Below are 72089 nucleotides of genomic sequence, written 5' to 3'. Positions count from 1 at the left end.
AAAAAAAAATGAAAAAATCGTGAAATTATAATGGATTCATTTTGTTGTGTTGGCTACACACCTCTGTATTCTTATACCGCGCGACACAACATAATGTTTACCCGCTGTGCAAAATACAATTAAACTATACAAATGAAGTATATATCGTGGACAGAAGGGACACGGCGCGGAACTAACTGGCGCATAACGTGTACGGAACAAAAACCGTGAGAAGGAGTTGTCTCTTCGTCACGTGCCTCTTGGTTTATGTTCATCAACGCACATACACTAACTTTGCATCTGCCTGCGCAACTTAAAGCAGCCCAGTTGTTCATATTGCTTACAACTCACTGTCACAACAACAACTTTACTATAGGAGATTATGAATGGGGAGTTTCATCGCCAGGGGCGATACTCTACGCCATTGCTGGTGGTGATGCGGGGAATTAAATAATAATCTACACTGAAGTCGATTAGTATTAAAGTGATCTCACCTACAACACCTACCAGAAAGGTTGCAGACACTCTCTCGCGACACAGGCATGGTTATCAGAACTCACGGCCGTGTTGCAGAGCATAGAGTGGAAACCAACAGGCAAAAATTGGAAAAGTCTAGCACTCGCAAGTGAATAAGATAAGTATTTAAAGCGATTGGCACATTCAAATAATTTATTTTACTAAAACACAAGCTTTCGAATAGAGTCCACCCTTCCTTCATCAGGTACGATACAGACACACGCACACACACACTTGGTACAGATGTTTATACTGATTTACATTAGAGAAAGGGGACAAAGATGGTGGTGAGGAAGAAATACAAATTCTTGCTAGAAAGGATTGAGGGTGCGAAAAAATAATACAAAAGAAGGCACACAAGCTATGCGTACTTGAATTTTCTTTTACAATATTTCTATTACCAACAATGACGTAAAGGTACATGTCGTAAAAGCTAAGTAACTAGCCTGTAGTTACTTATAGTAAACAATTGCAATATGCAATTGCCATGGTTCGAAATGCTTATGAGCCATGTAGTCCACAAGAGGATCTTGTAACACAGGGTTATAAAAAGCTTGAGGCTGCGGTCAAGTCCCGTGCATGTGCTGAGCTAAACCCGTGGATGCAGCATACTTGTAACCAGGGTGTCGAACCGCAAAAAATACGGGTTCGGTTCGGGTTCGGGTTCGCGTTGTTTTGATTTCGTTCCGGTTCAGTTCCGGTTCGGCCAGGCCAGAAATCGAACCGGTTCGCAAACCGGTTCGCAGCCCCGAACCGGTTCGCGAACCGGTTCAACGCTTCCGTTATATATGTTCCATAAAACTGCTTTTATCAGGAAATGCGTGGCTAATAGCTTACTGCTGTTGTCTGCATTGACGTCTCTAGCGGCGAGGTAGCCCTTTAGTGCGAGAAATGAGAAATGGATGAACACTTATTGCAACTAGAGTTCACGCTGTTGAAGCGGTGTAGTCCTGCTACTTTCTGTTCCCAAAATATCTTTTTTCACACGCACAGTGCCAGCAAGATACACTTAAAGGAAGCCTAATAAGATGGATAGCGTAACATAGACGACAGTACTTGCCGGCACACTGCCTTCGCAGCGTGAATCGATCTCAAACCGTACTGAAGCATGTCGAAAATAAGCATGCAAGCCTTACTCTGTCCGAGCTCACAGCAGTGTACTTGTTTGTCCACAACACAACGGCAATGTGTCACGACGACACAACTGCGCTACCAATAAGCAGAACCACATTTACTTTTCAAAGCACGACCAATCAAACAGGAACCGTTCTGCGTACGCTCCTTCTCCACTTCTCATGTTTCTGACTTGTTTAATTTGTGCTGCTCACGTGTAAAGGGAAATCTTGGGCACTTATTTGATCACACATTCGTCCTGTAGAGCTATATAACTGGCCTACTCCATTCGTGTTTCATTCGTTCGCTTGGCACCTGGTCTCTGAAGAGTAGACGCCGCACCGCGTGCGTGCGGCGCTAGCCGCGGCACTCACAAGGACAACTGCGCTTCAACATGTTAAAAAGAGGCTGAAAGTATACTTACTATACGTCGTCGTCTGACTGCTAGGTGAACATTTCTGAAATTTATGATATAGGCGCGTGATGATGATACCAATGTGTCTTCGTTCGGGGATAGAGAGGAACTCTTATGCTGACTTCTTTTATGTCCGAACCGTTTTGTTGCGAACCGGTTACCGCTATTATTTTTTACGGTTCTGCTCCGGTTCGGGTTCAACAGTGTCATGAAAATTTCGGTTCGGGTTCGGGTTCGGTTCCGGCAAAAATAACGGTTCGGGTACGGTTTTCGGTTCGGGTTCGGGTTCGGTTCGACACCCTGCTTGTAACCACCTTCACAGGTGTAGCTCCAATTCTAAGGGAATTCCAGAGCTTCTGCTTAGCATGTGGAGAAGTATGAGCCCATGAAACCATCGATGTCCCACGGACGTCCTTGCATGATCCCGACGTCCTCGTCCGGGAACGGCGTTATGAAGACGTACAATGGACGTCCCCAAAAATGTCCCAGTGTCAGCCGCGAAGGATGAGAGGAAAGTACGTTCTTAGGACGCAAAGCTTACATTCTAGTGTGACGACACAAGTTGCTCCTACAGCAAACAAGAAATAAATAAAATAAAAGTGTCTTTGTGTCGCGCTCATACTGTAAAGTTGAGAGTTCAAAACTGTGCGCATTATTCAATTTGCGTAAATTGATTAAATAAACTGAACTGAGATAATTAATATAACTATACGACCATACAACATTAGCGGTAACACCTTTTCTGTTTTTCTGAGTCAAGGATTTAGGATATTGCTCGCAGCATTCGAATTATGTGAGTTAGTCCCACGACGAGGGTGTTTTGAAATCGTCGAGCGCGTAGCGACGTAGCGAATCTTCCATGCTCTTATAAACAACACACTGATCATCTGGCTACACTGGCGGCGGACCCCATAGCGGCAAGGCGCATCATCATTGACAGCAAGGCGCGCGCGTTGTGACGTTCGTTGCTTTCGTGTTTTTCAGCTGTCAGCTCGCGTCTTGTCTTCAGTTCTCGCTTCGCGTTTTCAAGTGTCCTGTGCCAGACTTAGTGAGTTCAATTCGTGTTCTTATCGTACATGTGCACTGGTTTCATGAGCCGTTGTTCATCATGCTCAAAGCAAGAGACAAAAGATGCGCTTATCGCAGAGCGCTGCGGAACTCTGACCAGGCTCTGAGCGTTACATTTGTAGTGTCGCTGAGCATCAGAATCTCTACCTCAAATCCAGCAAGCATATGAAAGATGAAAGTCACTGAAACGGTTTAGCCAGCTGTAGGACTCGAACCCACATCTTCTGGATCGCCGCTCCAGGGCTCTACCAATTCAGCTAAGCTAACACGCCTTCTCAGCGACTTGCAAGGGTGCGTCCATCTGAAGGGACAAACCAGCCACTCTCTCTCACTCATCCTTCTTTCACTCTTACATTTTTGCTCACTCATACATACATTCATACCACGGGAACGACGCAGGCGGCAGCTGTTGAACATGAAAGAACTGATGTTCTGAGGCAAATTGAGGCTTTGTATGTATTTGTCCCTTGTATGTTGTTCCAGCCGCAGAACATCAGTTCTTTCATGTTCAACAGTTGCCGCCTGCGTCGTTCCCGTCGTATGAATGTGTGTATGAGTGAGCAAAAATGTAAGAGTGAAAGGAGGATGAGTGAGAGAGAGTGGCTGGTTTGTCCCTTCAGATGACGCACCCTTGGAAGTCGCTGAGAAGGCATGATAGCTTAGCTCAATTGGTAGAGCCCTGGACCGGCAATCCAGAAGATGTGGGTTTGAGTCCTACAGCTGGCTAACCTTTTCAGTGACTTTCACCTTTCATCGTTAATTTCTTAGGCAAATTGAGGCTTTGTATGTATTTGTCCCTTGTATGTTGTTCCAGCCTCAGAACATCAGTTCTTTCATGTTCAACAGTTGCCGCCTGCGTCGTTCCCGTCGTATGAATGTGTGTATGAGTGAGCAAAAATGTAAGAGTGAAAGGAGGATGAGTGAGAGAGAGTGGCTGGTTTGTCCCTTCAGATGACGCACCCTTGGAAGTCGCTGAGAAGGCATGATAGCTTAGCTCAATTGGTAGAGCCCTGGACCGGCAATCCAGAAGATGTGGGTTGGAGTCCTACAGCTGGCTAACCTTTTCAGTGACTTTCACCTTTCATCGTTAATTTCTTAGGCAAATTGAGGCTTTGTATGTATTTGTCCCTTGTATGTTGTTCCAGCCTCAGAACATCAGTTCTTTGATGTCCAGCAACCATACCCGCATACAACTGCTTTATTATTCCATCCGGCTCGTATCTTCTTTTTTCGTCCTCGTCGTCCACCTCCTCTATACCGTGAATACAACCCAAACAAATAAAACCAACAACACTACAACTCTCCCCCTTGTCCAATTAAGTCCTCTGATCACTTCATCACAAAGTCTTAATAGCGCTTTGGCGGGTTTGAACGAGTCCCCCGAAGTGGATACCGCCTGCCTTCCAGTTGCGGCGTCTCCTCGGCCAAATTGGAGGCGGAATCCAGATGTGGCTCGTTTGAGGTGTACTGGGCTTCTTGTTCCACCGTTAGTGTTTCCACGTGTCCACTTTGTTCTTCCCACGTCCGTGTCAAATCGTCAGTTACGTCCCGCTCGTCCGGCCCATTTGCACGTCGACGGGGAAGGCGCTTGAAGTAACTGGCATTTCGAACAATACGCTTGTTCCCATACTCGGCAGTGATCGCTGAACCTTGAACTCGTGTTACCGTAAACGGACGATGCTCGTACTGCGACTCATGAGACAACGGGGAAGACCGTTTCAGTAGGACACTCTCTTCGACTTGAAAATCATGAGGCTTGGCGTGACGCTCCTCGTCGGCGTAGGCTTTCGTCTTTACTTTCTTTAGTCGGTCTCGTTGCCGTAGCTTTTCTTGGCGTTGCGCCTCTTGCAGTTGGGGTAACTTTGTCCGGATCTTCCTCCCAAACAAGAGCTCCGCTGGAGTTACGGCGGTAGTTGAATGTGGCGTGGCCCGATAATTCGAAAGATATCCGCTGAGCGCCTCCTTCCATAGCTGTCCGTGAACCCCGGCGGTCTTCGCCGTCTTCTTGACGTTCTTAAAAAATATATCCACTTCGCCATTGTCCTGCGCCCACAGTGGCGTAGTCTTTTGGTGGCGAATTCCGTTGTTGTCCAAGAATTCTGCGAACTCATTGCTAAAGAAGGGAGGGCCGTTGTCCGTCCTGAAAACGTAAGGCAGCCCATGCACTGTGAAGATGTCGTTAAGCTTTCCTGTGACAGACTTCGCAGTCAGCGACGACAACGTTTCGACCACGGGGAACCGTGAATATTCGTCTACTACTACCAGTAAGTATTTGTTACCAGGCAAAGGACCAGCGAAGTCCGCCGCCAGGGACTGCCACGGGCCGTCCGGCAGCGGTGTCATCTTTAACGGTGAAATTCTTCCCCCATCTACCATTCTCTGACATGCCTCGCAGTTCTTGACGGCAGTCTCGACCATCCTATCGACCCCCGGGAACCAAACGTTTTCTCGGATCAGTTGCTTGGCCTTTACTACGCCCTGGTGACCTCGGTGTGCCAACTGAACGATTTTCAACCGTGCTTTCTCCGGAATCACCAGCCTTGTCCCTCTCAACACGATATTCCTCTCAGTCACCGTCAGCTCGGCTCTAATGTGCTGGAAGGGTTTCAAAGCTTGCTCTTGCCACAGCAACTTTCGAGTCTTCTGATCGTTTGTGCGAAGAGCGGCTATCGGCAGGTCCATTTGCCGGTCATGTTTGTACGCCTCCTCTATGTCACTTATGGTGAGCGCTTTAGGCGTGGCTGACCTCACGACGAATAAAATATATTCTTCGACTGCTTCAGTTTCTCTAGCCGACGCGCCCGCTCCGCTGGGCACAGGCGGGTGTCGTGACAGGTAGTCAGCCGAGTTGTGTTTGCCGGAGATGTGCTCAATGTCGAAGACATAGTGTTGAAGCCTTAGGCTGAAACGCTCCAACCGGGCCGACAGCTTCGCACTGGGGTTTCGTAAAATTGACACAAGCGGTAGGTGATCCGTCTTTACCGTAAAGTCGCCGCCTGCGAGGTATACCCGGAACCGTTCGATCGTTGACACGATCGCTAACATCTCTCTATCGATCTGAGGGTACCTCTTCTCTACCGGAGGCAACGCTCGACTGTAGTACGCCAAAATGTTGGCACTCTTGCTATCTTTGGACTCCTGGATCAACATCCCCGCTATCCCGTCAGGCCCTGCATCGGTGATGACGGAGGTAGCTTTGTCCTCATCGAAGTACGCCAGAGTCCTAGACTGGGACATCTCTCGCTTGATCTTGTCCATGACTTTCTGGTGCTCCTTGGTCCACCGAAACTGAACATTGCTGTGTGTTAAGCTTCTCATCGGCTCTACCATTTCGGCCAACCGGGGAATAAATCGACTGCAATAGTTGACCATTCCTAACGGGCTCTTCACTTCTGCTGCGTTCTTTGGTGGCGGCATCTTCGTTATTGCCTCCACCTTTTCCGGGTCTACGCTAACACCGTTGGCCGAGAAGACGTGATCAAAGAACTTCAAAGTCTGGGTGCCCATGAGGCACTTCTTTTCATTTAAGGTCAGACCCGCATCTTCTATACTCCTCAGTACCAATCGAAGTCTGCGGTCATGTTCTTCTGCCGTGCGTCCGGATACTAGGATGTCATCACGGATGTTAATGATCCCGTCTTCATCCGGTAAGACTTGTCTTATAGCATCTTGGAAAATTTCGGAGGCTGCGTTGACTCCAAAGAGTAGTCTCTTATATCTTCGCAGACCGCAGTGTGTTGAGAAAGTCGTGATGTGACGAGATGACTCGTCCAGCTCCAGCTGGTGATAACCTTCATTGAGGTCAAGTTTTGAAAAATAGGCTGCCCCATTCAAAATACCGATGACATCCTCGACGGTTGGCATCACATTGCCAATAGCTCTATTGGCTTCCCTCATATCTACGCACATTCGGACCGCTCCACTGGAATGTGGTCCTGTGTGGGTCCTGTTACCGGCTCGATTATGTCTAGACTCTCCAGTCGAACCAGCTCTGCTTCCACCGCTTTCCTCATCCGGAAGGGAATTCTACGATGCTGTCGCGCCACGGGTTGCACATCCTCCGACATTTGCAGCTTGACTTGGAAATTCTTCAGCCGCCCAATACCTCCGAACAGTCTAGGAAATTCTCTTTTTGCGTCTACCGATGTCTTCTGGGATATTGTTCGTACGATATCGATGAGCATGAGCTCTCTGGCCGTTTCGTAGCTCAGTAATGATGAATGTGACCCTTCGACGACATATACGGGCGCTCGAGTTTGCTTATCCCTGGCTCTGAACGTAGCCTTGAATGCTCCCATGACCGGAATCGCCTCTGTAATTCCATACGGGACGAGACGAGTCGTTGTCTCTTCCAGTCGGGCTTTTAAGTGTGTCCTCCAGGTCTGTTCATCTATCACATTGACTCCTGCTCCAGTGTCCAGGAAGAAGTCCAGGGGGCTATCGTTAACCGTTACTCTAACGACAGGGAGCTTCGTAGAGCCCTGTACGTGAAATTCCGACTCTTCTGAGCTTGAAACTTTTGAACGCGTGGACAACACGTTCACGGACCCCACCGGTTCCTTAGGCAATGTGGTCGCTCTGCACCACATCGCGAAATGGTTGCCCTTCTGACATTTGTGACACCTCGCTCCCCAAGCAGGACAGCTTGTCTTTCCGTCTTCGTGGGGCCACCTTCCGCCACAGTCAAAGCACTTCTTTGTTCCCCCTCGACCACGTTGATCTCTCTTCTTTTGTGGCCGACCTCTACGGTTAAGTTTTTTCTCCTTTACATTCTGAACTGTGTGCGTCTCTGAAGGTGTTTTCATGTTGGATGCTTGCCTCTTCCCAGCTTCATAAGTTGGTCGAGTGTAATGTCCGATTCTCTGATTGCTACTCTCCTTAATCTGCTCGACGTGGTTCCCTCTATGATTTGTGAGACAATTTCCTTCTCAATCTCGGAAAACTCGCATGTCGCTCCAAGACGTCTCAAGCTGACCTGGAACTGGTCCAGTGTTTCGTTGACTTCTTGCCGGGCTCGCCGAAACACATGGCGTTCGTACACGGTGTTTCGCTTTGGTGCGAAATGTTCCTTGAGTCGTGCAATCGCACTGTCATAATCTGTCCCGGTGTTGGAAAGCGTCTGGAAGACGTCATATACTTCTTCACCGGCGTAGTGCAGCAACATGGCTCTCTTGCGCGCCTCGTTAGTGACGTTGGCGGCTAGCAGGAAATTTTCAAAGCAGGCTACCCACTTCAACCATCTTTGTGATAACGACGACACGTCGGAATGTGGGTCAAATGCTGGAAAGGGTGGCAAAAGAGTCTCCATGATGTTACCTAAGCCCTGTGTTCTGACGGGCTGATGCGAAGTCTCATGCTTTTGTTGTGCTGCCTGTTGCTGTCTTCTTTGCTTCGTGGGTCAACTTTGTCGTCGCCAGAAACTGTAGTGTCGCTGAGCACCAGAATCTCTACCTCAAATCCAGCAAGCATACCCGCATACAGCTGCTTTATTATTCCATCCGACCGTTCCGGTCCTCGTGCTCGTATCTTCTTTTTTCGTCCTCGACGTCCACCTCCTCTATACCGTGAATACAACCCAAACAAATAAAACCAACAACACTACAATACTGAACTTGATTTTGATCCCTCACGTACTTCTACGAGTTCACAGCAGCAGCCAGAGGTAACAGCGCGTTCGTCGAACAAATACAACTCCAGAACCGTCAGGCGCGTGGTCTGACGATGGTATGACAGTTGATTTTCGAAGCGCAGATGACACAGGCGACCATGTTTCTCCTTCGCAAAGAACGACTCAAGCATGCACCTCATTGCAGATCCCATCCAGCAGTGATGGTGAGCACGCCGACTTGCTTATGCTTATTAAAACATGGGCCACCACCACCCTTCATGCAGGATAGTTCGGAGGAAGACAGGGAAGACAAATGCATTTCATCTCGAGGTATAAATTTGGCCTAACGATTTCCAGTGTCGTGTATGAGCTGCCGTTTGCCAACCACAATTTAATTTGTTTGCTCTTGTATATCTTAAATAGAAAAGAGAAGGTATACACAACCTGTAGTTTCGTGAGTCAGTTGATGAACCAGTACATGTTCAGAATTTGCCGTTGGTCCCAGCAAGCTTCCCACAGCCATCAGCAACAAGTAAGAGCGACCTCTCTCAGTGAACTAAATACTTTTTACTGTCGAAAAAATGAAAATAGGTTATCCAAGGAATGGAGACTACCTGTTTTCAAAAGATCACTGACATGTTCAAAGTGTTTTGTAATTCAATGCAGGGTGTCAGGGGTATGCAGGGTGTCCAAGGTAATGTGTACGAAGGATACAAAGGACTGACTGCTCAATATGAGTGAAAGTGTTATGAAATGGAAATGAATGTTGTTCAGAGCCTTGTGTGCTCTGATTGCCCAGAATTTTTTTGTTATGCCTAATTACCGAACGTTATAATTTCGTTTCGGCTGAGGTGTAAATTAGAAAGTTGTAGACCGTGTTGAGAAACTGTCGTCACAACTGCTTCGAGCAACCTGTGCCCCATGCAGACTGTTTTCTTTTCTAAGGAATGCACCAAATAAAAAAAAAACATCACTGAGAATCTTGAGAGCTCTGCCATTGCAGCATACAAATACGTTGGTTGCTCACGTGGTACCTTTAGCTGCCTTTTTTAGCCAGAAAAAAAGTCTGTCTCACAGATACGTTGGCAGTTGAGATAATAGTTTATCAGCATGGTTTATAACTTTCTGATGTATCAAGTCAAAAACAAGAAATTAAAATGTTGGCTAAATAATTATGCGTCATTCGTCACGAGTACACAAAACTTCAAATAACGTCTAACACTTTTCATTCGCATTGAGCGCTTGGTCCTTTACATAGCCTTCATGTAGATTAGGGTCGTGTTCATTAATTCACTTATCAGCGTCACACCATATAAAATGGCCTCAACTGCGTGTCAGCATTCAACTTATTATGCTTTTAATGGCATTTCGCGAATTTATTGGTGTTTTGCGATTTATCAGTGTGATGAGAAGTACAAGCCTTAAATAAAGTTGAATGTTTTGTTTGTAAGGTATGGTAATAAAATATTTCAGCTTTCTGTGTTATGGCATGTGTGTGTCACTTTACTGAGGGAACGAAATACAGAGAGCAGCACTGGAAATCAAGAAACAAGGGACGTCCATGGGCTTGGCAAGGGACGTCCATGGGGCTTGGTGGAAGGTCCCAATCATTACCATTGAACATCAGCTCGGACGTCTCAGAAACGTTTCTCAGATGATGAAGGGCGTCCTAAGGAAGTTTTGATCGTCCGAGCCGGAACGTTCTACAGACGTCCAGGCGACATTGTTGGTTTGCTGGGAGCTTACGTATACACTGTCATTCAGGAAACAGTGTATATTAACTTCGAGATAACGTGTCTAGGTTTGACCCGGCACGCTATCAACATCCATGACAGCCATGAGGAACCATGTTTCGATATAAAGAGCATAGGGAAGATACTTAGCCATGACCATATTATCTATTATTGGCAGAGGATGTAGATCATCTCCTTAGTGAAACACCGACAACTTGCAAAGATGTGACCTATAGTGAAATAGTAGTGGTCTGCAAAAGCCCTGAGCCCGCACCAATGACTGAAATTTGACAGGTATGAGGGAAAACATGGGAAATTTATAATGACAAATTGAGAAGGGGTTACAAAGATGAATGTGCACTGAAAAGGTGCACAATTTTTCTTCACATGCTTGTGAAGTTAATGACAGGGATGCCTCTGAAGAGAAGCCTCTGTTGAAGACATTGGCATGTCCCCACAGGGCTTCTTATACAGATGAAGTCATGAACTCGTGATGTTTGATAGGCAAGGTGATAGCCTACGTTCTCTTAGAGCTTATGGGCTGCAACGTGTTTGCAGCAAACACCTGTGAACTGAAAAGAAAAAAAAAGTATGCATACATTGCGTTACTTGTTGGTGGGAGGTGAAGCACTTGCAAATTGATATGGACACAGTATGGGGATGTTCTCCTTCCTTCCACGTTTGTTTACTGTTATCACACACAGTGATCAATAAAGTAATATTTACAAGCTATGATGTCTGTGGAATGTATTTTACTGTGTAGTGGCTGTCTGGTTACTCCAGAAGGGTATATGGCAGACCTCTATTGTGCATGAAAGGTATACTGTTGTGATCAAGCAGTGTTCACGACCAAACCATCCAGTGTACCTCTGTCAAGATAGCAGGCATTCAATGCTCCCCACAAGCACCTGAAAGAAAAGTGAGAGCTTCAACTTCAACCGAATAAACATACACGTGGTCAGACACCATCTACTGCATCACACTTCAAACAGGCAAAAACCTTTTGTATGCTTCAGAAGGAAAGTTCCCTTATGGCATGTACAGCATATGCTTTGCTTAGAGGACTTTTCTGCAGTGCTTTCCTAATGTTCCCCAGATCCACCTGGTAACCTGTTTGTAGGCAACGTACTGAAACCTCCTGCATGTACCGTGGACAGCGTAAAATTATGGTATGTAACTTTACTTATAATAAACCGAAGGCACTCAGGATTAAACTCACTTGTTCACTTCGCTGTTACTGATACGGGCATACTCGTCGCTTTCTTTCACTTAGCAGTAGGACACCTGGAGCACGTCAAGCTGCGCTGCTTCAGTAAAGTCTTATTTCGCGGGAACAAAGGCATTAGTCTGCCGTCGGCATCGGCACGCATTTGCCGCAAGGACACCAGAACCGAAGGAGCAATACCATATTTCTGGTGTGAGGCTCTTAACATTTTTCATTACACATGAAGATTGTTTCCCACGGCGGCCAGGTGACGGCCTGACGGCAATTCATCCTCCGTCAACGATTCTACGGATGACATCGTGTCATGGTGCGTCTCCGGCGTACCCTCGTAAGAACAAAAGTTTTGCCGGTGTGACTGCTGGACTATCTCAAGCTTCAGGGGCATTCAGGTTTGGAAAAATCGACATCACACGACGTTGACGGCGTGGACCGCAAAACATGGCCACCCCAAAACATCGGAAAGGCGAGGCTAGCCATAGCCGACACGAGCCAAGACAGCGTTGTTGCTGAGGGAGTACTCAGCTTTGCGCTTGAATGCAATTTTTGAAATTCGATTACTCAAAGAAAAAAGGGATTCCAAAAGAAATATTTCGTAACTGAGATGAACTTTGCCTATGCTTTCATAAAATCATAAGGCTACCGTGGGTTGAAATTCACTTTACACAGATGCGCCGTGGGCGCACCGGCTCCTCGTAGCCCGCAACAGCAGCGGGGCCGCAGTGGTGCCGACGTGGCGGCCCGCGTGGCCCCTGAGCGAAAAATATGAGCGGTCGTAGCGTTATCATTGGACTCAGTACTGGTGCAGTCTATCTTGCGTTAATAAGTGATAAAAAAAAACTTTGGCCACTGACCTGTAGCAGCCCCTGACTGTCAAACTAAGACTCATTGTTCCCTGTCTGTCTGTGTTGCTTTCATCGTCTTCGCTGACGACTCTCTAAACCTGCCCGTGCGTCTGACATTTAGTTGATTGATATTACTAGTACAGTGCTAATAAATTTGTTTGTAATTTATAATATTGGTGCCTGGAATGCCACGAGAAACGGACCGGTTCAGTCGCAGGTTTGGTGATATTTTGAGTAGTGATTCGAGGAAACATTCTTCGAGTGCAGAAAACTAGAAAGGGAGCTTTTTGGATTTCCGCTTATCCACAGTTCTGACACACTCCTGACACTCTGACACCCTCCTATTCACAACACTCCTGGAACTCATTGACCTGCAGTGGGACACACCAATAAGAAAAAGTTCGTTGAAGTTGGTGCGGCTTCGTTTTATTCTTACGTTGGACGCGAACAAACCTGTCCACATTCGGCACAACATACGTCTAATAACAATAATTCCTGACTTTACATCGCGAGACAACTGTGTCAACGTACGTCTATGAGCATGCGCTTATTTTTTATTTTTTTGTGATGAAGCAGAATAAGTCAAAGTTGCGCTTATAACTAAGAAACGAACACCTCAACGTAGTTAAGATTGCGATTGCGCAATTATTTTCACACGATGTCGGCGTGCTGGTTAAAAACAAGAAATGCGAAGTTTCCTCATGACATAGCTGCTAACCGTATGATTGAGAAACGCTAAGCAACCCAAATCTATACGTTTTATGCCGTTTTAAGCTGGTTTTGTGTGTTGTGCTAGCTTGTTTTGTGTGTAAGCTTGCTGCTTGTTTTTTGAAGTGCTTGTGTCATCTATATCAGAAACAAATTACCCCAAAAGGTGATATGCGGTCCGCATAGTTCCTCCACGGATCAATGGGGCCCGCGGACACGAATGAGTTAGGCACCTTTGGTATAGACAGTTTCACGGAGTTGCGCGCGCCCTCAATGAGCCGCGCAAGGCACTATGGGCATCTCGAATGGGGCTTCTTCTTGTGCCTTAACTCATAAGGTGTCCTATCCACTGTTCTGCTCGGTAGCTGCTTCGAAAGGTTAACGAGCAGGTACCGCAGCTTCTCTCCAGTACGTCTTGAATAACTCTGCACTAAACAGCATACTTCTCACAGACCGGTTCTTTCTCTCCGCCACACCATTTTGTTCCGGGCTATATGGGACAGATGTCTGAAGATCGATACCATACCTCCGGAGTACTTCAAGCATCTTCCCACCAGTGCACTCCGTCCTGTTATCTGCACGAAGAACCTTCGGGGCTTTTCCAAATTTGGTCCATAGAGCCACCAAGTATTCGGGAAGCTCGTTGTAGACTTCGCCCTTTGATATGAGCAAGTACACTACCGAATATCTCGAAAGATCGTCAATAATAATAATAATAATGTTTTATTAGTGCCCAAGAACGGTCATGGCGACCCTAATGTTGGCGCGCTCAAATACAATACAGTGCTCTGCAAGGAGACACAATATACATATCAATACAATATGCACTAACAACAAGACACGACTTATGCAATAAAAAGAAACTGTACATGAAAAAAATGTACATGACTTGAATTGAAAAGAAGAAAAGAGCACACGCGCATTGTAACGTGAGAAACCCATACAATCCCACGGCAACAAAAGGGAAATTATCAGAAAAAAAATAAAAAAGAAAAGAAAATTCCCCAAAGTGAGAAAAGATATTGTGCCTAAATGATGTACATGATGATGAAAAAATATCAAGCGATGAAGGAAGCGAGTTAAACAAAATTTGGCACCGTGTAAGAGGATCATTAGGGCAGCAGTGGTTGACATAGAACGTTGGGGGGTTCCGCAGAGTAGCACGTGGGAGACAAAAATTTAGGCGACCTAACAGAAAAGGAGAATCAAATATGGAGTGCGCACATTTATAAAGAAACATCATGTCATGAATGTGGCGACGGTTAACAAGAGGAAGCAAGTGCAGGTAATTTGAAAGCTTGATCAAAATGCGGAGACATTCCGCAAGAAACGTGAATGAATAATGTGAAGTGCCCTCTTTTGCACAGATTCAAGACGTTTGATATCGGTGGCACACAAAGCATTCCATACTACTGACGCATATTCAAGTCGGGGAAGGACGCAAGCTTTATAGAGAGTAAGAAATACCGTGAAAAGAAAACGTTTTACAGCTGTAAGTGAGCAAACCAAGCATACGCAGAGCAACAGAACGGATTGTTCTCACATGCTCACGAAATTGAAGCTTCGCATCAAAGACAATACCGAGATCGCGAATGATGTCGACTCGGGCTATTTCGCCATCAGAAAACTACTGAAATCGGTTACTTGAGACTTGCGCGTGAATGAGATAACTTAAGTTTTTGACGTGATGATTTTGGGGAAATTAGAAGTACACCAAGAAATAACACTGCAAACATTCTCCTGAAGCAGAAAGCAATCGGAAGGCGAGGTACTGCTTTTCATTATTTTGAAGTTATCAGCGTACTGTAGCATGATGGAACGTTTAACACAGGATACAAAATCATTATTAAAAATATTAAACAGTAGAGGCCCTAGATTTGACCCCTGGGGTACACCAGACGTAGAAACATAGGTATCAGAGTAGAAGAAGTATCAGAGCATCAGAGAGTATCGGACAGGACGTTGGTAACTTACACCTTGTGAAGTGTTTTGTAGGAAATCTTGCAATAAAGAACCCCATCTCCAATACCTTCCGATGAGACCTGCTGCCCATTGGCGACGATAATGATCTCAGCCCTAGTCCTATAGTTCTTCGTGAAGTAGCTTCGGTCATTGCACATATCACTGGTTGCACCTGAATCGATGTGCCAGCTCGTGCATGAGGAACAACCCTCAGAGGACGGGAAATGATGAAAAATGCGCCTATATTTAAGTCCCAATCTTCAACCATTTTCGAGGGAGAGGGGGAGAAAGAAACTGGTCGAAATGTGACCCAGTCGTTTCGGGCTACTTTGAGGGCTTCTCAATTGAGAACTATGCGGTTCTAGGAGCCACAGTTTTTTTCACCTACTCACTACTACATAGACAACACTTCTTTCTACCTATTTGTAACTGAAACTTTTTACGTGAAAAAAAAATGGAAAATTCTCAAGCAAACGCGAGAAACGCCGTTTTTCGGAGTCTTCCTGTACTGACGCCGTTTATTGGGGGATAGTGAAACCTACACCATTCGTTTCGTCATTGCATTCCCTATCTGTTGATATCATTTTATTGTTCTGGAGTTAATTTGGTAGAAGCAGATTGTAACAATCCCACAGGCGTTACCGCAATTTAGCTGTATTTCGGCCGGCGCTAGCAAAAAATGGCCATCAAAAAATTGCCGCGAATTTATTTTATGTTGCGCACAAGCCCCTTCCTAACATACAGAAAAAATTGAAATTCGTGTTTGATTTTCGGTGATGCTACGATTCTTGAAAGTTACAGTGTGCACGCGCGCTGCCCATAGGCGGTACTCTCCCGCAGCTGGTCGGCGTTACGGTCGCCAAGAGCGGACGCGATTCAGAGAAATCGAGTTAAAAACATTGTTGGGAGCCTCACTTTCCTTTTCCCACACGTAACGAGAACGAAGTCCAAGCACTGGACGTACATTCTTCCACTCATCTTCTTTTTGTTGCCTGAAGGTTTTCACATCTTCCGAGGTAAGGTGCTGTGAGGAATTACTGTCCTACAACTAGCGCCACCTCGCCACTTATCCGCTGGAACTGCCAGAATGCCATGCCTGATCTTCTTGTTGTGATACTTGTCTCACGCCGACGGGAGACATGTGTGTTTCGGCGCCGTCACTGCTCGCGAATGCGGGTTGTGATTCTTTTGTCAAGTGCTCTGAACTTTCCCCGCCAGGTGATGTACCTGAGTGAGTCTTCGGACTTCCATTGTCTTTACTTGTTCGCGGTAAGAAGCCGCTCGAATAAACATTGAAGTTCTCAGCTACGCTTTCACGCTCTCCCATCAACGCCTCACATCTCACAGTGCAATAAAGACACGTTTTTTTTAAAGACACATCTAACCCGCTTTCTAATTACTTCAATGAAGTCGCGCGCAGGCGCTTGTGGCTCGAGGGTCCAACGAGCGTAAGGGTACAACGAGAAACAGGATCCAATCGGGTCACGTGATACCGTGAACAACTATCCAACGTGAAGGCGGGTCCAAGCAGAGACGGAAGATCCAACGGGAACAAGGGCCCAACGGGAGGAAGGATACAATGATAGGTAACAACAATAATAAATGGTAAAGTAGAAAGCTCCGACATAACGTAACGAAATTTACTTAGAGGTTTCGGCCCTCATCAGATAGACATCGTTAGTGCCATGCCATGCGAGAGCCTATACCTTTTGGACTTCAATAGTTCACAATGTCGGCCCCTCTGGCCTTTGGAATATTTCTGCAGTAGTAAATGGGTCGGCCTTGCCTCGTATATAGGGTCCAGTGTCCTCTGACTAACTGTTGCAGAAACAACTTAGAAGGCGACCTCCCGTATTGTTTACCATACACACGTACACGAACACAAAGACGACTTTCGAAGTCCGGGTAGGTGTCCTCCTTTTCATCCCAGTGTTCTTCCTGAATGTCCTAACATGTCACCTATGCAGGTCACACGCGTTCGTTTGAAGACGATTCATCGGCTAAACTCCTTCGAACTACTGCCCTTCCGCTTAGTTTGGTTGTGGTGGTCGGCTTGTGCCCTCTGCCGTTTCTCTATGGATTCCACCTGGGGTGCCCCGACGTATTTGCCCTCCCACAATAGGACCCACGACATCATTCAGTACCAACGCAGAAGATGGACGAATTCTGTAAGCGAGTTTTCGTTTAAATCAAAGCATCCGAGAGACTCTTTAATCAGCTACTATCGGTGCATAGCATGCTACAAGGCCCGCAAATCTGACAGGGAGAAAGGAGAGCGATGCCCGGTTGCCCACCTCACAGTTAAGAACGGGGTGTTGGTCACGGACCCTAACAATCCGAGGACACCGCACAGCTTCACACCACAAGAGGATGCCACAGCTTCTCAAGTTCTGGGCAACAGCCAACAGGTATGTGTGAAGTTCGGACAGAAATTCGACGAAGTCGAAAGCGGACCCGTCAGGCGTACGACGAAACGTTGTCGGCCGTTGACGTCTGCTTGTCAGGTTGTGACACCAACGTCGGGCAAGATATATGACGACGGGCTACGGCTTCGGTTTAAGCGGAGAGCGCCATCATCAAATCGTCATTTCACTGACCTGCGAGGAAACTCGCTGGGAGCATTGCTACCCCAGCTCCGACTAACTGCTGACGGAGAGCTCTTCTTGTAAGCCGAGGATCAAGTCGACGGAAGCAAGATGTTGGGTTTCTTTGCGGAAAAAGACTTGGAGGCTGTGTTTCGCGCAGACTTTGTGCTCGGTGATGGAAATTACAAGTACAGCCCGCTGGAGTTCAGCAATCCTGGTCAGCTCTACACGCTTGACGTCCTGGTTGAGGGCGAGGCCCATCCCATCCTATACGCTCTCATGCAAGCATTCGACGTGGCGGCCTACGAAAACCTGTTTATGACACTCATGAATGCTGATGAGAAAAAGTTTGGAAGCACCCGTGGGCTCCAAACAGCAACTTGGCTCTTCGATTTTGAATGTGCCGTTACTCAGGCTGCCAAGAACGTGTTTGGAAGCGAGCGGAGTTCATTAATGGTGAGTATGCAATTCACACCGGACTTCTTTTAACCTAACCTTCAAAGTGACCCCTCGCCAGCAGCCTAACGTATCCTAATATTTCCAGGTCAGAGGATGTGCCTTTCAATTTGCTAAGGCCGTGAACCAAAAACGTGACCAACTGGGCTTGAAAACCCTTTGCAAGAGAGAGCAATCCTGCTGTAAATGAATGGCTCAGCCGCATTCGGCACCTCCCGTCTGTGCCTGAGGTTTTCGGTCTGAGCTTCGTGAAGCACCTTATCCAAGCAAGACCAGTATCTACACCCATAGAAGAAGTCAAGTTGGACAGTTTTACATGGTATTTCGAATCATTTTGGGTGGAAAATATCATCATACACGACACCTGGGGTCAGTACGGCAATACAGACCCCAGGACGACCAATTACGTTGAGGGCTGGCACAACAGCCTGCACAACCACCTACCGAATCGCCACCCAACGCTTGCAGAGTTCATACAGTGGCTGCAGGTACGCAGCACCGGATTCAGGCCTAAATTCGCGACCCCATGGCCGTCGCAAGGCAGCCCTCCCAAGAAATCCTAGAGAGAAACACCAAGATGTCATCAGGAATGGCGATGTTCGGGTCGTGGCTGGAGAACTACCAAGCAACTTTCAGTGATGTTCTGAGATACCTGGATCGTATAGCCGCAATAGGAATCTTACCGTCCCAGACGTAGGGTTGACCCTTTCCGTACTATTTTTTGATTGCCGAAATAAATGCACAGATATTTCGGATTTCGGCACCAAGTTTCGTCCAGAGTCGCTGTTCCAATTTCATCGCTTTTCTTCCACCACAAATGCATGCAGCTAGAAAAGGGATTGTGCAGGTTTAAATATTGCTGCGTTTTGTGAAGGATTCGGTATGAAATGAACCGACCGCAAATGTTATTACCAGGCCGCGGAATTATATGGGAATCTAGTTTGTGTGTGTGTGTGAACTTTTGTTGACGCTTTGTTTTTTTTTCTTCTTTGACAAGGAACATTCTTGTCTTGATGATTTCGATAGTGCTGCCCTGAATGGGAATAGTGCTAGAACAATTCTTAATAATTTTGCGATTAAATTAGTTCAGAAATCAACCGCAAGAGGGACAGATGCATGACTTTATAGATCAGAAAAAGCATTACAATTCAGTTCCGTGCCTGGATGTCGGATGGAGTAGACGCATCGTTCTGCGCTCCTTGTTACCCGTACTTTGTGTTGATTTGTTGAGTGCCTAGTCCTCTTATTAGCCATTGATGGAGTTATGTGTTAGGATATTTTGTTCTTTTGCAAGTCTCATTTAGTAAGACTTTGAAATTCCTACGATCAGCTTTCATACATGGTGCTCTTCTGCAATAGTTTTCTATGCAATCGTTATAGAAGAATAAAGGAAACAATCTTGGGATAGCCATTTAATAAATAATAGGTCCCCTGTCTAGAGCGTATGCGTCCTTGAGCCACACAGGTGCATGATGACGTCATACCGCGACACTATTGTTTCAGGTGGACCTTGTCCAAAGGAGCATTAGTGGAAAAAAACAGTCTAGCCCTGAGACAATAGGATGACGTCACAACCAATGAGAACGGCCTGCAGGGAGCATCTTTACTCTTAGCCTGAAGCTCTTCCCAAGCCTCTCGCAGGTGGCCGCAGAGGGCGCTAAGAGCGCGCGCGCATGCGTAGCAGCCGTGGAGCGCCGCCCCAGTCAGTTGCTCGCTGGCTGTCGCGGAGAGCAGACGTGCGCTCGGTTGCTCCGCAGTCCCAGCGCTCGCTCAGTTTCGGGCTGGCTGTCGGATCGAGCAGACGCATTGGTCTGCGCTCCTGTTGTGGTGAGCTGATTTGTTGTGTAGCTAATGCTTTCGCCAACTTTGTTCCCGCTTTGTTTGCGATTTTCATGCACGTGCACGTCGGGCGCTGGTTGCTGTTGTCCGGGCATCCCCGCCATTTTCTATCTTCTTCTGCCTTGGGAATGAGAGTAGCGCAGGTGTGATTCTTAACAATTTTGTCGTGAGATTAGTTGAGAAAGTAACCGCTAGAGGGTGCAGCTGCAGGACTTTATACAGGAGAAAAAACCATTACGAGTCAGTTCTCTGCATGGCTTTCGGATGGTCGGATGGAGCAGTCGCATCGTTCTGCGATCCTGTCGTGGCGGGCTCATTTGTTGTGTAACTAATTCTTTTTGTTGCTAGCTATTGATGGTTAGCATATTTACTCTTGCTTTCCCAGCCTCTGTATTATGAGTGTTTTTCTTCTCGGATGTCCAGAGCTGTCCTAACCTGCCCAGACATGTCATAATGACGTCACAGGATGTCTGGAACTTGTGGTCATAGCTGCGATGCTTTGCAACCTGCCTCTGTGCTCCGTCGCCCGGCGATGGTCAGCGGCCGTTCCGTACCGCTTTCTTCAAGATGGCGTCGTTGATCTTCAACTAAACTCCTTCTCTCCAATCCATCTCTATCTGTTTTTTCTTTTTTATGGACACAGGTTGCTGCCAACGCACAGCGTGGTCTGGACACGAGTTAGATGCCCCCAATTAGTGTGATGACTCATTGGATGATGCTGATTAATGTGGGGATCCCAATTAGCTCTAATTGCTAATGGAACGTGTCTAGAAGTCTTGTAGCGTTGCCGACAGTCTGTGTCCAGTCATTACTACTGCTTTCCGCATGCCACGAAACACCTCTCGCCAAGATGCTGCATTAATCTACCGAATGCGCCTCGATGTGGCCTTTACAGCTCAACAGCGTTACCGCTTGAGACAGGTTGACTCTCCCACCTGCAGCCACTGTGGTGTTCTTGAGGATCTGCAGCATATTGAATTGAATATTGAATTGAATTTATTTAAACTTTACAATGCTTAATGAACAGTACAGTTTACACAGATGGAAGACCCAGAGGGAAAAGTATCCCGGAAAGTATATTCTTCTTCAATGCTCCCACTACCAACCTTCCCGAACCACACTCTCCGAGTCTCTTCGTCAGCTGGACTCTCGCCCCTTCTCCCTATCGAAATTGCTTGGTTCATGGCCCAATCCAGCCAAGCAACGCTCTGCGCTCAAAGCTCTTCTGACATTTCTGGACACCATCGGACTTCGATCGTTATTGTGAAGGAGCTCGTTATTTTATTCCCCACATTCCCACCAGCAATGGGGTAGAGTATCGCCTGTGGCGATGAACCTCCCCACTCTCCAAAGCCAAAAATAAAGTTGTTGTCGCACCAAGTAAGGGAGACAGACCTGCCTTCCACTTATCTATGACTGAATTGACTGGTAGAAGTATCCAAGAGGTTCCGAGTTTTTCAGAGTCGGTATCGACAACATGTTAAGGGAGGGACACTAAAAGCCATCAAAAGCGGTACCGGCATAGATGCTTTGCTTGCGTCCCTGCTGCACCCACCATATTTCGAAACTTTACGGTGAGTTGCTCCGGGACGGCGTCACCGGCTTGCGCGCGCCACGGAAAGTTCCTAATTTCAAACCGACCAATGAGCGCTCGCATACCGGGCTAGCGGCCACAGGAGCCTATGGCCTGGTGAGAGTTGAAAACTCGCGCTTCGACGTTAAGCATTCTGACGTTCGATGAGATTTGAGGACGCGAAAGCTCGTAACGGTTCACTTTAGTCCGCAAAGAAACTTGCGAGTTTCATCTCCTTGCTCCGACCATGCAAACACGGCTGGTTGATCTAGGAGATCATTGGCCAGATTCAAAACCCTGGGTCCAGACCTTGAAATGATCAGAGCAGCATCGGGGAGCCATCCTATATTATTGGTCACATGACCAAAACGAGACCAGACCAGAAAATGATCAGGGCACTGTCGGGGGACGATCTTACCTTCTCTTGCGCTTTACCTCCTCCGTTCCCACACTGATGGGAACCAGTTGGGCACTATCGCCCGTTCAGGAGCCGAAACCCCCATTGTGTTCTCATCCTTATAAGGATAGTTTGTGCTGCCTGGGCAGTTCATTTCGAAATAAATTGGTGACTAATGAATTCCTGTGGGATCGGACAGAAAAGAACGACTCCGTAGCGGGCGCACGTTAATGGGGAGGTAGAACGACTGAACAGATCACTCATGAAAACTATGAAGATCGATCGGCTGGGAAACCGCAAGCTCAGTTCTCGCGATTTTCTTTAAGCATATCGGAGCGCACCACATTGTGTGACAAGGAAGACAGCAGCAGAACGTATCTTTGGAATAAACATAAGAACGAAGATGCCTGTGAGTAAGAGTGAGACAAGAACAGTAAATGAAGTTTTGTAACACAACTTTAACACACTTCTACACTCTAAACCTGGTACCTTCTAGTAAAGGGTAAAAACGTTTTACCTTCTATTTCAGAAATTCCCCTGTAACCTATGGGCAATAGGCAATACCCTCTATACTCATTACACAGGGGCCCTATCCTGGTCAAAGTAATCTACCTCGATTACTTGAAATTTCTTCCGTCATTGGTGCACAATTGAAAAAGGCGTGAATATTAAAAGTCGTTTACACCTTCTATCAACCAATCGCCCCACGTGTTATCTTGGAAAGCGACCCGCCTTATCGGTGTTTCCTCCTGAGAATCCGAAGGCCACACCTGTGATCTGCCCGCCCTGCCTTGTTGCTTCGGTTCTTAAGGCCAGTTCTCACTTGGCGACGCCCGACGCGACGTCGCGAGCGGGCGGCGGAAATAGACGTGCATTTCCGGCGTTGGAAGAGGAGAGACGTCGAGCAAAAAAAATTGCTATGCCGGTCTCTTTCACGACGTCGGCGAGAGGTGGCGAGAACGATACACTGACGACCAATAAGATGACAGAGAAAGGCCACGCCTCTTCAGTTTTCGTCTGCTTTGGGCGACGGAATGCCACCGTGGTGGGAACATGAAAATCATGCGCCTTGACGGGACGGCGGAAATGCCCGTCTACTTCCGCCGTCCGTTCACGACGCCGCGTCGGGCGTCGCCAAGTGAGAACTGGCCATTAGGTGTTGGAAACAGAAAACTCTACCGGCGTAAAACTGAATTTCGTGGAAAATGCGCGGAAAAGCACGCTCGTAATTTCCTTTTTTGCTGTTTGTCATTTTTCTTGACGTACAGGTGTGCAAGACGGCAATGTTTGTGTGACACCGTGATTGTACTTTGCAGTTATAATTCGGTACGTGCCCGTGAGATGGCGCTGATCATCAAGGTGGGGAAGTTACTTTTATTTTGTAGTGCACTACCGTTACTCACTACTTTTTCAAAAAGTAACGCGTTACGTTATTCGTTACTGTTGCGATAGTAGGTAACGCGTTACTAACGCCGTTACTTCTGATAAGTAATGCCGTTACTTTTGCATTACTTCGCCAGTTGTCCTTATAATATGTACCATTTTTGGTTGAGTCACACAAGTGCGTTCCGCAGATCAATACACGCAATGTTGTGCACAAACAAGGGTCACGCATGAACAAAACTTACATGTATGATTTATTGCAACGCAGAAGTAGTTGACACTCAAAATTTTCATCTGTGTGGCTTAGCGGATTCCTAATGACAAGTGCGTGCTCCTTGTCAAGGTTGATAGAGACGGTGACCTTTTATCTCACACAGTACAAATCCAAACAGCGAATCCCTTGGTATTTTGTTACTTGTTCAGACGGTAGAGGATATTTTTCTGTCGCTTTTACCCCATTCGCCCGAAAAATACCAGAGGTAGTGAAAAATAGAGGTGGTAAACAAAGATGACATCTCAACCAAGGTAGGTCAATAGTCCTTTTGCGTTCTTCACGGGTGCAGATGTGAGCTTCTTGTCATTGTTGAGGATGAATAGAAAAAATCGGGGATTTTCCCGGATTCTACAGGCACGGTCCTCGCTCAACCTTTCAAGTTTAGACGATGAAGCAATGTTACCAAACACGCAGTAACGCATAACGCCGTTACGCGTTAGTTCGTAAAAATGTAATGACGTTACGTTACTCATTACTTTTCTCCCAAATGTAATGCGTTACCATATTTCACTACTCGAATGTAACGCGTTACCGGTAACGCACTACTTTGTAACGCGTTACTCCCCACCTATGCGCTGATGGCAGACAACAAAACGATGAAAGCGCGAAGGATCATTGCAAAGGGTCGAACGGACAGTGTGGCGCGAGCCGTAAACGCGTTTATGAGAAATCGGCTCGTGCTTTAAATCTTTAGCTTTATTTATGAGCTGTTCTTTGTATTTTTCTGTGTGTTCGTGTGCTCGATATGCGAAATGATAATTCGCATTTCAATATGCTTCTTTTGCTCGTGAGCTGTGGGGGTGGTATAATGATACCGCATGTGAGCGTTGATAGTTTTACTCAACAAACACTGAACTTTGATCGATGAGTTTTTGTGTGCACACCGCTACGTTGCAATAACATTGATTGTACGACGTACGGCTCGGACGACGCTTCGAAAAGCCCGCCACTTTCACGCATACGATGCCGCGATCGGCGCAGAGAAACGGTGTTACGCGGTGCTTTTCTATCATTATTAAACAAAAACGAAGAAAGATATGTATTTTTGTTGTGACGAGCACATACAGACTTTATACAACACAATAAACGGAAATGCACATGCGGACCCATCGCGAAACCCATCCGCGCTCAAAGTAATCGACCCTCTTTCGCTACATTACTTTTCAGCTTTGAAACTAATCTTTTACGTCATTGTTACGTCAAAATGACGTAGGGTCACGGTCCGAGATTAGGGCCGAGAGGCTGCGAAGGAAAACTAGGTATACATTTCAATTGAAACGGGCGGGATTTAAGGGCGGAGTATTTCGTGGCAGCCCCACAGCTTGTGACTAAAGTAATCGAGGTCGATTACTTTTGACGAGGATAGGGCCAAAGATCACCTATAAATAGAAGTTGATGTCTCCTAACCGCCACACCGACGTAAAAGTTACAGTTTCGCCAGCCATGGCTGTCTCTAAGACGCCCGCCTCTTCACAGACGATACCGAACAAATGGTGTTCAAAATTAGCTCTCATCACTGCAGAACGCATACTGTCATTCGCAACGTAAGGTATGGTATACGTAATTCATCGAAAGGCATCCGGTGGCGAAAAGCGAGTGATCACTAGATGAACAGATTCGCATGCACAACAAATGAAAGAAAGAAATAATCGCAACTGGAGCATATGTGTTATTTAATTGGCAAACCTGGAACTCGAGCTGAGGCAAGAGCACGAGGACGACACAATACCAACACTTCAGCTGTGGTGAACGACATTCAGTTTCAAGGAGGCATACTCTTTACAGTCCTCACGTTGTTGCAACCCCCTCTCCAGTACGCCGAAAACATTTCTATTCCTTTCTGATATGTCAGAATGGCACACCAGCGACGCGACTATGTTTCATCAGAAGCACACGAAGAAGTAAAACACAAGGATGACAAAGGACCAAGCAAATAACGGAAATAACACACACACGTACACACCGTGTTGAATCGTTGAACCGTGTTGAAGAGACAGATTGTGCTGCGCTTAGCGTTCCTAGACTGTCTAACTTTGTAGACTTTCGTAAGCTTTAGAATGAATATACCGTAGAAATACCCCGATAAAGTTCCATCACTTCAACCTTGTGCTTTCTTCACAATTCTGAACACGATCCGCTGTTCGTACAGACGCTGAGACACAATAACGTAACGCACACTGATCCGAAACTCTCCTACTGAATGATTGAATGTGCTGCTTGAACGGGAACACAGTGACTTTTGAGCAGAACCTTTTACACAGGATACCTTGCAAAGAAACAAGAAAAACAAACGAATGAAATTCAAAGTCGGAATGCGTTTAGAAGTTACAACGTTCCTACACTCTTATTTTGGTAACCTTAATATAAAGGTAAAAAATTGGACAAAAATATGCCTTTATCTATAAGTCTACACAGTTGCCTTTGGTTCCTTTAAGCTAGAAGTCTACAGCGTTCCCTGGGAAAATATCGCGGTTACCTATAAATTAGGAGTACATATGCCTTTTATGTGTTTTGTTGTAACCCCTAACCACGGTAGTGACTTGTGGCCAAATTTACCTCATAATTTATTATTTAAGTTTAACCCTTTATTGTGGATGCGGGTTAGAACAGGCAAATGGCGGGCAACATATGAGAGAGAACACTGTATGTGTGTGGAGAGAAAAAACAGTACAATCAAGTCAAGGTTAGTGCCAGAAATATGTATTTTTGAATGCTTACAAGATACATAAATCAGGATAGATACATTCAGATACATTCAGTAATGTCAAAATGCAGCCCTTCACGATAATACTATACACCACATTCATAAATACGTACAGTCCAAATCAGGCTGAGCTGTTTTGGTTAGCTGACTGGAGCTACAAGGCTGTTCTTGCTGTGAAACATTTCTTGGCAGTGAACCTATTTGGCAAACAAAAATACTTTACTCAATATGATAGTATTAGATTTCTTGTTTTTCTCAGTCATGGCAAGGCACATTAATAAAAGTAACTGTAGCTGCATTTGTGAATACACCACACTGGTACCAAAAGAAGCATTATAGTTTCCCATTGTTTCAAAGAAGCTGTTTATCTTTCCGTACGACTTTTCAAACAGAGCATTATAGCTGTGGACGCTATACTTTCAGTAGGATAACATTGTGGCTCAGACGTATACGGAGTACAAGCAAAGCAAGAAACTGTGCACACACTAATACCATGAAATTTACTGCATAAAAATTGCAACTCTTACTGTCTATGTTGTGCCTTACGCGTTCCTCGACTTCAGCGCTCCCCTATCGATTCCATTTTCTTTTGGATTACTTATTAGCGACGTACTTATAATAACACTTTCATGCGAAATCTGTTTCAAAACAGTTAGCACCGCGCACTGTCCATCCTGTCGTTTTTATTACCTGAAATCTAACCGAGAAAACGCCATTACGGCCTTCGCAGTCGAGATACCTATGGACTAGTGATTGGTGGACTAGGTTTGCGGCAAGCTTTTTTTTTTTCTTACCCACCTATTTCACAAAGTCCAGAGTGCTTTCCCGTGGCATGCTCGCAGTAGCAGCACAATATTCTTTTCGCACTCTGTGCAGTCGCAGTGTCCATCAGTGCACCTCCCGCGGCGTACCCCATGGATGTCCGTATTCTGAAACAGCATGGCCGCCTGAAACAGTAAGCAAGTTTCAACGACGTTGGCGTCCACTAGCCGCAAGCTGTCAGCTTACCTGCTTCGGCGCGAAGGCACCGCAGGAATACCGGGTTACCACAAGCAGCAAGTCGGAGTTCGAACCCCAAATGATCGCTAAGAATTTAAATGCAACGCAACCGACCGCGTCCGTTGTTCTCGACTTGTTCGCACGGCACACTTCACATGACAACGCACCTCAGTTGAAGAAAGATAAAGACTCACGTGCAGCGACAGCGCTCGGACAAGTCACGCGGGCTGTTTTTAGAAGTTGTCACCGTTGCCTTTATTTGCAGGGAACACCGAATTTACAAGTGACGCTGTTTCGGAATGTAGTCGTCACCTCTAAAAATGGGATGTAACCTTTCCCGCCACTCATTGTAACCGCAATATAGGACTGTAACCTTTCGAAGAGGAAAGAGTACCTTCTATTCTAGAAGTTATGGCTTTTTATACGTAACGTTTACGGTTACCAGATTAAGAGTGTATAAAGGGTACATTTATAAGTTACGAGGATTGGATTTCCGTTGAACTCTGAAGTAACCTCTATTGCTCCTCCAGTGTCACGTTACAAGTCGTGTTTAACCTCTAAGTAGAGGTATCGGACGTGTAACCTTAACCATATTTGGAAATCTACGTCTATATAAAGGTTGCACATTGCTAAAAGTTACAATAAAGGGTACCGAGTTAAGAGTGTACTAACACAACTCAAGTAGTAACGCCACTTCTACTGTACGTGAAGTTGTGAATGGTGCGCATGTGTTTCTTGAGAGTGGATGTGAATCCACAGAAGATTGACAACAGAAGCATTACTAACTTCAAATTACAAATTACTTCTTATAAGGAGTTTTTATAAGGTACTGAGTTTACAGTGTACTCTTTTTTCAGGTAATCAATCAATATCAACGACCTTCTTCAAGCCTCTTGGCCACGCCAGACATTTCTACCTCTTCTTCTTCCCCTCGAAAAAAAAAAAAAACACATGGATAAACAGAAACAAAATTGACCATTATCACCCTTTCTGACCGTTGCTCGGATTGTGCCTCACCTTTTTCCTCACGTCGGACGTGTTGAAAAGAATGCGGAATAGCACTATTAGCGAAGCCGGTTGTGAGTGTCTGTTCTGCCGTCTCGCCAAGCAATTCACTTCTTCAAGAAATAAACAGGGAATGCCCGTTGGAAGCCGAATGCACCAAAGCCACGAACCGCGATGCACGACTGACAAATTGATTCATTCTTTAAAGGAACTGAATTGCATTTGTGGGGTGGTACGGCGACGCATTCTTTTTTTTTCTTTTTAAAGCGCAAGATCGCCTCTATAATTATTTTTTGCTTCCTTTTATTTATTTTATTTGTCATCGTCATTACGTAGCATTAATCTAGGGGGTAGTTAGTTACAACGTAGGGCCTGCTACACGAAAATTTTACGGAGGTGGCCACGCGATGCACATTTGATGTGATCGTGCAGGGAAGATAGTTTAATTGTATAGTGATATTTGTGGAAGGGCAAAGGTGAAACGTGATTATGCTGCACTGTTGCATACTTATACCACCGCTTTGTCTCTGATAAAGACGAGTAAACCTAGACGAGAAAAGAGCCTGAAGTACGTCGATGGGAGTCAGTGTAGCAGTAAATGGTGTAAAATGAACGAGGACAGGCAGTACGACTTGAAAACGAAGGGAGTCAATTTGGTAATTAAAATCAATTTTGAGTTCGTCGAATAGAAATTGAAGTCAGTTGTGCGAAATTGACAACGATGAGCTGTTTTGCGAGGAAGACATGCGAAGTGATTGTGAGCGTTCGCTACGACTCCTGAATGCAGTCAATTAATCACGGTTGTATCATTGCAATGAACCTGTCTTACACTGCGTTCTCTCATAATATATGTTCTCTATCTGTCGTTGAAGTACCAATATTGGTTTATAGTTTTGAGAAGTATGACGGAAGTTGCGCAGTCTCCCGTGTGTTTGGCAACACTGCCACCCGAAGGTTGATTTCCGTCCTTTCACCTCAATTTTTTTTGCAATCTTAGGACGTGGTGCGGATAACGAAGACTGGGAAGGCCCGCGCTCTCTTGCTACCAGGATCACTGTGATACCTACACCTTTGGAGAACCCGAAACGTCCGAAACTCAAACCTTGCAGGCTCCCTTGGTAGATTCGTTGCAGAGCCTAATGTTGATTGGCGGCATGGAGGTGCGGGAAGTGACAGAATGAGCAAGCAAGAGAAATGTTTTTTTCTAAAGCTTTAGAGATCGCAAATAAAACAAACGCAGCCAATGGACGATAAATGTACAATACAATGATTGGTTGCCCACGCGCTCTTGCACCCCTCGAAGATGGCGATGGCACATGCAGCTGGACTGTTGACGACGGCGCTCCATAAGGATACAATGGTATTTTGTTTTTTGACTTGCACCATGGCCATTGGACGGCATGTGGCATAGTGCTGGCGAGGGCGTAGAGAACGCCGGAGGAGAACAATGGAACGAACGACGACAAGGGCGGAAATGGTCATCTTCCTGTCTGTTCTTGTCTTCCCCATCAATAACAATATTGTGCGGTTCAACCAACACGCCCTACGAAAGGGGTTTTACCGAGTCGTTTGTGCCCGAACCAAACGACCGATTCTGCCGATTTGAAAAGCTTAGGGGAGGCGAACGACAAGGTATTTTACTAAAGGGGAAGAATCGTTCATCCTCAAATGCATTCCAGATGTATTTGATTCGATCAGCAGTTCTATCGTGGTTAACATTCATATATTTTCTTGCAGTAAATATCACATATCGCAGCGTACTTCTGACTTTCACTTTGTGGAAGGCTGTACCTGAGACGAACTACGTAGGTCACGGTGTTGTCAGCGTGCTGTCAGGCGGACGCCGGCAGAGTTGGGAGACTCGATGTCACGTTGATGAATCAGGATGTATAGGAGGCAGTTTCGCTTCGAAAGGGATTAACCATCGGCGTGCGAGCCTCTCCCGATAGTTAGACCAAACAAGGAACGACACAGAGATGAGCACTTCGCATATCTTTAATTGCGCCGAACAAACTTTCTCACACGGAGTTTTCTCCCGGAACTTTCTCACACTTCCAGCGCCACAACTGGGCGTGGATGTGTGGGAAATCCTCGACCTAATACCATGTTACATCCAACAACATACCGCGGGTGATATATACCGTCGGTAGCAATAAATATTTGGCGGTCTCACTGCAACTCCGCCGCTCCAAACAGCCGCAATCTTGCTTCGCGACGTGAATCGGTTGTGCTTGCCGAATACAACAAAATGACTCACAGCAATTGGGTCGTTTCTACGAAATCGCAATTCCTTCGACTCGTTCACCGATTCGTACAGTGCTTGCTCGGAGCTCGAGTCGATCGTTTCGGTCGGTGGAAATGGACGCAGTAAAACTCACAGATTACTTGCACTTTAATCGAATATCACCACATGGAATGTAGCCAGCCGTGCAACCATGTTCAAGCACAACTGGACACGCGATTTCACGAATTCGTATACGAGTCAGTATACCGTTTACCATCTGACGTAACCCCTAAATTTGCTCTGCCAGTTGTGTTACCCGCACAGCAATGTATGGACGATATCGTATTTGAGCTCTGTATTCTTCCGATATCGGTGTGATCCGGCAACATTCCGTTGTTTAAGCGGGTTGCACGGCCAAATAATCGCGTCGAGGCATACATCACTCGGTTCAAGTGCATCAAAGTTTTCGAGTGTCTAAGTACAGAACTTGTGCAATTCACCTAGACCTACAAAGATATATGTGTTTTCACAACCACATTAATCTATATATGTAGTACTAACTTTTTCTTATACAGTAGTTGGAGCAAGAAGAGGCACGGGGCAAGACGCCAGATTTTTTTCTCGACGCTGCCTCCATGCGCTTGAAACTTTACTCATATAGGTGGCTGTGCATGTCCGCTTTATTGCATGTGATAATTGTACGGATTGTTGTTTGCACTGAAGAGAAAAAAAATCGGTTACTTCTGCTTGGAATGTAAAGACCCACTAAAAAGGCGCGATTTTCTGTAGTCCTTTTGTTTGTCACCTGTGCAGCAGCATTTCGGAGGCTTATTCTGTCAATGTATGTACACATCAGATTTATTTATCAATTGATCTAGATAGTATATGAAAAATATGGCCGCTTTTGGTTATCCGACGTTGAACAGAAAAAATAATGCATCCGATGATATGCACTGCGCAAGACGTGACAATTCAATGCAATTTAAATTTAATGTGATTTAGAAATTGAACCTCTGTATGCGATAAGGGGATAAGTCGACATATCCCCTTTTTACTGTTTTTGCTGCAATGACATCTACGTGCCAGTATGTACCTGCCAAAGAAAATTTAGGACCGTGTTGCAATTTATTGGCCCGCTACAGGAGCGTAACAAACGGGAAATGCATGTGTGTCAATGGGACAGACAATCCCCTTTTCTCGGTTTGGGATTTTTCGACTTATCCCCTTATTGCATACAGAGGTTCAATTGATAAGCCAACTATTAGGTGGTCTTGTGCTTGTTCCTCAGAGATTTGTTTTTTGAGTACTGCCTAGGATTTTCCAGCAAATTATCCTGTTTGCTCGGATATTTCCAGCTTATAGACTTCCGCATTAGACTTGCGGTGCCATGTTCGCAAAGAACGGTGGAGCAAAATAGTACGGGTCCTGTGTGTTTTTATTGCGCATCATATGTGCGTAGGGGCCTATGGGCTTTACTTTGTCTGCTTGGATTGGAAAAACTAATTTGTATAGTTCATTCCCACGGTGTGTCTCATCTTGGCCCACACGATGTCTCGTCTTGCAGCGAGGGTTGGAGCAAGATGAAACATTCTGCGCTTTTGAATTTGTTGTTCCGTGCTTATTTTAGACCGGCCATGTCAGTTCTGCATTTACAGGGCAGAAGCTCTAGACCGTTGAGAATGTGCATATGGCTAGTTTTGGAAAAACCCTAAAACTAAAAATTTTATATTCAATCGCAAATCTCTGTCTCATCTTGCCCCACCTTACCCTATATATAGGTGTTTGCTCTAACGTCTGCAGAAATTATATTTAAAGCGAGCGATAAAAGAAAAGCAAGTGGTACTTTTCTGCTACTTGAGTAAGAGAGAGGTACTGCTTCACCACTAGCACCTGTTTCTCAGTCAAGTAGCTGAAAAGTAGTGCTAGTTTCTCTTTTATCGCTCGCTTTAAATAAAATATCTGGACACGTTAGAGCAAACACCCTGTATAGTTAATATACCAAAAGTAGTGGTAAGTACAGTTAATATACAGGGCGTTTCACATAGCGTGAAAAAAAGAAATCTCAATGAAAAATTTACGTGTCCGAGCATTATGAGGAAACGCTGTTTATCTCGGGGGAGATTTTGCATGCCTCCTCAGCGCTTTTATCAAATTTAATTCTCGAGAAATCCAAATTCTCAAATTGACCTCTGAAATTTCCTAAGTCCACCCACGTCTTTCTTTTTTCTTCTTTTTGTTTGCGGAAACGAAAAGCGCACGTCATATTTACCCCATCGCATTGCAAAATACGTGCCTTACCTTTTTTGTAATAGCCAAAAAAAAAAAAAAAATAGAAGACACTAAAACTCTCGTTTTGAGGGGTTCAAATTGTCGACCGCGCTCAGTTCTTCGTCAAGGTAATGAAAGGCGCGGCGGAAGAGAAACGGTCACCCGTCGCTTCCTGTTTCCTTCTCGCTCTTCTTTCAGATCACTTTGCGTTGCAACGTCCGTTACGATTACAAGGTTGGAGATAGAAAGATGAAAGTGTATGTACATGGCCTCGTCGCATCGCTGCTATCGGAGATCATAGCTCGGCAGGCGATTTTCACGCCTCGGAAAGATGGTTTTCGCACGTTTTTTCTGGCTATTGCGTCCCTAAACGTACTGAAGTTAACCCGGGAGTAGCGTTCTACTGGGAGGCTCGTTTCGAAACTGGGTTGAGTCAACCATTCAGTTAACTCACTCAACTCACCCTCCCAAGTTTGAAAGGGATGAGTAAGAGCGAGTAGCGACATCGTTCTATTCTTTTGGACGAACATTGAAACGAAACTGGCCTAGCGTGCCGCGGAAATAGCTGTCATAGCTAATCCCTTCAGGACATGACCGCTGTTGGGATGACCCATCGTAACACCATACGAAAGCAAGCAAGCTGGCACAGTTGTTTGAGTGAGCGTTTTGTGAGTTGTGACATGGTTTTCGAAATTCAAACTTAGTGAGATTCACTTGGATGGTCCTTAGTTCTACTTCTTTTTTTTCCTGGCTCATGCGTGCTTTTTGTGCTATGCATATGCGTTTTATATTCCACGCGCATCATTTATGTAGTCATCGAAGCGAAATTCGCATCATGTTGTATTGACAGGAGTTGTACTGTTTCTTTTCTCGCTTCAAGCTTGCTAAGCCGCTGAAACACAATCGCGACTGCGTATTTTTACTGAATATTGCTATGATATTTTCAATCGGGATTGGGATCGGGATTGGCCCTTACAAAAATGTTTAATGCTTTTTTGTTGAAAAGTCGATGACTTTTGACATCAGAGCCATCAGAATTTCTGATGAATCTTGTGACGAATTTCTGATGAATTTATGTTTAAAATTGGCCGGTCATTTGTGATTCATACTTGATGAGTGAGTTTCTCATTGGTTTATGATGCTTTTCTGCTAAGCTATATTTCTGCTACATGATAGGTTTCTGATTAGTCTACATGTATTTCTGATGACTTTATGTTGTGTGGCGATATTGCCTACACTGCATGTGTCCATGACATGTGACATGTCTTCTATCCCCAACAATACACTGTCATCTCAGTGATATCCTAAGAGTAGCATGCATGGACGGGGGTGACATCCCCAGGAGGGTGAATCAGATCTTCAAATCATCCTCAACATGTCATTTTGGCACTAATATAGCGTCCCCTCGGTATCCTCAGAGCGTCCTCAGATGCTACGTGAGGACAACTTTAGAACAGTGCCAGAACACTTCGAGGATGAGCCATTTTTTAACTTTATTTTTTATGTGTTGACAGATTGAACCGATATCAATGTTTTTTTTTATTGCACAGAAAACAGTTGCATACTGATCCTATACATATTGGTTAACTGCCGCAATAAAGTAGGGCTGTTCGTTCCTAGCACACTCCATAGCAGACAATGAGCGCAGCGGTTTAAAAAGGAGGCAGAGAGAAATATAAAAGACATAGAAAGACCCACTCCGAAAGATACTAGATTTTAGGGGAAATCTTCCCGGAAACAACACCGCAAGCGATGCTGCCCCGACGGCCCTTTTACGGGCCGCGCATTCCAAGACACAGCCCACCTGGGGCGGACCGCGTTATCAAGGGGCCCCTCTCCGGTATATCAGGGACCGGCTCCCATTTGCCTCTCTCCACCGCTTACGCAGATTTGAAGCGAAAAGAGATACTATTTGTTGCTTGTTACGCGACCCTCCGTACATTCGACAGTCCCGCTCGCCTGCAACACAAAATGAAAGGTGTGCTGTCCATGTTTCTTTCGATTACGCAAAGAAAAAAATACTCAAAGCTATAAGAGTTGATTGAAGTATTAGCTCTGCTTCACTACAAAGTCTATGTTTCTGATTGCTTTTGTTTTGTACCTCCATCCAGTGCAACATGACTTCGTTCACGTGACCAGTACGTGGTGGCTCTACACGCCTTTCACTCATGCTGCCTAAATTGTTTTCAATTCGGTCGCTACGCGTGTCCTGAGAGATTGCGCAGATTGACATCTCCGGATTGTCAATAGATCCATCGTCGTAACAATAATGTGATCTGGACTTCATACGCGAGAAGTTATCTACGTTACCGTGATCTTGCTTTCCAACTTGTTCCAGGCGTCACAGGAAAATGCGCTCTCCCGCTGCTCCTCTACGAAGTATTCCCCACTTAGGCCTGCTGCGTCTCGGACGACTATCGGCTCAGCGTTCTCAAGTTGTAGCTCTTCCACCACGTCTAACATGTCCACCGTGTCCACAGTCATAGTCTCAATTACGCTACCACTGTTATATGCTGTCTCAAAACTATCATGAACCACCATGACTTTTGAGTCTGAAATTCAACTGCTCCCAGGAAGCTGTCTCTGCCCTCAAGCTCTGCAGCACTACCCGTAATCGATGTATCTCAGCGTCTATTTCACCGGCCCTCAACTCTGTTGTCGCATCTACCACCTCCCTCGTCCTAAACATTGCACTGGTTCTCCCGGAGAAAATCGGTCAAAGGTCTCACCCACTCCTGAGATACGGTATCCACACAAATACTGCAGTCAGGTGAGAAGAACAGCGCCGATAGACGTGGACGAAGAATACTGACCCGCAGACGATCAGACCGAGACGATGACCTAAGCTTCATCGCTGGACTGCTGGATTACTACACGGGTCGCCAATTATGGATATGAAAGTCCCAGCGAAGACTCTTCTTGCATCCTGTCGACCGCGCCAGTCAAGAATACCAGTCCAGTTTAGTGGTGGTCAACAGTTTATTGTCTCAAGGCTCCCAATCTCGAGCTCCCTGTTCCTTGGTGCCACGCACCAGACTGTCGTCCTTGCGGCTCGCGGGCCCTTTTCTTGGCTAGGTCACCTGACCGCCTCATCGTCGGAGCCCTTCATCTTCTTCACACCTTTATGAAAGGGTGTAGTATTACAAGAGGTGTTAAATTACACCCTAAAGGGAGTGAGTTATAGCACTTTTGGATTACACTCTAAAGGGTGTTTTTGAAGTAGCAAATTACACCCTTTGTTGGAGAGTGTAGCCGGTGGAAAAGGATGTTATATTACACCCTAAAGGGAGTGAGTTGTCGCACTTTGGGATTACACCCTTAATACACCCTAAAGGGTGTAAAAAATGAAGTGTGTACGTCAGCACGGATACGTCCAGTGATTTGTGGTTTCATGATGACGGCAGTCTCGCGAGATATTAAATTCCACGAGAGGCTGCGACAATGAACATTCCACTATCCGTCGCGAGTGATATCTTCTGACTTACCGAGAAGAATGACGACTCTATGTAGAAAGGACACATCAACGCTGGACATTGTCAGAGCGTCACCGTGGTACTGCTGTCGGCAGGATGTCTAACCCCTTTCTGTTCCTCGAAAACGTTAGTACGTAAGTCTTCAGATGAATTACAATGCAAATGCGGATATTCCCTTATCGTAGTGGGGGTTGGGGGGGGGGTAATATAACGGGAAATGTGCGGTCAGCCTACTCTGAAGTGGCGGCTCGTTGCACCCAAGGGAGGAGAAGGAGTGAGGATGAGAGAGGAGGGGGGACAGATAATGGCGGCACAGCAGAGAGAGGGATGTGCTAACCCTCTTGCTCTGAGATTTGTTTAGTCCAAGAGGTCTAGTCACCACAGAAAACATGCGAGCATCCCTGAGTAGTCTATATTGGGATGCTCCCTGTACCATGGTAACCGCCAAGATTACTGGCGAAGTTACTGTTGGTTGACGATGTTCAACCCAGCTGACACTTGGTTGGTTTCGTTTTTGCCTCTAAAGAGGACGGAATAAATGACTGACTGACCGAATGCACGCGCCGGCCCATTCGGCTTCAACCACTCGGTCCGCAGTCAGCGAACAGAACATTAGGGTTCACTGGTGCTTGTCTAACAAGGGTTATGGGCCCAGAAGCGTAGCCATAGGTGCTGGAATAGGGAGCCCAAGCTATTGGATCTCTGCTTCGACGGACTTCCGTTTACTCCTTCGGCGCGTGTCACGTGTCACGGCGTGTCACGTTGTCACGCGTGTCACGGCGTGTCACGTCGAGACTGGGAGGCACCCGGGTTCGAATCCCGGTGCCGGCTGTGCTGTCTGGGGTTTTTCCTGGGTTTGCCTCAGACGCTTTCAGACGTATGTCGGCACAGTTCCCTTAGAAGTCAGCCCAGGACGCACATTCCCCCAGGGTGTCAGTCGTGACGTTGCCCACGTACGTGAGGCCGACAACGGCAAGCCCTATCACCACCCACCACCACCACCATCCTTCGGCGCCGTCACGAGATACGATGGAAGAAGTTGTGAAGAGCAACCACATCGAGAAGCTTGAAAGGTGCAATTTACCTACGTGGAGATTCAAGGTATCGCTCTACCTGAAGACGAAACAGTTGTGGACAGCCATCGAAGATGACCCACCCACGGCTACCGACGCGAGAACCCCATGGAATAAGGAGGACCAAGAGGCCCTCAACATAATCGTCCAGACGCTTTCGGCTAATCAAACTACCTACGTCATCAACCAAACGACCGCAAAAGGCGCTTCGAATCGCTTGGAACAAGTCAACCGAGGAAGGCTACTCGAGAAGAGGCTAGCCCTTCGACGCGAACTTAACTCCGTGAGGTGGGGCAAAGGAGAGACTGCTGGCCGGTATATGCAACGAGTCGAATCGCTTGGAGAGCAGCTTCGAGTCCTCGGAGACGGGACTGAAGACTCTGAGATCGCTTCAATCGCTCTACAGGGATTGCCCAAGTCCTACCACGGCGTGGCACGAACCTTTGATGTTTGTTCGGCCTCTGACCTTACCCCAGAGAAAGTAAGGTACGCCCTCCTACGTGAGGAACAACGACAAATCGGCAATGAAGTCACTGATGAAGCTGCCTTGAGGGTGCAAGGTTATCGCAACCGGAAAGAGGAAGACCGACCAAAATGTTACCACTGTGGTAAACCAGGGCATATAGCAAGGAACTGCTACTCCAACGAAGGTACATCGTCTAGGACTCCAACGCAAGGCGGAAACTTCAGAGGGCGAGCCCGTCCGTGGACACGAGGAACCCAACAAAGGGCAAGATTTGCAAGGACTGATGACGACGAGTTGGTCAAAGATGAGCGAGACTTCGCCTTGCGGACCACGTCGCATGAAAACCCCGAACCGGGCACCGGGTGGTCAATTGATTCAGTGCCGAGCGGCCACATGACCATGTGCAAAGACATCCTACGAGACTTCAGAGAAGGCAGTACCAAGACAATAGCTCTTGCCGATGGTACAGAGATTGATGCCAAGGGAATTGGTACAGTGGTATTCAACGTCACAAAAGATGGACAACAAAACAGGCTAACGGCGACAGACGTACTGTACGTGCCCAGTATGGAGGACAATTTGATATCGGTGCCCAAGCTAACGGACAAAGGCATGGACGTCAGCTTCTCAGGAGAAGGGTGCGCAGTACACCAAAATGGGAACTTCGTATTCGAGGGAAAGAAGGTCGCAGTGGTGTACAAGATGCAAGCGGAAGTCGTAACTCCGAGGGAGCAAGCAAATAAAACAGAAGACAGTTCTGCACCGGCGCTCATGGCACCGGCGCTTGGGTCATATAAACTACGATACTCTCCTTGAGATGGCCCGGAAAGGGGTCGTACGAGGACTCCCAAGCCCGCTGTCGTCGACCAGTCATCATTGTGAGCACTGCGTGCTGGGAAAATGCACAAGACTGCCTTTCAAATCAACCGCAAACTCTCCTAGGCAGAGGATACATGATCTACTGCATATGGACCTATGTGGACCCTTCCCGCAATCACTTAGAGGCAGCAAATATATGCTAGTTACCGTTGACGACTGCAGCAGAAGAGTTATGGTCCGCTTCATGAAGTGTAAAGATGAAACAGCACCAATCATCCGAATGATTGAGGAGATCGGAACGCAAACTAGCGAGAGGGTACACAGAATCCGTACAGACAACGGTGGTGAGTTCACAGGACATACATTGGAGGAATTCCTGAAACGGAAAGGCATCGTGCACGAAAAAATCGTGCCATAATCCCCAGCGCAAAATGGGATTGCAGAGCGCGCCATCCGAACGCTCGTTGAAACTGCCCGGGTACTGCTCGCAGACGCCAAGTTACTGGAAGACTTCTGGGCAGAAGCTGTGAATACAGCGGCCCACGTACGAAACAGATGCAGTAAGAGAGTGCTGAACGGAGCCGTCCCGGAGGAAGTCTACACTGGGAGAAAGTCAACCGTCAGCTACTTTAAAGTGTTCGGATGTCAGGCTTATGCGTGGATTCCGTCACAGTACAGGAGTAAGCTTCAAGTAAAGGGGAAGCCAAGTATATTCTAGGCTACTGTCATGATAGGAAGGGATACCGCCTCTTCGACCCCAAACAGAAGGTCTTCTTCAGCAGAGACACGACATTCTTCGAACACAAAAGGGGTCGACGTTGCTTTATTCCTTCCCGACCCAACCCTGAGCCACGAGGTCGAACGTCCGGATTTCGTGGAAGTCCCTGAACCTCCCGTAGAGAACCCTGAAGAGAACATTGAAGCTATGGAAGTCGACAACCAGATTCGGAGATCAAGTAGAACGTCACGGCCCCCTCAGTGGCTACAAATATACCCAACGAAAGCAAGCTACTCCGACACTGAGAATGTGCAAAAGGCGAAAGAAAGTTCGACACCAGATATTGAGGAGCAGGAGCGTTCTACCTATCTTGAGGCATTGTCATCACTCGACGGCCGCAAGTGGAAAGATGCCATGGACGAAGAATTGCACTCACTTCATGAGGCAAGCACATGGAAGCTAGTTGATCGGCAACCAGGGATGAAGGTCGTAAAATCAAAATGGGTTTTTCGCATAAAGAGAAACGAGAAAAGTGAAATACAGAAGTACAAAGCTCGCCTTGTGGCAGTTGGAGCCAGCCAAAGACATGGCGTCGACTACTACGAGACATTCTCTTCGGTGGTCAAGCTGACGAGTCTGAGGATGTTGCTGGCTTTGGCCAATGAGGAGGATATGGTCATGCGTCAGTTACAAGTGAAAACTGCGTACCTACACGGTGTCCTTGAAGAGGACGTGTATATGGAACAGCGACCAGGCAGCGATACGGCATCACAGAAAGTTTGCAAATTGCAGAAGTCACTTCATAGCCTCAAACAGTCAGGGACGACGTGGTATCAAACATTAGACAAGGTACTGCAAGGACTTCATTACAAACGACTGGAGACGGACCGATGTGTGTACCTTCTGGAGAATTCGACGGACAGAGTCCTCCTGAGCGTCAACGTGGACGACATGTTAATGGCGGCCAACAATGATCGTGCTCTAATGAAGGCCATCAAGAACTTAAGCAAGAAGGTTGACCTGAAGGACTTAGGTGATCAAAAGTATATACTGAGCATTGAAGTTGACCGAGACAAGTCTAAACGTCAAATCACGATACACCAGCAGATACATCACGGAAATATTGACGAAATTCGGCATGGGTACCTGCAAACCAGCTAAAACGCCAATCGAAAGAGCACCTCCTCCGCAAGAAAGACGGGGCGAAAAGCAAAGCAGTGTTAGCACGAATGAGGGGCTAAAGGACCTACCCTATCAAAACCTCATCGGTAGCTTCATGTATTTGGCACAAGCAAGGAGACCAGACATCGCCTATGCCACCAACTGCTTAAGCCAATTCAACAACTGCTTTGATGAGTCGCATTGAAACAGGGCGAAGCGCGTTCTCCGCTACCTATCTGGAACGAAAATAGCCGGGATAACTTACACTGCCTGTGGACAACCAGTCGTCGGATACACTGATGCAAGTCTGAACGAAGACTCAACAGGAAGGTCTAGGAGCGGATACGTCTTTACTCTATCCAAAGGGGCCGTCAGTTGGAAGTCTACTGGGCAGCAGGTCGTCGCGCTTTCTACTTGCGAAGCCGAATATCTCGCTCTAACGGAGTGTATGAAAGAAGGGAAGTGCTTGAAGATGTTCTTAGGCGAACTGGCCCTTCAAAGGTACTGCGGCGGAGAGATGCAACTTATGCAACTTTTCTGCGACAATCAGTCCGCCATCAAACTGGCAGAGAATCCCGAGGACTCATCCGAAGAATCACCAGAGGACCAAGCACATACAGTTGAAGTACCTCTACGCCTGGAAGAGATCGAGAGCAAGCAGTTCAGTTTGTCATTCATCCCAACCGACGTCATGATCGCCGACTCCCTCACTAAACCTGTACTGCGCCCCAAAAATGCCTTCTGCGCCCAAGGTTTTGGACTTTACCTCACATGAATATTACCTCACAGGCACTTCCTTTTTCCTTCTGTGCTTTTCGTTTTTTTTTTTTGTACTACTAGTGTTTTTGTAACGTCCTGTCAGCTGTCTTGAGGGGGAGTATGTTGGTTGACGATGTTCCACCCAGCTGACACTTGGTTGGTTTCGTTCTTGCCTCTAAAGAGGACGAAATAAACGACTGACTGACCGACTGCGCGCGCCTGCCCATTCGGCTTCAACCACTCGGTCCGCAGTCAGAGAACAGAACAGTAGGGTGCTTGACTAACAGTTACCCCATCCTTTTATCGTAGTGCTGCCGTGCCTCGGCTTTCCTCTTGCCAGTGTGTTTGACTCCTGGCGGTGTATGTTGCGCCTGGGTTGTCTACTGTACAGACAAAGTGTTGAGTGGTTTTAGAAATGATGTATAATCATAACATAGTCCAGGTCCCAGTAAACAATATACGTCCCGGAGACGTCTCGGCAATATCTTGTTGTGGAGATTTGGACGTCCCATGGACTTTCGTACACAGCCCGTTGACGTCTTTTGTACGTTGAGGGGACTATGCTTTCAGTAGCCATTGTACATCCAGTAGACGTCCAGTAGATGTCACTTCCCAGACGTCTGGATATTAATGGGACGTGTACATTTCCATGCACATCCGTATTAAATGTTATACTCTTTTGTATTTTTTCGTTTGCAATTTATCCCAGTTCATCCAGAACCATTAAATAAACAGATTACATGTCAAAACATTTATTTGTAACAGGTACTTGAGCATAGTTTCACATGAGATATATGTATCACAACCTGGCTTGGCAGTGCCTTTGGTACTAGTGTTCTTCGCCTTCTTGTACAAATTCGGTTGGCGGTCCCATTCTTACATAAAATACAAAGTTGTACAAAATACAAAAGTTTTACAGAACAGGTAAGCTTGCACTTAGACTAGTTGTATCACAGTTTGGCATGGAAATGCAATTCGTGCATAAAATTCACGTAAAAATAATTAACCATAAAATTACCTCTTTACACGCCAGGGCGCTGAACAAGGCTAAGCAGGCTAAATCTTGCACAAAAACAAAAATATTTAGAAGTGTCCACCTTTTACACTGAAGTTAGACTCTGCTAACACACCTTGCCTTATACGGGTTAGTTTTACAGTCCCTTTCTTATATGAAATACAAGTTATACAAAAGCTGTACAAAACAGGCAAACTTGCACTTAGGCAAGTTGTATCACAGTTTGGCTTGAAAGTGCCATTCTTGTATAAAATTCGCGTGAAAAAGTAATGTGAACCATAAAATTGCCCTACTACACCAGAGCTGAGCAAGGCTATGCTGGCTAAATTTTACATCAAAACATTGAAGGTTTTACACTGGTGTTGATACCATAACACACTTAGAAACGTACAAAGTAGGTGAAAAAAGTCAGCTTACTTAAGCTGAGCTTAAACTGTTCACAGTATGTATAGTACTGCCTATTTGAGCAAGAAAAATGGACCAATCTGTCTATTTCAAGAAAGAAAAAAAAAAGATTTCACGCTGGATCAGGCTGAGTGGTCCGGTTGACCTCCCAATTTTTTTATTTCAAACATATATTAAAGCCTTGTCCCTAGGAGGCATATTGACGCTGAAAGTAGTTGAAAATAATTGGTGGTTATTTTTTAATGAATTATCATTCAGATGTGGGCATTTCGACCATTGTGCTTCCTACGAAGTTTGATGCCACATATCTTAACTATTAGACATTCAGCCGAATTTTTTTCCACGTGTTGTCGGGGGTCGGTAGCATTGCATCCTTAGTTCTGAAGATCCTAAGGTTTGCATTTGAGGAGATAAAAAATCAAATTTTGCATCATTTGTAAAATATCGTACATTTTTGGGAACCTCACTTCTCGTCCCCCAGTTGCGATACCCGAAAATAATCTACATAATTGTCTTCGTCTGGAAATGCCCTTTCTTCTCGTAGCGAGTACATCGTATTGTGGATTAGGCCAACGCCCCCAACAGTCTTTGTAAGGGGTGTCTACAGAAAATGGGTAAATTTGACAGTGCGCATCTCTCGTGACATCGTTCATTTTACTCACGAACGTTCTTCGTGATGACTCAAAACAGCACATAAAAAAAAATCTGCTTCAGAGATGGTCGAAGTTACGTTCATGACTCAACGTCATTCGCAACGTAAATTCGACCACCTCTGAAGCAAAAAGTTTTTTTGATGTGCTGTTTTGAGTCGTCATGAACGTTTGTGAGTAAAATGAACGATGTCACGAGTGGATATATACCGGGTGCGCGCTGTCGAATTTACGCATTTTCTGTAGGCACCCCTAAAAAAAAAAGACTGTTGAGGGCATTGCCCTAATTCACAATACGATGTACTCGCTACGAGAAGAAAGGGCATTTCCAGACGAACACAATGATGTAGATTACTTTCGGGTATCGCAACTGGGGGACGAGAAGCGAGGTTCCAAAAATATACCATATTTTACAAATGAGGCAAATTTGTGATTTATCTCCTCACATGCAAACCTTAGGATGCAATGCTACCCATCCCAGACATGACGTGGAGTTTGGAGTTTTCTGGCGCAAGGATATCGAAGATTAAGCTGACATTACGTGGAAAAAAATTCAACTGAATATGTCAAATAGTTATGAAGATATGTGGGGTTAAACTGCGTAGGAAGCGCAATGGTCGAAATGCCCACATCTGAATGACAATTCACTCAAAACTAACGACCAATTATTTTCAACTACTTCCAGCGCCTATATGCCTCCTAGGGACAAGGCTTTAATATATGTTTGAAAGAAAAAAATGGGGAGGTCGACCATCTTATTAACACATTCAAAGGTATCCTTTGCTAGAATAAACACTGCAGTAAAAGTCCACAAGCAGATCATGCATTGGCAGTTATGTGGCACATATTGCTTTTTTCACGCAGCGTAATTATTTTGCAGTTGTAAATTATAAGGTGAGAGTGATACACTTCTAATCAGTGTTCATTCAAAAGCTTTTTGAAAAAAAAAAAAATCAAGTACAGACAAGTTGGCGGAATTGGAGTCACCTTAGTGGTGTCTGTGAGCTGCAACTTTTCAATTGACAAGGCATTAAGACCAATATATCATTCAAAACACACAATGAGTACTAATTAGCCATATGTAACTGGTCAAAACAAGAAAGATACCACTGAATGTACTGAACCGCTGCAAACAACATTCAGCTGTTTTTTTAAGACCACTGCTTGTCCACTGTTCTTAGGGCACCACACATCCACTTATTCTTTGGTGATTTTCTCCACCTTGTTTCAGAACAGTAGGGCACCCCGCCTCTGTGGTGTGGCTAACAGTTTGTTCATGGGGCAGTTCATGCAGTAGATTCCTGGGGCAGCCCACGCAGTAGCCTCCTGAGGCAGTTTACGCAACTGCTGGAAGGAAAGCAACGAAATTAGAAAACATTCAGTCGGAACTACCATGGGGGTCACACAAGGGGCACAAATTTGGGCTATGGTGCAGGGTAGAAGATTGGTCCTAGCACTACTCAAGGAACTGATGAAAACACAATTACACATCAGATGTTCCCCATGCATGTGGTTTTCTTTTTTCAGGATTTCAAACAGACAGACAGGCTCTGAGTCTACAACATATGAGGACATGGAAATGCAGCAAACACTGTTTTGCTAAATACAAAATTTCATTAGACAGACGTTAGTTACATAGAGGCTCAACTGTACTCGTCCAATCTAACATCTAAGAAAGCAGCAAACACTTATGATTGTGTGCATCCTTACCAGACTCAATGCTTTTGGCTCTTTTACACCTGTCACCAGCATGCCTCAGCCATTCTTTGGCAACTACCTGCACCTCGAACTCTGTTACTTTCGAAAACTTTTTCTGTGCGTGAAGGGCACCTGCCAGGAAAAAGGGAAAAGAAATGATCACCCACACAATGCAGCATCTATTTATGGTGCATATATGCTACAAATAAACAGTTTGAAGGAATTGTTTAAATTTTGTACAAAGAATAAATCATACATACGTAAGATTAGACCTGGCAAAGTAAGGTCCACAAATTTAAATTTTCCTTTTCTTCCTTCCCAGCTGTAAAGCTGTGCAAGTTTGTCTGTGAACATGTGGGATAGAATCCTTTTGACTGCACATTTCAGGGAGCTTCCTCCCAGCAACATTAGCTCAGTCACCTGCAAGTAGTGTAGCAATCAACACAGTCATTGTCTCAGTGTAAGAACAATAATGCTGCCACAAGAACTGTAAAAATGGTGTGGAAGTTGCTGGAAGCAACTTTCGTTACTGCACACATTAACATAAGGTGGTCACACGGTTGCTAATGGCTGCCATATACCTACCAACTGTTTTTGACGATCAGGCGTGAGTTGCCGTTCGAAGTTGTCAACATCCTCTACAGAGCAAGTGGCTCTGACAGGAGCAACGGAGCCTCAACAAGACTAGATTGCTGGGGAACTAGGCTTGATAGGAGTTCACTATGTTGCTGCATGGCCATACGGAGTATGTTGAGGCTCTTGAGGACCTGTCTTTGGAACTCTGTAAGCGCAAATTCAATACAAATTTCAACGCAAATTTAGGGCAGAATTGAATGAGCAATTGAGACACTCACCGCAGTCTGGCATTGCCTGCGTTTGTGAACGAGTAGTTTTACTGGCTGCCGGTAAAGTTCTTGCTCCACTATGTGCTGGTTTTGTAATATGTAAAGACCACAATATACTCGAGCTGAAACATACAAAAAGCATTAGAATGTTATATCTTTAAAATAAGCGAACTGAAAAAGCAAGCTGATGGCACTGGTCTATAGCCAAGACTAGGTACACAAAAAGACATATCTTAATTATCAACGTCTCAACAGAGATGTTGGTCATGCCTTTTTTTTTCGTCTTCCCAGTTTCAGGTCTATATTTTTACCTTAGCAAAATTACAGGATGGCACCTTTTTGAACACAAAACACATAAAACATTTGAGAACAGTCGTGCAGGGTGAAAATTTTCTTTTTTGTCCAAAATGACCATTGAACAAAACAGTTCACACAACTAACGTGAGAGCCACACACTTGATGCAAGAACAATTGAATTGAATGAATTCTCTGATCAGTTTTGTATGATTACCGGTATGTAGCTGTCGTTGTGGAACCTGGCTACTTTGTTGGTTACAAGTGATTGGTGGTGAATCGCCTGCACAACCTAAATAGCATAGCACATAAACAATACCACATAATACAAGTGAAAAATGGGGTAGAGGACTTACCAGTTCTGAACGAAGCTTCGGGTGTGCAAGAAGACGATGTCAGTGCATGGTTACATGAAACACAAAGAAAGAAGCACACATACCTCCCTCTAGTTCCGAATATTCTACAAAGTCCGCTGGACCTGCAGTAGCAAGCAGTGATATGATCATGCTTCATGTTTAATGGCACAACAACATCGAATGTCCAGTAGCAAGCAGTGACACCAAGGGCTATACAACAACCCAAGCTACACAACACTTATTTATAGCAGTGCATAACCACATACGCCATAACTTAAATATAAATACATACATACGAAAAGATACAGAAAGATTCAAGCATATTTACCTGGACTGTGCTCACGATCTGAAAAATGCAGCTTTCAGATATTAAAAAAGCTTCACCTAAAACTCTGGAGAATGGATGGCATGCTAATAATGGAAAATTAATTCACTTACGTGTCCCTGTCACAGATGAATCCCTGTGATCAACAAGGGTAGAAGGTTCGGAGTCTAGTTGGAACGAAACCAAATATATTACATTGATGTTTTCTACACATTAAAAATGTCATACCACCCAAGGTAACAGCACGCACTGGTGTGCGTTTGGGAAGCAACTTTTCTGTAAAATGAGAGTTCCATCTGTCAGTACCAAATACAAAGAGCAAACGGGCATGGTGAGATTAATCACTCAACTAAATATGTTTTACTATTTCAATGTACCCCTGGCTGCAAAGCTTGGAGGAACCGAAGGAAAGTCGTCATCTGAAGAACTTTCGAACACCTTGGACGTCTGATCCTCTTTGGGGTAGTTCATCCACGAGGTCAGAGGTATATTCGGAAACGGGAAGCATCTTTCTGGCATCCTCGTAACATTCTGAAAGAAGGAAGTTGGTAGCTGCTTTCCTTCTCATAGTAGGTTTGAAACACTTACTGAAGATTTCCTTTCACTTCCACCTCAAGTTCTTGGCAGGAACTTCCAGGAGGACATCCTTTTCTTATGAGCTTTTCGACTTTGTGGCTTGGTAAGTTTGGCCACATGCATGTATTCCCGACAGCCACGAGCACGGGATAACTTCGACTTCATTGCGCAACACAAAATGCACAATTGCAAAAGGCGCTGCCGGTTGGAAGTAGCAAATCTTAAACCCAGGCACATAATACAAAATTTGCATCATCAACACCCATCAGGTACCCCCTCCCTGTTCACTCATGCTCCCCGAGTTCTGGGGTGACTCACTTACCGCTGCCTGTCCTCATTCTCACTCAGTTACTCATGGCCATTCAATTCCTGATCAGTTTTTGTCTGACTCACTCAAACTTACTAGTCCGCACACACTTCATTTGTCAACTCACGCTCATTCCATTGGGCTTAAATTTTTGCTCACGCACTCATGCTCATTCACTACGCCACCTGACCCACAAATTTGCTCATTCATTAGTTTTCATTCACAGACTCGCACTCAGTTCATTCACTGATAGTGAGTATGAGCGAGCACAAGCGAGTGTAGTCATCAGTAAGTTTGACCAAAAGCATGGCCTGCCCATTTTGTCAGCTCGGTACATTTGAATAAGGGTTAGCACACGATGACAAATATGGCCGTACCAATCATGTTACCAAGTTCAGTTTCTTAAATTTTGCACTCCAGGAACACTTGTTGCGGTGTGTAGCCATTCTGGTCAGACTAAAGTAAGCCACACCAAAGCTGAACCAAGCCAGTGCAAAAGCCCATCCATGCTACGTTACTAAGTGTTTTCTTTTTTTTTCTCCTTTGCACTGCCCAGGGCAGAAATCAGTGAAACATAAGACCCAGAAATAGACAAATGTTATTTGAGATATTGACACTCATGTCTGCTATTCGCTTGTGCTCATTCACGCTCACTCACATTGCAAAAAAAAAAGAAAGAAATCAAACTAACTCAAGCTAGCTAGCTAGCTCACTAGCACTGTTTTCTGTATGCACAATCACTCCGTTTGCTAACCTATACTCTAATTTCCACTGGACCTCTTGCTAACTCACATGCACTCGTTACTCACTCATACTCACTCACATCCACACACAGGTCCTGATTACCACAATCATACTCAGCTCACATGCATGTCCTACTGCAAGTGCAACAGGGGCATGGCAACCAATGCGGAGTTGTAGGGCAGGCAAATAGCTTTCTGTGGGTTTTGTAGTGGCCAGGCTCTCAGATTTGGTTCCTTTGACACGACATAGATCCCAATTAATGATGAAGGAAAAGGTTTGGAGAACAAGTCATGCATAGGAGTCAGTTTTCTACCAACTGCACAGGGCTTTCCCGAGGACTGCAGTGTCGCAAAGTTTTCCACTTCAATTATGTCCCCATTTATCACGCTGTACCTGTCTGGGCCATTTGTTGTTAACAGAAAATTGGACGTTTTCAGGGTACCATACTGTGGTGAACTGCATGATTCAATTAGTGGACCATGACTGTGCGAGTTCCTAAGGCCAAGCTTTGCCTTTGCCTGTCGAACAGGTGCTATGTTTGCAAGCTGCTTTTCACTGAAACGGTTAATGAGCTGAGTAAGTGTAGCCCCTGGTTTCCTGATCTGTCTTTTAAGAATTTTCATGTTATTTTCAAAAGGAAAAGCACTGAAGGAATCCAGGGGCCCCAGGTTTTCAACATCACGTGCCAGGTGTAGCAAACAATGCACGTTGTACGACACATATTCTTGACCATACAATTCCGCGAAGGCACGCACAAAATGAGAGAGAAGTGCCGAGGCGTACTGATTTTCCGACTGAGACAGGTCCTCCCTTGCCAATATAGATATCGCAGAATGCAAGGTTAGAAAGTTTTCGAAAAGCGGTTTTGGAAGCACTTGCTCCAAGATGATCGGGCCTGTGTAAAGCAAAAACAGTCTAACTCTGTGGCTTTCCACCGGTCCACCTCATCTACTGCCCTAGGTTTGCGCGCAAACTCTCTTGGAATGCATTTTTCAATTCTTCGGGCATTCTCATTCATAATGGCTCTCTGCGATGGTCCAATGCGCACACTCAGCGGGCCTGAAACCCAAAGCAGGATCAGCTTTTTCATGACGCCTAAGCATACCAAATGCATGTAATCTAGTGGCGCCGTTTTAACAACGTCAATTGGTAATTCAGTTATTACTGAGAAGCTGCGATGGTGATCAGCATCTGACTGTGCGCGAATGGACTCATCGGTTCGCAAGGCCGAGCTAGTGGTAGAGTAAAACGTGCGATGCGCGCCATAATCTCCCTCGTCTGTGCACTTGGGACATCCTGCATAACCCGTCTGACCTTTGGTTCCATATATGTAGGCACGTGCAGGGGCATCACAAATCATGGCATGAAATCCGGCAGTGACTACTGATCCCTTTACAGAAATACCTTCCTTGAGGAGGCAAGCGAGCTCATCTATAAATTTCCTGAGATACTCATTTGGCTGAAAAGGCTTTCCGCTTCCGCAGTACGTGCCAACTACAAATGGTGGGACATCTGGCAGGGACATAATCTTACACTGTATTGGCCACAATTCATTTTCGTGCTTTTTGTGAGAGGAAGGCCATCAACGTTAAATGTCAACAAAATATGCTCTGGGACTTCATCGATTCCTTACAGAATGTGCTGGAGACATTGAAATAAGCCAAAATGGTAGTACTGGCCAGGAGGCATATCAGTAACGTCTTTGGAGCTATTCCTGGGTGTCTGCAAGAGTGTCCGAGCATCCATGGGCAGGGTGCTGAAGCGCTCGTAACGTCGAAGTATCTTTAGAAGCTTACTCAATGACGTCTGCCTAATAGCTTCAGTAACAGCCCACTCTCGCAACTCCGCCGTGATATGAGAAGCGTCTAGTTCATTTTCGCTAGCACTTGATATGTCTGAGGAACTGTCAGGCATGTACGTAGTAAAGCTTTCGTTACGTTCACTGACATATGCTACACTACCCCCGGGAGAATCAGGATTTTGAATGCGTTCGCGTCTACTTGGACCGGCTGTCTCTTGGTCACTGCGGTGAGCTACCTCCCCTTCATTTCCTGGCGCGGGTACATTAGCGAGCACACGAGGTAGCGTGCATTCCGTCGTATCACTTAACAAATCAATTGCAGCACGAGCTTCTGCGGAAGCCTTTTCACGCAAATATCGTTCTTTGTATTTTGGCATTGTGGACTTAGGACAAATCTTTAGGAACGCTCGACTGTTAGGCCTAACCGCAAACCCGCCCTACGCAAGAACTTTTATGATGCTATGTGCACTACGGAGTGCGCGCATACCGGAAGTCGCTATTCGCACGATGTGGCGCAGCGCCAGCGCCATCCAGGGAGCACTGCCGGAAGGATAATGTACTCGTCTCGTCTAGGCATATGCGCAATCTCCTCTCAGTGGTGGTCAATTTTCGTGGTGGCGGCATTGAAAAATGACGAACTGCGCGGTCTTTCGATGCTGTAACCATACTTTTGGTAAAAGGAAACGTGAGAACGACAATGATGAAGTGTCTCCGGGAAAAAATAAGGGCATGGACGGCGGCAGCAGTATTTGACTTCACGTATTCCCTGTACCGAAGCCTCCCATTAGTATATAGGCGGCTATGCCTGTGCGTATTAGCATTATTAGGTTGCGTGCGTCTTTGTATTCGTGTTTGGAGCGAGAATGATGGTGTGCTGCACGACATTTATTAGGCCACCGCGAGTTCAAGGTGCTGCTGTGCGTCGTGAGACATGTTCTCTTCCCTGTTTTCTTGTGTCTGTCCTGAATTACAACATTGTCATTTCAAACGCACACAGTGAGATATATTTACAGTGACAGTTGACGGCTTCATCTTGTTTTCAGACACATGAACACGACGGACAACGTATACATTAGGTGATTTCTGCACCAAACAAAGGACATAGCAAACCACAACCCACAACAGCCGCCAAAACCATCGCTACCGGATCGGCTTGGATATTTTATTTTCTGCAGCTTCCTTTACTTCGGCCCCCTCGTGGTGGCGCGCGGTAACACGAACAATGACGAAATCGACGAACCGTTCATAATAGCTAGCTTACACAAGCGAAGAATAAGGAGATGGGGTGGCCAAGGGTTCAAAGTAATTTTTGTGAAATAGTTGGCTTTGCTAATGTTCAGAAAGATGTCTGGTTATGTCGGTCGATCGAGCGGCGCTCGAAAACGTGAATCATTTGTGGGCGAAAGAATAAACGTGCGTTCATTTAAACAAATAATGTGATATGTATACCCGTGCATGACGTTTCTGAACTAGAAAGTGTCATTATGCGCCGTCACGAAAAGTCTCAGATGCAATGTCTCGGGAACGTCCATGCGACGTACTGAATGTGATGAAAGTTCAACGTCATTTCCGATATATCCACTGGACATCCCCAAGACGTCTGGATATTTGTGACATTCGCGACCTTGTGTGGACGTCGCCTGGATATTACTGGTTTACTGGGGTTGTTGGTAAGAAAACCAGGGTAAATTCAGAAGTAAATTCTAAAGTGTGAAAAATTCTGAAGTAAATTCTAAAAGTCATCGTAACCTGATTTGGTATTTGTTAGTCAGAACTTACCTTCATTCCATTGCGACATGATTGATGATATTCACGACCGATGACGATGTGTGATTAGGTGTGACATTTTGCAACCTGTCACCGTACGAGATTATTTATTTCTACGGATGGTTTTGAAAATTCTTATTATGTTTGCAGTATTCACCATTTGTCTCTTGGTCTTTTGTCTCTTGATTATGATCAGTTTCGTGCCCACCAGCGGCATGGCCGAGCGGGTTAAGGCGTCCCGCTCGTTGGTGGTAGCCAAGGTCGTGCGAAGACTGGGAGGTGGTGGGTTCGAATCCTACTGCCGGCTGTGCTGTCTCAGGTTTTCCCCGGGTTTTCCGAAGACTTTCCAGACGAATGTCGGCACAGTTCCGCCTGAAGTCGCCCCAGGACGCATACTAAACCCCAGTCCCCCACTCCTTCCTGCTCTCCTCTCTCCATCTGTCCACATCTGTACGCCGCTCATAACCACAGTTGCTTCGCGGTGCTAACACGGAATCAAAAAAAAGTTTCGTGCCATTTCATTCTTGTGTGACAGTAATTCGTTATGGCCGTTTTGTCGATATTGTGAGGTACTGCACTCAGTCCTTTGTTCCGGTCAGGAAAAGGATCACATGATGCGTTACGCGACGACTCGTGTAACGCGAAATTCAGCGTCGGCTGTGTGTGTGGTGAAATCAGGCCGGATCAGTGTGTGTAGAAAAATTTATTTAAGCATGATGAGTATTGATATGTGGTCGCTGAAATGGTTGGCGAAGTCAGTGGTGTCCTGAACGAGGGGCTGTTCTGGAACACCAAGTCTATGCATGAGCCATGTCTACAGGTCTTCCCACCCATTTTAGTCCAAGTGCCATCTGAATTAGTCCAGGTGCCATCTGAAATAATCCAAGCGCCATTCAATTTAATCCTGGCGCCATCTGACAAAATCCATATATATTGAATTTAATCTGGTGCCATCTGAATTAATCGGTGGTGTTTTTAAGCACTATAACTGTGTATTCACACGATGGGACGTCCCCGTAGAGCATTCTAAAAAAAGAAAAAGAAAAAAAACAGCTGATGGACCTGGAGGTGTGCCGTGTTTTGTGTTAAACATTCGCACGGCGCTGAGATATTGGGAGTTGAAGCGGGAGTAGCAAACGACGCCACTGGTGCTGTCGTATGTTACAGAGCGTCTTCTGACTGAACTGCAGGATATTCCACGCGGTTAGAAGAGCACGAAATGCATGACTCACATAGCAGACGACACCATTGGTCTGGTCGTCTGCTACTGTGACTAAGCTGCAATATGTTCGTGATGTCTATCCGTATACTCTCAATCGCACGGGATATCCTGCGGCACAGTCACAAGATACGACACACGACAGGACCACTGGTGTCGTCTGCGATGAGCATCATGCCTTTTCGTGCTCTGCTAACCGCGTGAAATATTCTGCAGATCAGTCACAGGATATTCCATAGTAGACGACATGTCCAATGGTGCCATCTGCTATGCTTCCGCTCCAATTAACGATATCTCGGCGCCGTGCGAATGCTCAACGTAAGACGCAGCAGAACTTAAGTCCTGTCAGCAGCTTTTTACTTTTCCTTCTACTACATGTCTGTAGAATATTCAGTGGTGATATCCCTCGTGTGAAAAGACAGTTATAGTGCTTAAAAACACCATGGATTAATTCAGATGGCACCCGGATTAAACTGAATAGCACCTGGGGCGTCTGGATTTCTTCTGAATTTTAGACTGTATCTGGAAAAAATCTGGATTTCTTCAGATGGCGCCCGGATTAAGTTGAATGGCGCTTGGATTATTTCAGAATGCACAATTCAGATGGCACTTGGACTAAAATGGACGGGGAAACCTGTAGTTCTGGGATGTACTGCGGTATCTTGACGCTGACGACGCTTCGCTTCAGCCTTGGCAGCTCGTACTGCGGTATCTTGACGCTGTTCACGCTTCGCTGCTGCCTCGCCTGCACGTACCCTTTTATCGTCACACCGACGCATATTCCTGGCTTTCCTTCCATTCTTTCTATTCCTGGCATGGCGGGATCTTGTCGATGGATATATGGCTAGCACCAGCTTGGTTTGTGCGAACCTCTGACTTCTGCCGTGAAAGGCGTTTGCGCTCCCTATCTCTCTTGGTACTTGGCCAGGGCGGCGGCCATTTGTTCGGATGTTTTCACAGTATTGGATCGACCCATCCTAGTGGTGGCAGGAGCCCCGTACACAGGTACTTACAGAGCGTGAATGGGTTCTGACATTTTGGGGCTCTTATCGTGCACGCTTTCGGCTACATACTAAAAATTCGGTGATACCACCGATAGCAGTTGTAAACCGGTGCGTCCTCCATACCCCCGACATGTCGCCGCCGCCGCCGCCGCGATCTCGGGAAAGTGAGCCCTATAGACGAGCTGCCACCTACGTCATTGATTATGTGACGACGACGCGCAAAGGATGCTGGTGGGCACTGTGAGCTTTTTCGCCTATTAGCTAACGCGTTCTTCCCGCTTGTTACCCACCACAGCAAAATATAACGTCTAAACAATCTGCTCGTGACGTCACATGTTTGTAAACAGAGGATTGTCATGCAGCTGACGCTGTCCCAAGCAGCACAATGTACTGAAAGTCGAGTGCAATAGGAGTGGACAGTATGGGTTTTATCAATGTTCTTTAGTTTGACCAGTCTGTTCAAGGCCTTCCACCTACACATCCACCCCAATTGCACTCGACTTTCAGTACATTGTGCTGCCTGGGGTAAAACTGACGCACTTTGGCTTTTATCTCACTTTCCATTGATAGCGGTTGTAAACTGGCGGGATTCTCGTCCTTACTCTCAACGCTGAGCGCACAGGCGATAAGAGTTTCGTGCGGACGTGCGAATGCCGACGACGCCAACGCGATCCCGGGAAAGTCTCCACTATACAACTGACGGTGTAAGACAACTTCTCACGAAAACTCCGTAGATTACTCACCAGGTCATCCGCTTTAAACGCCGTCTGAACCGGCTGACAAAACAAGTGTCCTGTAACGTACAGGAAGCTGTACGGATTCGCGAGCAGTTTAGAGATACGATTCGTGTAAACGGGTTATTCCTTTATAACAAGACACTCAACACGTTTATGCAGATTTCACCGCGTAAATTTTGGCAATATATGTCACCACGGAAAAGAGTTATTGATACTATTTCTTCGGACAATCAACATATGGCTGATAATGCAATGCTTACTTTGCCTCAGTGTTTTCATTTGATAATAATATCATACATACGCTTGGAAGATACGACAATTTGCCACTTATCTCAGATACAGTGTTTGCATCTGTAGGAATATTTTCATTGTCACCCAAAGTTGACCCAAGGAAAAGCGCTGGACGCGATCCTGTACCGAACGCCTTTCTAAGGCGCTATGCGGAATGGGTGTCTTTACGCATAGAATTCCTCTACACATAAGTGTATGTGACAGACCAGGTACCTGATGCTTGGGAAGAGGCAAATCTTATTCTAATGCAAAAAAATAAAATAAAGGGCAACTCATCTGCTCTAGAAAACTACCGGCCAATCTCTATAACTTCTAATTGCTGCAAAATCTTCTAACATGGTTTCATGTTCTCACCTGAATAGCTTTCTAGGGGAGCATAATGCACTCAGTAAATTTCAATATCGGTTAAGAAAAGGCTATTCTATTACATTTGCACTGATTGAATTTATTCATGATTTGTCGTTGTCAAGGAACAAGTGAAAACAAGTGGATGCGTTATTTTTACCCCCCCCCCCACACACACACAACGAAAAAAAAAGGAAAGAGAAACATTTGATATGGTGTCACATTCGAAGCTATTGTACGAGCTGCAGTGATATTTAAAAATGAGAATTTAATAGGTTGTCGTGCGTCATACATGATAACCGATTCCAGTTGATCGCAGTTAACAAAACCGTATCTTCGCGTCTACCGGTGTCTTCGGAGGTCCCCCAGGGCTCACTTCTGGGAGCATTCTTCTTCTTCTTGTATATATAAATGATATTGTCGATAATATAAATGTAGATATTAAACTCTTAGCTCTCGATTGTATTTTGTACAATCAAATTACCTCATCATCTGACCAGGTCTCTTTACAAAAGTCCCTCGATGGTGCTGTTGGTAGGTGCCACAAACGGCAAATGCCCGTGAGCGATGAAAAGAGCGTTCTCGTGACGGTTACTCAAAAGAAGAAGAAAAAAAAAAAAAAGAAAAACTTGTTTGATTTTGATTACAAGGTTTATAGCAGACTTCTCGCTCGTGTAAAGCCTTTTTAAATATCTAGGTTTGCTCTTCAGAAACTGTTGTGTATTCGTGGACCTGTTCCCGAGACTGTTGTACAGCCGCAGCGTAATGGAAAACACCGAAGAGATGGACGCGCCGCGAGCTGTTGTCACTTGTATTTCTTTGTATCTATACTGTTCGACCACGCTAGTCATCTATCAGAGTTGTATTTCAGGACTATTAAGTACAGGTTGTGTTTCTGGGCTACCTCTTGGCACACTCCTTCAACTCGCGACGAGGATGGGACGATCATATGAAGAATGTTTTGGGGCTAAGGCTAATAGGCGATCTCGAAACTAAGTTAACCGCATATAAAACACTTGTCTGTTCTATGCTTGACTATGGTTCTATAATTCGGTCCCATGATGGCTTCACAAAGATTAAGCAAGTGGAGCAGGTACAAAGAAAAGCCATTCGATTTGTGTTTAACATGTAAGTTTAACTATTCGCGATTGGAGTCCCCGACGCATATGTTAGAAATGGGTCGATTTCCAATACTCGCACATAGAGCTTGTGTCCAACGTCTCCAAACGCTGTGGTCAATCTTAAATCTTAAATAGCCTTACATGTGTCAACCCCAGTGATTACACCAGGATGTCGCATAGAGGTTCAACTCGTAACAAACACTCTAAACACAATCCCATTTTCGCTCTAATTGTTTAAAGGGACTCTGAGCAGAAACTGTGGGAGCTCTTTCGTACTTGTAGTCGATAAAGCACCCAACAAGGACTCTCCATGCGAAAATTCACGCATTAAAACCCCACGGTTTCTCTAAACTCGAATTTTAAATATTCGACTTCATCCGAGTGCAGCACGCCTAGCGTCAAACCGAGAAAACATACGTTTATATAGAATATCCACCCCGGCCCACCATCAAGATGACGTCAACACGGGGGCCACTCGCAACACCCACAATTGGCTCAAACGCGTCACGTGGTCACGCAATATCTGTCAATTTCCTTCATGAAATGGCATTTCTACGTTAATATGTTTTTGGTTACAGAGCCTCAAAAAGAAAAATATACCCTGCATTTATCACCTGCAACAGTTTCTACGATTTTCTTTTCAATCTGTACACGGCATATATGCTTCCGTATCCGGTCAGCTGTAATGGATGCCGTATGCCGAGCTTGCGAACTGCGAACTTGTGTGACTCCCGGTTCATCCTCTTTGTTCGGGTCATTGGGTTGGTGTTGGTCACCATATTCTGAACGTTTCACCTATCGTTGCGGTGTACTGTTCTTGATCTGCTGCGAAGCGACGAACCGCAACGGCAGTCACTCGCCTCAGCGTACTCTGTCTGCTGCATCTCAAAGGAGCATGGGGACCTGATGATACCTTCAACTAAAAAAACCAAATGTGATCTCGTGTGGTCCTGACGGAAAAGTAGTATCAACAAGGTTAGCACATTTATTTTTCAGTTCCAAGTCTACGTACTGAAAACCATGCAGGTGCAGGCGATCATTCTCGTAGCTGTTGTGTAACGCGTATGCTTTCTTACATATCCCACAGAACCCTCCACTTTTTCGACCAAGTTATCGTTATGAGATCCTTCTGATGGCTTCTTACTAGGCTATGCCGCTCCGAAGCATTGAGATGACGAAGCGTCGTGGTAGCTGCACCCCTCTGCCTTCGAAAGATGAATCAGTCATTCCACACTGTGCTTACTGGCTTTGTATAGAGTCTGGCAAATCCGACAGACTTGGACTGCCTTTTTCAAGAAAGTTTGAAATGTAAGTATGTGTATATTGGTTTCACATATCCACCACATATTGAGCGTGTGTATGATTGTACTTTATATGCTACAGCGTACCAGCGTACATTATTATTCAACACGTAGTGTGGCAAACTCGACATCAGTCACACAAAGCCAACAATTGCCTTTTCTTCAATTGCTTATTTTTATCATATCATGTTTTTGTCTATATCTCAATTTACCAACCAACAAAGTATATTATTTTAGTATAATCGTCTGATATTTAACAAGTCACAGTTTCCATGGTTTTGGCGCACTATAGCCCGAGTTGCTTATGCGTCATTAAATTGAATCATCGTCATCTTCAACTGCCATTATTCAATTGAAGTGCCAGGTGGATATAATGATATGGCAAGATATATTTTTTTGCTGTCATCCTGGAATTGCTCATTTCAGAAGAATAGTCACCGTGAAGTTTGTTTTCGTTTTCAGAAACATTAAGAGGACTAAAACCAAACACTTTTCTTTCAGCCTTTATGCACCTGCACCTGCACTTTTCCTTATGCACCTGCATTTCAATTCAAATCTGTATTACAAGAATGACAGACCACTCAACATAGATGAACATCTGAAAATGAAAGAGCTGGAATGAAGATACGTTAATCTGTGTCAAAGGTTCTTAGTATGTGTGCGAGTCGAGGACATAGGTCTCAAGCTTATTCCTGTCTTCAGAAGAGGTGACAACTATGCTCCTTCTATCTATTAACCAGCTCCACTTTTTAGGGTTCCCTGTAAACTAATGGAGCACATCATGTACTACCACGTTGTCAACCAAGTTGACTCTGTCAATTTCTTTTTTTAAATTTCAGCATGGCTTTAGAAAAGGGTATTCAGGCAAAACTAACGTAGTGGAATTCGTTCACAGCATTTCAAACTGTCTTGATTTCTGGGTCCACATAGATGTAGTATTCTTTTTATTTTGTAAGGGCTTTTGACACTGTGCTCTACGCTCGTGTGTTGGCCAAAGTAGCCTAATTAAAATTTGATCCTGCTACCTGGATATGCAGTTTCTCAACTAACCGTAACTGTGGCGACAACTCGTGAGGAGAACCTATCAAATCGCCACCATGCAGCATTTGTTATATTACAATCACTTCACGTTTTAATCTAGTCAAAAGCAAGGCCTTTTGGTGATCGGTCTTGTATAATTACGTGCCCCTCCGTTATGTAACACCATACTGGGTTCTTCAACCTATGAGAGATAAATAAATCTATTGCCAAGTAAATTGTCTACAAGGCTCGTTATTCCATTTCGCCACACTACCACAAGCAATTGTTAGAGTAGTGGCCCAGGGTATGAAGCTCGCCACTAATCATCATTCAAACAAAGTTCATAATGTAAAATGCTTTACTCAGAACACTGGCTTAACACAACAATTAAGAATAAAGAAAGTAAACGTTTCATTGCCTATCCAGGTGGCATCATCCCTCCAACAGAGAACAATCAAAAACAACATCAAAGGAGTCAAATCGGTGATCCGCATTCCTTTCATCCAATGTATTTCATACGCTATTTGGAGGGCACTGTGCCCATCGGGCATTTTGACTGTGCATATCAAGTTGAGTGCATAGAATGTGATGCAACCTACATTAGCGAGATAGACAAAAGACGTGGGACAAGACTAAAAGAGCCAGTTGCCAGGGCTACTAATGCTTAGCTTAACTAAACAGGACCGAATCAGTCTACCACTGCTGTCCTAAGGGACATATATTTTGATGGTGCAGTAACCTTTGCTCATGACTAGCGATGGGGCCCTAGAAAGTTCTTAGAATCCTGCTTTATCAAGCGTGATGCTTCAGCCTGTAATACATACCGTGGCCCCCTATTAAGATTCCCTCTTAGATAGGCTGATGTGCTCATCTTTGGCCTCTGTTGTACTGATGCCACCCGGATAGGCGACAAAACGTTTACGCTCTGTTTTTATTCGTTGTGTTGAGCGGTGTTTGCAGTAAAGGACGCTACATTATGAGGTTGTCACCCGGCTTTTGGAATATATTTTCAAATAAAGTTGTTGTTTTACAAAGCTCAATACATTGCAGAAATCATTCTTGTTGCCTATTGTTTTGGGGGTGCCATTCTTGCAGTCACATGAAGCACTGAAGGGCCAATTTAAAAAGTAAAGGCAGTCTGATTTATGTTCTTGCCGACATGGCACAGCGTATGTACGAGGTAGCTCCATTTCAGAAGCCTGAGAACATTCAAAGCAATTAGTGTGCTAGCATCAGATATGGTGTACAGCATTACATATTTGCTTTTGCTAGGGCAACTAAGAAGGGTGGATAGAAAGGCAGTTACAACCTGTTTCCACAAAAGACAGTCAGATTAATTAGCAATTTCCTCCAAGAGAGCCAAGGCTTTTTCTAGATTACTAGAACATGGGTACCTGGTTATAAATAACAAGAATTCATCTACCAGAAGTCAGTGGTTCACACACCCTGCTTTCTATCAACACTATTAAAAGGTGTGACCCCCAAACCTGCACAAAATTCCTGGGGAGTCTTTACTGGACACTGTTGCTGTCCCTCTCACCAGGTGTTCTCTATGAACCCGATTCACAGTTCTGGATGCACTGCCTGAGCTAACTTCAGCATGCTTTCCCAACACGAATGGTAACTGCTATGAGGAGTGTTGTACTTACTGAAAGCAACATGAAATGCTGTACCTTGACAGGTAACGTTGATATCCTTCTTAAGACCGTAGAGAGATGTTCCTTGCTCCCTTTCTTCGAAATCTTACTATCAGACGCAAGCCCACTTGCCACCAAGCCAATGAGATGTGCCTCACAGTCAGTGCAATCAAGGGAATCTATCACTGAGGCTCAGAAAAGCTGTTTTCCATCGGGATCTGATCCAGCACTGACCCGTGAGTAGCCCCGTGAAAGTACCAGGGTTTCTTCGAATTTTAGATGTGCCAGCATTTGTTTTCCTCCCCTCCTTCTTTTTATGTAGTAGCTGATTACTTTAGCCTTGTACTGCTTTGGAGATTGAAGATGTGGAGATGATGTAAGAGGTGGGACTAGGCTTTATGCAAAATGAGGCAAAGTGTGACTATCTACAAATCTTCTGAGAATGTCTATGTATCATTCACACAAAGAGAGGATACGTGTTACATCTTTTTCCGGTTTTGATATTTATTTATTTATGAATATGAATGAATATGAATTTATATATGAATCTCAAAGGCCATTGCAGGCATTACATGAGGGGGGACATCAACATGGGTCACTTAACAAATATGGAAGTTACAAGGAACATACATATTTGGAAGACAAGACTCTATTTTTTGTTCGTTCATCAGTCTTGCTCAAGAAATTGTTCACTGTAGCAATGGTACACAATGTCACGAAAGGAGTGCTCATCTATCGTTCCGCAAGACTCATTAAAAAGGACTAGTGTTGTGTTTCAACACAACATGTTGAACTCATGAACCATGCATCATCCTGAGAGCTATAGATCATCCTAAATACAGATGCTGAATTATTTTAAATGTGATAGACGAGCTGTGCGAAGAGGTACCCCCAGTTAGGATCTTGGGTACTTGAAGCCTGTGGCATTTTCTGTGGGAAAGGCTTGCCAGACCCTCTTCACTGCACAGGCTGGGATGACCATGATCTTGTTTTTTCCAAGCTTGTGCCATACTCACCTTGCAAACTGGCGATACGCACATCGTCTACACAGATGTCTACACAGATGTAGACGGAATCGTCTACACAGATGTACATAAAATATAGTTTATGCAAATAGGTAACCGGTTATAGTACAGTGTGTGTGCATTGTCATTTCTACATGTACCTGAGAGTAACTGCAGTTTACCTGCCCACACCTTGTACATTACTACACATGCTGTGTTCTTTTAGAACCCAAAATTGTTTTACTTTTCACTGAATCGACAATCAAGAACACTCAATATCGCTAAAAACCTACGCTAAAACCTTATGCACAGGGCAATACATAAAAACGTGACTCAGGACACAGCACACTGACGATTACAAAATTGCCTATATTGGTTTTCTCCAGTTCAGAGTCGTGTACTGTATAGCCTTTTAATGTGCTGCGCCCTGTACTGCAGTTTTTAACGACTCTATTGCAGGACCAAACCAGTTTTGGGCGCCCAAATTTTAACATCGTTCGACAAGGACACATGTGACTTACTTGTGAATACAGTCGCTCATAGGTTCGCGCTGCCCACGGAGTTCAATATGCGACCTTCAGGACAGTCATATTGTAGAATAGAAGTTGGAAATCTTTGTGGGTTGTAGTGCACTCATACTGCAGTCATTCGGCCGTGTTTTCGAGCTCCTTGCAGCACAAGCATTCGATCTCCTTCGGCATTATGATGACACACCAGCCACACCGGCACCATGAACAGCAAGTGCGCATTAGATATCAGAACACGAAATTTCTGAGAACGTTTACATATTAGATCACAGTGTGCGTTAAAAAGCTCATCGCTTACCTGAAGACAGGCGACTCATGCTGTTTGCTTCATCTGTAACTGATGTTCGTAGAGCTCTAACTTCGTCTCTTATTCGCGGCATCGGCGACGTTTCGAAGGCCTACCGAGCTGTTCAGCACGCAGAATTTTCTTCTCGATGTCTCGATCGCAGAAAGGTCAGAAAGAAGTTCCGGGCACGAAGTCTCCGCATTTCTGCCTTCGACGTCCATATTGAAGATCGCTTTCCGGACGGATGCCGGCGCTCTCACGAACTCACTAACAACAGAACTTCCGGCCCGGGCGCCCAATGAAACGTGGCCCTCGTGATTTCGTCACGCACACGGAAATTGGCGGATGTCCACTGCAAAGAGGCTAGATTTCGGCCCCGATTGCGCGAGTTAAGGGGGAAAAGCGAAGCCGGTTTTCAGCTCCCTGTTTGGCAAACTTTGCCTCCGCGCACAGCCAAAATATTTCGCGTGTGGCTTGGAGGCATATTATACCTTCGTAATAGATGCAAACGAAATATTTGTCGAACTTCTGGTCAGAGTCCCTTTAAGAAGTTCTTTTTTTCCCTACTCTGATCGCAGACTGGAATCGATTATCCAATGAGGCTGCCATGTGTAACACTTTCTCTTCATTTCTCTCCTACGTTTCCGTTCAATGTCTTCTGTGTTCACTTTTTTGGCAAAGTCATTGTTAAGTGAGGTGTTTTTGACAAGATGACGAAGGTCGTTGCGCGTGGTGGGATTTGATTTAGTGTTGATATTGTGTGCTCTTATTGGCTATGTACTGCCTCTCCTTCTACGTTGCTCAGTGGTTAGCGTGCTGGCCATGTCACGTTGAGACTGGGAGGTACCGGGCTCGAATCCCGGTGCCGGCTGTGCTGTCTGGGGTTTTTCCTGGGTTTTCCTCAGACGCTTTCAGACATATGTCGGCACAGTTCCCTTAGAAGTCGGCCCAGGACGCACATTCCCCCAGGGCGTGAGTCGTGACGTTGCCCACATACGTGAGGCCGACAACGGCAAGCCCTGTCACCATCACCACCACCATCCAATGCCAGAAGTATTATGCATAATAATAAGGGTGAAATCTTCTCTCCATGTAAAGTTCCCGTAGAACCCTCCCGAATTTTTTTTTTTCTAGCTACAGTGCTGACTGCAAACACTAGGTGGAATTAGTACCATCATACGAGCATTGCTTGTGTTGTGGTGGCACTGACTTTCGCCTGTTTCAAGTACCGTCCGTCAATAAGCATCTCCGTCCACGAGACGTCCAGTTTGGTCATGGCCGGAGGGCCTGTCGGCAGAGAGCCGTCAAAATAGATCCTGTGACCTGAATCAAACCGGCTTTAGTGGGTTATCTGTCAGCCCTGCACTGTCAACGTAGTTTGGCGAAAGGTCCATCAGGCGTCGGTGGTTCAGTGGTAGAATACTCGCCTGCCACGCGGGTGGCCCGGGTTCGATTCCCGGCCGACGCATTTTGATTTCCTAAACGGCAATTTGTGCCCCTACCCACAGCGAAACTAGTTCACATAGGTAAGCAAACGCTGTGATATAATTCTGAGAGTCCCAATTAAATATGCAGCCAGTTATACAGAAATGAAATTTTGAAGCCTCTGAAAACGAAAATCCAAAACACCCACCGGTTGAGAACCCCCGCAGCACACCTAGACCTTCGCTGTTCCACAACGATAAGTGTATATGAATGCAACAGAGAACTGTTCCCCTAGGATGCTCGCTCTCGAATACGTCTCGAGTTCTTTTGCAATGCTTCAACTGAGTCGCAGGCATGGCATTAAATTTATTTTTTAAGCATGCATCAACTTCATTCACCACAATGCTCTTTTGCATTGTTCACATTGTACAAAATGCAATGGCTTGGTTTTCTTTCTTATGCTACGTCCACACTACGTCATCGAAAGCCGCGAACGCCGGGAACTCATTCACCGCTTTTACGACTTTGAGACCCTCTCGTACACGTGCTCCGAACGCCGGGAATGCGGCACTACCGTCCTCCGCTTCAAAAACTGATCCGTTTCATTTATCCGTTTCAAGTTCATCACGCGTAATACGTATAACGTCGTTATGAATACTCAAGATAACAATTGCAGAACACGTATCTATTGCGTTTTATACAGAAGCCTGAGAAGCGATGCCCGCTGCAAGCAGCAGAGAGCATGCATCTATAATAATAATAACAATAATAATTGTATTCAAGAAGGCAACCTACAAATATAAATAACAAAGATAATAATAATAATAATAATGAAATTTTTATTCAAAGCACACACATAGAACGAAGTCATGAAGGTCCGCCAAAGCCCGATGGCTTGTGTCGCAGGACCTGACGTCAGCAGCGAAATCGCACACTATTCACACATGGAAAATAAACTATTGCTCACCTATAGTACAGGTTCCGGAGGTATCCTTTCAACTCAGTTTTAGTCTTAATGTCAAAAATATCAGGGGAAAGATTGTTAAAGACCGCAAAAATATAATAATTTCTACAAAAGGAGCCATAACGAGTGAACGGAAAGGGAACACTGAAAAGGCCACGGCAGTGTCTAAGATCGCGCCTTGCTGTGAACCGCGTTCTGTGGGCGTCACTCCAAAAGTGCCTTGATATGACCGTGTAATCAAACAAATTCTGGAAGCGAAGCGAATAATAATAAAATGGCACCTTGCTGTTACACATAATGTTTGTCTGCGCAGTGCGGCGACATGTTGCACGTGCCGCAGGGTGGGACTGCAGACAGTTCGGACCACCTGGGGTTCTTTTGACGTGCGCCGAAAATCTCCGACACCTTCAGTCATCTGTACTACACGTACACATGTGTCAACACAGTTGCCACACACTTATTCGTTTTCTCTCAGCAGCTGCTATGATGTGTTCTTCATATTTATGTTTCTTCTCCTCTTGCGTTTGCTGTCGTAGTGTCGTAGTGTTTGCGTTTGTGTCTTGATTATAATTTCGTATACCAGGTTAAGGGTCCGTCATGTATGTTGTCCACTCCGCTGCTCTCCCTTCCCAGTATTCTGGGTCGTGGAGCGCGCTGTTCGGTCCTGACTCGTTCCTTTTCCCGGCGCTCCGACAAAAGTAGAAGCCATTGAGGGAAGAAGAAAAGGGAGCGCCCCAACGGCTTTTCGACAGAAAAGACGGGAGAGTGGTCGGAACTCCGTGTTCCCTTCTCTTTTTTCTTACTTTGCATTAAACATATCCCCCCCCCTCCGTGTTCCGACCGCCGAAGGAAACTGTCTGCAGGGAAGAGTGGACGCGTAACATAAAGCGCCCAGAAAAAGGACTGACAATAGACTGCGTTGTGTGTGAACGGCACTTCGCGGAAGGGTATATCGTGAAGACTTTTCGGGATGTCATTGGCAACCAAAATGTTGAAATTCCGAGGGACAGGCCGCTGCTAACGGATGATGCTGTTCCAACGTTGTTTCCGGACGCGCCGAAGAATTTCACGAAGAAACTGCCCATAAAAAGAAAAGAAAGAAATCTGGATTCTGCGCAGTTGCACAACCTCAACCCGTGGTGCTTCAGCAGTGATGGAAACGATTTTGAAATCTGTGTCAACGTACGGCGCATGAAAGAATGGTCAATGACGTGGCACACACACAGACAAAAAAGAAATAAAAGTCCTTGTCCAAAATTATTTTTTTTTACTGGATACAGACGTCATACGGACTAGTTACAAAACGGAGAGAAATTGCCGTATAAAAGCTGTATACAGTGTGCTTTATAGCGAATTTGATAAGGGCTGGTTACAAAGTGGTTAGGAATTCCTGTTTAGAAAATGTATACAGTGCGCTGAATGAATCCTGTATCCACCCTTAATCAAGTTTCTGTCTGCTAGATTGGGAGTGAATAGGCTGAATAGGTCCTGGTTAAGAGCTGTATACAAACTAGAAAATCATTTGCATAGCGGAAGAAGCCGCACAGATCCCCGAAAGTGAGTTCACCAGCCACTTCAGCAAGGGAGGTCTACTATACCCTGGCCATGGACTGGCCGAGCTCATTTGAGTGCTGGAAGCAACATTTACATTATATTTCTCCTCTTGGAAGCTGTACGCCCACAGTATCTTTTACTTTATGCAGTTCTTGACCAATGTAAGGCTTGAACAAATTGGTTGTGATGTGCACCGCAATGAACTGACTGGAGGGGTTCTTCAGTTCTATTTAGTCACATGACTGCATTCTCTTACAAAGTCTATTTTTCTCTTTCTCCCTCAAATTCAAGAATGTCTGAAAAAGAGAGCTACAAAAGCATTTGAAAATACGCAGATGCAATTAGTAATCTTCACTATGACGTCTTGGTAATATGAAAACTAAATGTGTACTGTAAGATCAATACTATTTTTTTTTTTTTACAATCGTAATCTTTCTTTGTTTTAAAATTGCTCGTACTCCTGTTCTCGTAGTGATTGCTCCATAATTAAGAGGACATGAATCAAGTACCCTCAACATTTCTTTTCCAGCTAACGTGAAATCCTGAAGTTGAGTGCCGAACGCCACAACTTTCCACGTAGAAGCCCTTCGGGAGGTAACTCGCCTAATGCGTCCAGCACCACCTGGAGCCTTTCATTGCAGTTTTGTGCTCTTGTTTCCCGGCGCACGACACACTTCTCCTTCTAGCCACTCTAGTAGAAGCAATCTCTACTCTTGCGCCGCGTTGTTCGACGCCTATGTGGCTTTCCCGACTCTCACGGATTGCTGTGTGGACGTGACAAAGTTTCCCGGCATTTCCGTCGTTCACGGCGTTCGGTGCTGTAGTGTGGATGTAGCATTTGCCGATGAGACACATGGGACATTGCAAGAAGATACTGCGGTCCTTGCTGAAAACCACCTCTAAAAAAAAAAAGACAAAGAACAGAAAGGACAATTTACGGATGAAATAATCAAGACCCCTGAATGACCTTAGGAAACCAATCAAAGGAAACATGTGCACCGACATGTCATGTCTTAATGCGAAGTAAGGAAAAAAAAACAAAGAAAGAAAAATTTGCACATGTATTGCCCTTACCCGCGTATTTCGTGATTATTTGCTGAGCGCCCATGATATGCGACCTCCTCCCTTTTATTCTCGTATAGTAGCAGTTGGTCTTTCTACGTTCCCCGGTTAAAAGCTGTGGTCTAACAACCTCGTTTTCATCATCTTGCAGAATCATCACCATAATCAAAATGACGAATACTTGCACAGCAACCATATTCAGGAACTACCGCCCAAGCAGCAAAATGCACTGAAATTCGAGTGCAATAGGGGTGAACGGGTAGGTGAAAGGCCTTGAACAGATTCATGAAACTACAGGACATTGATAAGACACATACCGTCCACCCCTAATGCACTCGACTTTCAGTACATTGCGCTGCTTGGGCGACCACACCGATTTCACGTCAGAGGGCCACGTGTTTTGGGAGCTATGGAGATCATTGGACTAGATACTGATCTGATGGCCAGAGCAACCACTGTGCGGCATAGTTAAGGTAAAACCAGATAAGATCATTTTTGTCAACAAGCCTTTTCAAGGGCGCCGTTCGACACGACTGTATACAGAGTAGATGGTGGAACACAATATCACGAAGAATGGCGCCGATGTGACAACCCTATTGAAAATTAAACTTCTCTCAAGAGTGAACTCCTCAAGAAGAACACGTCATAGTCATTCTGAGGGTCCCACCATCCCACCTCGTTTGAAATCGCATTCCAAATTTTTGGAACGCTTGAGTTGACAAAGAAGAGTTTGAAGCTTCATGGCATGGATACCAATAAGGACGTCGATCAAGGTCACTCAGCATGAAATATTATGGTCAGCTCATGCCCATAATTTCCCGCTATGTGGTTCTTCCGAATTCATGATGAAAAATGCTGCCTTTGCTTGACTAATTTGAGAGTGCAATTAATAAAATTAGCCTATTAAAGCGTGACACGAATGCAGACAGCATGAATCTGTGGCAAGAGTACGCATGAGTGTATTCCAAAAAATTCATCATTTTCTGATGTAAGACCTATTTTTAGTAATGTAATTACATCCTCTCGTGGAATAGTCTGTGTAGTGCGAGTACTTATGCCTCGAGCTTGTATTTTTGATGGGCTAATACAGGGTGCTCCACGTAAGACTGACCGGGATTTTCTTAAATTTGCGAGTTATTGTTCCTTTGGAAAAGTCGTTCATATCGATTCCTGATTGGGACTACCCTAGGTGCCCTCAGCAAGCAATAATACATACAAACAGACACACGCACACACACACACACACACACATATATATGCATACATATATATATATAGGGTGAGGTAAAAGGATTATCAAACGGCCACGAAGTTTTACAGAAGTTAAAAAAAGACGCGGAAACAGATTTTAGGGAAGTTACGAACACTAGTTTATTACATAGGGAGACGTTAAAAAGTAAAATGGGCAAGGGGTCGACGTTTCGACAGTGGCACTGTCTTCGTCAGGACCACCGTGGTCAGGACAAAAAGTCCGACGAAGTCTGACGCAGAAACAGATACTCATGGAACGATACGGCAGCACCTGAGGACACGTGTTTCGACGTGTTTGCGGCTCGTCATCTCTGGGTAGCTTTTTTTTCCTCATTATAATTCACTGGCTTGCACTGTGGCATTGAGGAGTGCTTAGTCACCCTCCCAGGTGTATATCGCTCGCTGAGCGACCACTGGTTTGCCAATTCCGAACGATGCGCAGCTACCCAGAGCTGACGAGCCGCAAACACGGCGAAACACGTGTCCTCTGGTGCTGTCGCATCGTTCGATGAGTATCTGTTTTTTCTGCGTGCAGCCATAGAAGCTATCTTAATCTGTAATTTCGAGTTTCAAACACGTCTAGTGTCATTTACCTGCGTCTTTAATGGCTTTTTTTTTCATTATAATTCACTGGCTTACACTGTGGCATTGAGGAGTGCTCAGTCACCCTCCCAGGTGTATATCGCTCGCTGAGCGACCACTGGTTTTTCCAATTCCGAACGATGCGCAGCTACCCAGAGCTGACGAGCCGCAAACACGGCGAAACACGTGTCCTCTGGTGCTGTGGCACCGTTCCATGAGTATATATATATATATATATATATATATGTTTACAATTTGGTTGTGCACTCCCAGCCGAGGACAGCTGTTTCGCTCTAGTTGGAGCTCGTCAGCCCGACGCAGGGAAGTGACACGATCTTGGGTCGGCACTAACAGTGCGTTTAGGCGAGACGTCAATGTTCCACGGTGACGGCGCCACCCGTGGAGGCCTCCACAAGTAAAGTGGTCTATAGCCTATACAGCTCGGTTACCTGATGACTTCAAAACAAGGGTCTTTGAAGACAAAGTCCCCCAATTCCGGATGCATATGCATAGGATGAGGTGGAGCAGGATGAGACAGAAATTCGCAATTGAATATGAAATTTTTATTTTTATTTTTCGTCTTTCCTTAAAAAAAACAGAAAAACCAGTCATAGGCACAATCTCAGAGATGGAGGTGTAGAGCTTCGGACCTGTAGATTCAGAACCGACGTAGCAGGTCTAAAATAAACACAGACCAAGAAATTCGAAAATGCAAAATGTGTCGTCTTGCGCGAACCCTCGGGGCAAAATGAGACACGCCGTGGTAAAAGACTATACAAACTAGTTTTTGGAAAGCAAGCTGACAAAGTAAAGCAGGTGGGCCTATACACAACACCCTTGAGCCCATGATATGTAATAAAGCCAAACACAACCCATTGCTAGTTTCTCCACAGTCCTTTGCGAACAAGGCACCGCCAGTCTGATGTGTCGGTGGTCGTTTGCTTTTGCGTGCCTTTCTGCTTTGCTTGAAATATCCTAGGAAACGGGAAAATTTGCTGGATAATCCTAACAATATCCAAAAAAGTCATCTCTGAGGAACAAAGCCACATAAGAGCTGACTTTTAACTGTTTTTAAACTACATTACATTTAAATTACAATAAAATGTTGCGTCTTGCCCCGTGCATATAATGGGATCCATTAATGTTTCCGTTCAACACCGCATAACCAAGAATGCTCATATTTTGCATGTATCTAGAAGTTTGAATAAAGAAATAGGATGTGGACTTACATTGGCAGAATAATCCCGCGAAACGGAGCTGCACAGATGACAACACAGAGGACTACAGAAAATCGCGCCTTTCTCACGGGTCTTTACATTCCAGGCAGAAGTAACCTATTATTTTCCTCTTCAACGCATATACCAGTCCGCACATTTCCCACGCGCAATAAAGCAGAGCCACCTTTGAGTAAAGTTTTGAAGCGCATGGGGAGACGCGTCTCTGGGACAGGCGCCGACGAGCAAAAAATGTCTCGTCTTGCCGAACCTTACCCTACATCTGCTATTTAAATAATATTGATCGATGACGAATTGAGTCAACCCTTAGGAGGCTTAAGTGTCTGTGTCGTCCTTAATTGTGGTCAGTCTCGGTCAATTCTCGTTGCTTGATCGGTAATATAAAGTGTTAACAGAGAAAAATACAAGTAAATTAGAAGTGTAGCTGTAATGTAGGGGACACTGTTGTTTAAAATCAGCACTTCATGGTTTGTCTCATCTGAAATCTCCAGGTGTTGCAAGACTATTTCTTTCGAGTAATAAACACGTGCAGCACATGGTCCACCTTCAAATACAATATTGGCACAACACTTTCAAGCGCAACAGAGGTAATATGGGACTGCGAAACACTGACAGGCGATATTAGCTAACCGTGTCCCCAACAGTACATGATTCTGAGAACGACTTTCGCACCTCCATTATCATTCTGGCTTGAAAGACACCCGATAAAACCAATTCCTGTTTTGCCAGTACGAAAAACTGAAACAGCTCAAACTTTGGACTTGTAACTTTTTGTCAGTAATAGAGCACAGCACAGGCCTAATTTTCAGGCTCGTGCTCGGCCCCGGCCTTGCTGCTACGGTCCGTACCTGGCCCTGCCCGACTTCTTCTATACATTTGCAGTCCAGGCCCAGCCCGTACCCGACTGTATCAATGCTCAGGCCCGCTCCCAGCCTGCCACTGCTCTATGTGTTCTCGAGGGCCGGAGCCGTATTTTGACTTACTAAAGAGCACAGCATATCGTAGGATATACTGTGCTCTTTCTGTGCAGGATATGCTTGCAGGATATGCTGTGGCAGGAAAAAAACTAATTGGTGGTGAATGAGGAGGTACACTCGAACGAAGCGGCTGTGCTTCTCTGCCGGCAAGCCGCTCTGTGCTTGATGCTTGCTTGGGAAGGCAGCGCGCAGAGACTCGTGGGCGATATGTACATACCTTGCTGTTCACCGGTGTTAGTTCCTCTTTCCCGAACTCTCACGCGAACAAATATGTCAGAACACCTAACCTAACTGACCCTCGTGCCGGACTCTTAGCGCGCCACCCACAAAAATCGTGTCCAAATGTATGTGAACGCACGTGTGAAATCCAGACCCATTACACGAAATAAGCATTATCACATATAAAGAAAGATAGTTCT

General features: G+C 45.3%; 1 long non-coding RNA gene and 1 other non-coding gene across 3 annotated transcripts; one reads left to right on the top strand and one right to left on the bottom strand.

Moving 5' to 3' along the window:
- Nucleotides 1-44122: 44122 nt before the first annotated feature.
- LOC135371666 (uncharacterized) lies at nt 44123-45828 on the bottom strand. Of its 2 annotated transcripts, XR_010415689.1 has the most exons (4): nt 45699-45828; nt 45374-45533; nt 45126-45245; nt 44123-44762 (listed from the first exon to the last, which is right to left on the bottom strand). It is a non-coding gene; the product is annotated as an uncharacterized LOC135371666 (long non-coding RNA). The 2 variants fall into 2 exon arrangements; XR_010415688.1 differs by lacking the exon at nt 45699-45828 and having other exon boundaries at nt 45374-45538.
- An 18189-nt stretch (nt 45829-64017) lies between these two features.
- On the top strand, nt 64018-64088 carry Trnag-gcc (transfer RNA glycine (anticodon GCC)). Its single transcript has one exon. It is a non-coding gene; the product is annotated as a tRNA-Gly (tRNA).
- The last annotated feature ends 8001 nt before the right edge of the window (nt 64089-72089 follow it).

The sequence above is a fragment of the Ornithodoros turicata genome, unplaced genomic scaffold (assembly GCF_037126465.1).
Source record: "Ornithodoros turicata isolate Travis unplaced genomic scaffold, ASM3712646v1 Chromosome12, whole genome shotgun sequence".
NCBI classification, from domain to species: Eukaryota; Metazoa; Arthropoda; class Arachnida; order Ixodida; family Argasidae; genus Ornithodoros; species Ornithodoros turicata.
Note: the sequence above shows the minus strand (reverse complement) of the source record. Positions and strands in the feature narration are given on the sequence as shown.